This window comes from Oncorhynchus nerka, linkage group LG27 (genome assembly GCF_034236695.1).
Source record: "Oncorhynchus nerka isolate Pitt River linkage group LG27, Oner_Uvic_2.0, whole genome shotgun sequence".
Taxonomy (NCBI): Eukaryota; Metazoa; Chordata; class Actinopteri; order Salmoniformes; family Salmonidae; genus Oncorhynchus; species Oncorhynchus nerka.
In genome coordinates this window covers 58,911,928-58,984,016 of record NC_088422.1, presented here as the reverse complement: position 1 = coordinate 58,984,016, position 72,089 = coordinate 58,911,928, and the positions used below count along the sequence as shown (strand labels likewise).

The 72,089-nt window shown below is 41.5% G+C and overlaps 1 protein-coding gene across 1 annotated transcript; it reads right to left on the bottom strand.

Moving 5' to 3' along the window:
• Positions 1-23,944: 23,944 nt before the first annotated feature.
• LOC115112056 (CD151 antigen-like) lies at positions 23,945-66,235 on the bottom strand. The gene is made up of 8 exons (XM_029638742.2): positions 66,000-66,235; positions 57,155-57,251; positions 50,769-50,960; positions 28,967-29,041; positions 28,000-28,104; positions 27,462-27,620; positions 25,832-25,918; positions 23,945-25,685 (listed from the first exon to the last, which is right to left on the bottom strand). The coding sequence occupies exons 2-8, from the start codon at positions 57,248-57,250 to the stop codon at positions 25,626-25,628; spliced, it is 774 nt and encodes a 257-aa protein (XP_029494602.1). The 5' UTR covers position 57,251; positions 66,000-66,235; the 3' UTR covers positions 23,945-25,625.
• Between the last annotated feature and the right edge of the window lie 5,854 nt (positions 66,236-72,089).

Below are 72,089 nucleotides of genomic sequence, written 5' to 3'. Positions count from 1 at the left end.
GTGGAAAATCCAGCTTAAGCTTGTCCCAATTCATTGACAGCCTCATAACATGGTTTGACAAAAGCTTCCTTGACCTCAATGTTACTAAAACTAAAGAACTATGCCTTATTGGTAAGCTGGGGAATAACTGAAGTCTCTCTCTCTCTCTCTCTCTCTCTCTCTCTCTCTCTCTCTCTCTACACGTAACAATGTACATATTGCCAAAGCTTACTTTGGATATTTACAATATGAAAATAATAAGAATCAAAATTGTCAACGGGACAACAGTAACAACAATAACCAAGGGTCAAAATAACCATACATTGAACAATAACAATAAGCATTCAGTAGAGGACATGTTCAGGTTGATTGGTCTGTCAGACACGGTCCCTCAATTTATGGCAGGCAGCAATCTAGCACGCTGCCAACCCACAGCTCTCTGCGTCCTCCACCAACAGGACGGGTAGCCTACTCTCATGAGAGAGGTCTTTGAAACCTTGAATAAGGGTTTCAAATTTGGGGGAAATACACTCTCTAATTGTTTTATATTTTTTACATTTTGTCAGGAAATGCAGCTCCGTCTCAGGTTCTGCTGTTGTGCAGTGGTTGCACAGCCTTTCCTCTACAGGGAGCCAGGTTTTCCTGTGTCTACCCTTCTCAATGGCAAGGCTGTGCTCACTGAGCCTATACTTTGTCAAGGTTTTTCTAAGGTTTTGATCAGTAACCATTGTCAAATAGTTAGCCATGGTGTACTGTCGATTTAGGGCCAGATAGCACTGCATTTTGCTTTGTGCTTGTGTTTCCCAATAAACAATGTAGTTTTGTTTTGACTGTGTTGTAATTTGGTTTATTCTGATTTATTGGATGTTCTGGTCCTGAGGCTTCAGTGTGTTAGTAGAACAAGTTTGTGAACTCAGCCCCAGGATCAGCTGGATGAGGGGACTCTTTTCTTTGCTCAGCTCTTGGCATTGCAGGGATTGGTAACTGTATTTTAGATGTTACCAAAACTTAATTGCTCTTTTTTGAGTTTTTATTAGTGGATATTGGCCTAATTCTGCCCTGCATGCATTGTTTGTAGTCTTCCTCTGGACATGTAGGAGAATCTTACAGAACTCTGCATGCAGGGTTTCAATGTTTTTTTTGTCCCATTTGATGAAATCTTGTTCTGCAAGTGTACCCCACACCTCGCTGCCATAAAGTGCAATTGGTTCAATGACACATTCAATTAGTTTTAGCCAAATTTTAATAGGTATTTCAATTTGAATTTGTTTTTTAATGGCGTAGAATACCCTGCGTGCTTTCTCTCTCAGTGCATTCACTGCCTCATTGAGGTGTCCAGTTGAGCTTATTTTTAAACCTAAGTAATTGTAGTGTGTGCAGTACTCTATATATTTTGTACCAATTGAGAACTTTGGTCTAATTCCCTGAGATCTGTATCTTCTCTGAAATATCATCTCTCTCTCTCTCATATGAAAGGACAATTTTAGACCACAAGCCTAACTTCTAGGAAAACACTGACCTCCTCTTCAAGAAAGCTTCCAAGTTTAAATGCAAACAAACACACACTGACCATGGTGTACAGATCCCTAATCGAGAGTGTTCTCACTTTTAACATCTCCTCCTGGCATGGGAACCTCTCGATCAGGAACAGGAGTAAACTGGCACAAGTTGTCAATCAGGCCAGCAAAATAGTTGTCAATAAACAGCACTTCCAGGAACTGTGCACACAGAACATAACAAGGATAGCACTCCAGGTCTTCAACGACCACACCCACCCACTCTACGCATCCTTCCAAATACTGCCGTCCATTCCTCGCACGGAGGAACGGAAGAAAGAAATCCTTCATCCCCAGCTCAGTGAAAATCCTAAATAAGTCTCTGATGAACTGACATGTAAATGCTCAATGCGTGTAATTAGTGTGTTTTTATGTCTGTTTGCGCCAGAGAGCAAAATAAAATGTTCCATTCTGTGTATGAAGTGATCCAGTTCAATTTTAAGACCTAAAATTAATTTACTTATGGGAATTTTCCAAATAATTCCAAACCAATAGGTGGTCAATTGGAATTGGAAAATCCCCAAATCTGAACACAACATTTAACAACAGAACTCTCTCTCTCTCTTGGAACATACTGTTGCAGAGTTTGGATCGATTCCACTTGAAACAAAGTCAGTTTAGAAAATTAATTAAAATTAAATTGACAAATTGGAAAGCTGTCCATTTTCAGCCCTGCTGCCAATAAAGGGGAATGTATTCACATAGGGCGACAAGTGTTAGTTTGTAGTGACACTTTCACGTCACATCCTTTTAATAAATCAACTCTTCAAAGCTGGGCCATCCTGCAGTTGGATTTGTGTCTCTTCCCAAAAAGTGGCTATCGAACGAGAACACAAAACAAAGCTAAAAGCCAAAACAAATAAGAAAAAAAATGTGTGTTGTCTTTTGTTGCTCAGCCCTGCAATCCAAGTATAAATGTAGCTTGTTTTCATTGCTGATGAATAGTGTTAAAGCAAGAGCCAAGCAGATAAGCCAACAATAAAAAAAAATACCCAACGAAATGAGTTGGCACCCTATCAAAGTGGGTGAGTGCACGCATCTTGCCATATGCTCACAGCTATTTATTACAGGGCAGGACAGGTTACTGGCAGCAGCGCCTCGCCGTGTCCAAGTCCAGCTCAATTCCCTCCTGGCTGGTCTTGCATGAGGATTAATAAGCCTGCTGCTTATATGCTTAGCCTGGTTAAACCAGACTGAATGCTGTGCTCACAGTGGTACGTTTAGTCTAGTTTAACCAGGATTAATATGCATAGCCCAGCTAACAAAATCTGCTCATATGGTCTTCTTCAGGTTTATTATGTTTTCTTGGCTGAGTGCTTCTCTTCTGACGTTTCTCGACCTGGTATGCACACTGTGTTCTCACAAGGGGCACTTTCTGCGGTAATAATTTCTGTGAAATCAAGCCATCGGTGTAATCATGTATTATGAATGCATTAATAGCATCTTCTGACACACCGCCATGCATTATTAGGCTTGCTATAAGCAGCCGTAATTGCTTGTGGCTGTTTAAACTGCATTTATAAACACATGGCAATATATGCACTCAGTGCCTGGCCCCTAGGTGGTGAAGGCCATTATAAGCCTTGCTATAAGCATTCATAACTGTGTTGATAATGCAACAATGTTGTGTTGATTATGTGATTAAGAGTGACTGTTACTTGAACTACATTTGTATTTAATTTCATTTATTTATTTATATTTAACTAGGAACAAATTCTCATTTCCTAGATGTAACATGGAAGAAAATCTTCATTATCCAACATTGTTGGAAGAAAGAGAGAGGGCTGCATGGATGGACGTTTGCTAGGTTCCGTTAGCTGCAAATGTGTCCTCCTACGAAGTACTCTCAACCAGCACTCTCCACTCCTACTCCTTGGACCCTGGCAGTACTTGAGCAGGCTGGTAAAGCAGGAGAGAGGTAAACACCACTTGTCAATGACTACTGTGTGTGGAGGAGACTAGAGACAAAGTCAGGTACTGACTCTCAAATGAACGTCAATGGTACGAACTACCTACAGTATGTGATGCGCTGAACACTAAACATTACTAAGGGAAAACAAGCATATTCCTTTGAATAGATCAAACTGAATAGGTGTTTTCCTAAATGCAATGTGAGAGATGCTAGACTAGATCGATGGGTTGGTGCTTTGGCCTAAAGACATTTAAAGTCCTGCAAAGTCACGGTGGGAGGAGGAGAGGAAGTCGATTTACCTGCTGAGGGAGTCCTTTCTAGACCATAGCTTTGATCCATGACAAACTTTGCCCATTGTAAAATGTACAACAACTTGGAACAATACGAAATATGTTAGGATAATGGTTTTTAAGTCCACATACAAAGGGAATGAGTGATGTCAAATAGGAGGGGTGGAGGTGAGCTATTGTCTGCTGGGCTGGAAAAATCCTGCCTAAATCCGCCCATATGTTCTTAGGGTTTTCACATAACAAATGTTTTTTTAACCGTCTGTCAGGAAACAAGTTTAGTGAATCCTCAAGCATCCGTTAATAAAACACCACATTCCACAGATTGACGTGCATTATATCTCAAATAAATGTTTTGTTTACAGATGTTGGGTTTAGGATGAATAGAACACATATTGTTCGTTGATTTCAAAAGGGGTGTTGGCTCAAGGGCGAACAGACCAGCATGATGTTCTCCCTGGTTACATCTACTTAGTCTAAGCCTTAGACCTTACCTGTCCTCGAGTGTTATTTCTACAAGTACACACATACATTTCAAGTGGCATGAATCAGAATCGGTCTAACAAGAAAATCTGTGTTTTCTCCATAGTGTACTTTGTCTATTATTTGAATGGATATTTGTGTCTTTTTTTTTTCGTCAATAGGTTTGGAAGGAGTCAGTAGTCGTGCTGTTGAAATGAGGGATAATCTGTGGGCTTTGTTTTGTGTCTTTATGTACTCAGTGTCTTGTTACCCCAGACACAAAAGACGTACTAGTTTCATTGCACAAAAGCCTCACTTGGCAATGGGGAAAACGGCACAAACTTACTAATAGGCTTTTAAACACGGGGGTTTGGCTAGTTCTGCAGCTGCTTGGCTTTCCCACAATTCCCAGGTGTGTTTACCATCATTTAATAGGACAGGCCTGAAACATTCAAATGAAACTTTACAGTGAGGTTAATGTTAAAATGTTTCTATTCTATCATTTTATTATGGCCTCAATTAACACGTCCAACTACATTCCCTATCGACTCTCCATTGAGGCACACTCCCAAAATCTGCCTTCTGTCAAGGGATGCAGTGCATGAGCTAACCCTATGTACACAATGTGATACTTGGAAGTTACAGATAGGCAAGCTGTAACGTCAACGCAGGGAGTCAGAATGCAGGTGCAGTTAGTGAGTTTAATAATAATGAACGTAGCACGACACAAAACAAGATGAACGTCTGACAAGGAAACATAATCAATACTGCCTGAAGAGTGATGGTAGGGAGTGCTAGATAAAGGGGGAGTAACCAGGGAAGTGATGGAGTCCAGGTGTGCGTAATGAGGGTTGTCAGGGCTGCGTAACAATGGGTTGCCAGGACCGACACCGGAGAGGGGGAGCGGGAGTAGACGTGACAGTACCCAACCCCCCTCCCAACCCAGGAGACAGATGATGACGGGGCCGTCCCTCAGCTCTCGTGGATTCCCGGGTTGGGACGTACCGGACAATGTTGAAGCTGGTGCCCCTCCTAGCCACAATAGGGACAGAGCCCCAACTGACTCCGACCGCGTCGCTCAGCCGCGGGGAGGCGTGTGGCCCCTACCTCCATGGGTTCAGGCTCTGACTCGGAACGATCAACGATCTTCTGAATAGGGTGCAGAGTGCCGGCTCATTCCATCCGTTGGATGCTGCCGCTGTCCGAAGGTGGAGTAGGCACTCACCCACCTCTCTGCCCTCCGGTGGATGGTTGAAGACCCCCCTGAACAGGGCCATGAACCCCTCATAGGAACCCAGCTCCTCCTCTTCTCTCTCCCAGTCCAACGGCCGTCCAATCAGCAGGGACCTCTCAGTGGTGGGGGCTCCCATCTGAGTGAAATAGAGGGAGCTCTGGAGTAGGAAGCCACTGCATTTGGATGGAGACCCGTCATATTTGCCCGGGAGGGACAAACGGGCATCGCTGACCTGGGCGGACTGTTGGATGGGCTGGGGTGCTGGCTCTCTGGGTCGACTCTCTGGGTCGACTTAACCTCTTGCCTCTAGTTGGGACGCTTGCGTCCCAACTAGAGCTCTGGAAATGCAAATGTTCTACGCTAAATGCTAATAGTATTAGTTAAAACTCAAAAGTTCATTAAAATACACATGCAGGGTATCAAATTAAAGCTACACTCGTTGTGAATCCAGGCAACAAGTCAGATTTTTAAAATGCTTTTCGGCGACAGCATGAGAAGCTATTATCTGATAGCATGCACCAATACACTACAACAGAAAAGCACAGCAGGGGACGTAAACAAAATAATTAGCATTTCGGCGTTACACAAACCGCACAATAAAATAGAAAACAGTCATTACCTTTCACCATCTTCTTTGTTGGCACTCCTAGATGTCCCATAAACACTATTGGGTCTTTATTTCGATTAAATCGGGCCATATAATGCCAAGATATCGTTATATGTAGACTGTGTGATAAACGAAAAAACAGCGATTTCACAACGTAACGTCATTTTTTAAAATTCAAAAAGTAGACGATAAACTTTCACAAAACACTTCGAAATACGTTTGTAATGCTACTTTAGGTATTAGTAAACGTTAATAAGCGATAAAAATCATCCGTAGGCGATGTAAATATCATTAGCTGTCGTCTTGGAAAAAATTTCAGGAGAGAGCTCTTCCGGAATGATCTGGGCGGAGACCGGAGGTAAGTCGTGCCCCTCTTCGGTTCAACCAAGAATCAAAGAGGATTCAATTCACAAGACTCTAGACAACATGGGGATGCTGTGGGAGTTGAATGCTCGGTCTTATCTAATTCGGCTCACTGTTAACAATTGCTTGAAGTGGCGCAAGGATATTTATTTCCATTTTCTGTGATCAGGTTTTCCTGCGCTTTCCGATGTAACGCATGTTATGTAATAGCCACAGTCGTGATTTAACCAGTTTTAAAAACGTCCGAGGGTTTCCTATCCACACATTCTAACCATATGAACGTACTATATTCCTGGCATGAGTAGCAGGGCGCTGAAATGTTGCGCGATTTTTAACAAAATGTTCAAAAAAGTAGAGGGTAGGAGCAACAGGTTAAAGAATGCAGAGGACCTAATCCATAGCTGTCCTCAGTTGTACTAGCTGGTCGTGGGGTTTGGCGAAATAGGTGTCCTGTTCACTGACCATCTGGGAGATGTCCTGATTAACTGCTGTTTCCATTGTAGTAGACCGGCGACGTCGACCACCGGAGAAAGAGCGGGGATAGACACGACAAGCATTATTCCTCAATGCAGACTGTGTATTGCCATGTGTGGTTCTCTCTTACTCAGCTCTGTGTGTAGGGGTAGGTATCATGTACTTAAATTAGGAATAAACTGGGTCACTTTACTGTGTACTTTTTAATTTGTAATTATTATTGTACAGTACAGTGTAAGAAGTATTGTAATCACTCGTTACACTGTACTTGCCTTACACTAGGTAGGGTAAGGGTTAGAGCTCAGGTTATGGTTACGGCTGTATGTGAAAATTACAGTAGTTGTTACACAGTACTTACGAGAGTAATTACACAGTAATAAAAACACTGAATTGTTACCCTAAATGTGTTATTGTAATTAAGTGTGGCCACGGTGTACATTATGACAGTACGACCAATACGAACGTTTTTTACCACACAAGAAGGGCGGCAGGGTAGCCTAGTGGTTAGAGCATTGAACTAGTAACCGAAAGGTTGCAAGTTCAAATCCCTGAGCTGACAAGGTACAAAATCTGTCGTTCTGCCCCTGAACAGTTCCTAGGCTAACCCACTGTTCCTAGGCTGTCATTGAAAATAAGAATTTGTTCTTAACTGACTTGCCTAGTAAAATAAAGGTACAATTTATTTTTATTTTTAAAAGAACAGGTAAAGAATACAAAATCCAAAGCTTCATTAATTGTAGCACCACAAACGTCATATACTGTAAATGCTCAAATGCTTCTCTGGGGGGCTGCTTATATTGGTGAAACTAAACGGGCATTGAAACTTCGCATTGCAGAGTATAAGGGTGCTATTCGAAACAAAAACACGGACTATGCTATTGCGCGCCACATCATCTGTGCCAAAGAAAAGGCTCAACTTCCTCCCTGCGCTTTGTAGCCATAAAACACGTCCACATTTCACCAAGAGGTGAAATTATATAGAAAGTAAAACAAAGAGAGGCATTCTGGCAGTACTCCTTAGACACGGTGGATCCAAAAGGGCTAAACATTGATTTTTCACTGTTCTCGTTTCTATAATGCTGTTGCCTCTATTTTTTTGAGTTTCTGTGTCTTCCGGATTGACAGAAACCCAAATATCAGCTATGTATATTTTCACATGGCCTATTTATTATCGAGACACAATTTTTCTCTTTTTATTTAAATAAATAGCTACTGACTGTTGAGCAATCAGAATCTGGTAAATGCACATGGAAGAGGTAAAACAGTGGACATGCTGTTTTTCTCCCATAGTTTGAAAAGGAACAGAGAAAGAGAAGTCTGATTTATCTGGTGTGAACTGCTCTCGAGGTCATGCCACAGCATCTCAATTGGGTTGAGGTCAGGTCTCTGACCGGGCAACTCCAGAAGGTGTATTTCCTTCTGTTGAAGCCATTCTGTTGTTGATTTACTTCTATGTTTTGGGTTGTTGTCCTGTTGCATCACCCAACTTCTGTTGAGCTTCAGATAGCCTAATAACCTAACATTCTCCTGCAAAATGTCTTGATAAACTTGGGAATTCATTTTTCGGTTGATGACAGCAAGCTGTCCAGGCCCTGAGGCAGCAAAGCAGCCCTGAACCATGATGCTTCCTCCACAATCCTTTACAGTTGGGTTTAGGTTTTGATGTTGGTGTGCTGTGCCTTTTTTTCTCCACACACAGTGTGGGGCGGCAGGTAGCCTAGTGGTTAGAGAGTTGGGCCAGTAAATGAAAGGTTGCTAGATCGAATCCCAGAGCAGACAAGGTAAAAATCCTCCGTTCTGCCCCTGAACAAGGCAGTTTAACACACTGTTCCTAGGCCGTCATTGTAAATAAGAATTTGTTCTTAACTGACTTGCCTAGTTAAATATAAGTTTAAAAAATTGTGTTGTGTGTTCCTTCCAAACAACTCAACTGTAGTTTCATCTGTCCACAGAACATTTTGCCAGTAGCGCTGTGGAACATCCAGGTGCACTTTCGCCAACTTCAGACGTTTGTTTTGGACAGCAGTGGCTTCTTCCATGGTGTCCTCCCATGAACACCATTCTAGTTTAGTGTTTTACATATCGTAGACTCGTCAACAGAGATGTTAGTGTAAGAGACTTCTGTAAGTCTTTAGATAACACTATACGATTCTTCTTAACCTCTGCGCTGTGCTCTTGCAGTCATCTTTGCAAGACGGCCACTCCTAGGAAGAGTAGCAAAAGTGCTGAACTTTCTTCCTTTATAGACAATTTGTCTTACCGTGGACTGATGAACATCAAGGCTTTTAGAGATAATTTTGTAACCCTTTTCAGCTTTATGCAAGTCAACAATTCAGTCTACTGAGATCTCTTTTGTTCGAGGCATGGTTCACATCAGGCAATGCCTCGTGTGAATAGCAAACTCAATTTTTATGAGTGTTTTTTATAGGGCAAGGCAGCTCTAACCAACATCTCCAATCTCGTCTCATTGATTGGACTCCAGGTTAGCTGACTCCTGACTCCAGTTAGCTTTTGGAGAAGGCATTAGCCTTAAGGGTTCATATACTTTTCCCAACCTACACTGTGAATGTTTAAATGAGAAAAATTCTACAATTTGTGTGTTTAGTTTAAGCACACTATGTTGGTCTATTGTTGTGACTTAGATGACGATCAGATAAAATTTGATGACCAGTTTATGCAGAAATCAGGTAACGGGTTCACATACTTTTTCTTCAAATCAAATCAAATGTATTTGTCACATACACAAGGCTAGCAGATGTTAATGCAAGTGTAGCAAAATGCTTGTGCTTCTAGTTCCGACCATGCAGAATATCTGACAAATAATATAACCTAACAATGCCACAACAACTACCTCATACACACAAGTGTAAAGGAATGAATACGAATATGTACATAAAAATATATAAATGAGTGATGGCCGAAAAGGCATAGGCAAGATGCAGTAGATGGTAAGAGTACAGTATATACATATGAGATGAGTAATGTAGGGTATGAAACATATAAAGTGGCATTGTTTCAAGTGGCTAGTGATACAGTACATCAACATGGCAAGATGCAGTAGATGTTATAGAGTACAGTATATACATATGAGATGAGTAATGTAGGGTATGAAACATATAAAGTGGCATTGTTTCAAGTGGCTAGTGATACAGTACATCAACATGGCAAGATGCAGTAGATGTTATAGAGTACAGTATATACATATGAGATGAGTAATGTAGGGTATGAAACATATAAAGTGGCATTGTTTCAAGTGGCTAGTGATACAGTACATCAACATGGCAAGATGCAGTAGATGTTATAGAGTACAGTATATACATATGAGATGAGTAATGTAGGGTATGAAACATATAAAGCGGCATTGTTTCATGTGGCTAGTGATACAGTACATCAACATGGCAAGATGCAGTATATGTTATAGAGTACAGTATATACATATGAGATGGGTAATGTAGGGTATGAGAACATCATATAAAGTGGCATTGTTTAAAGTGGCTAGTGATACATTTAATTACATCAAGATGGCAAGATGCAGTAGATGGTATAGAGTACAGTATACACATATGGGGTGAGTAATGTAGGGTATGTAAACATTATATAAAGTGGCTAGTGATAAATTGATTACATCAATTTTTCCATTATTAAAGTGGCTGGAGTTGAGTCAGTATGTTGGCAGCAACCAATCAATGTTAGTGATGGCTGTTTAACAGTCTGATGGCCTTGAGATAGAAGCTGTTTTTCAGTCTCTCAGTCCCCGCTTTGATGCACCTGTACTGACCTCGCCTTCTGGATGATAGCGGGGTGAACAGGCAGTGACTCGGGTGGTTGTTGTCCTTGATGATCTTTTTGGCCTTCCTGTGACATCGGGTGGTGTAGGTGTCCTGGAGGGCAGGTAGTTTGCACCCAGTGATGTGTTGTGCAGACCTCACTACCCTCTGGAGAGCCTTCCGGTTATGAGCGGTGCAGCTGCCGTACCAGGCGGTGATACAGCCCGACAGGATGCTCTGGATTGCGCATCTGTAAAGGTTTGTGAGTGTTTTTGGCGACAAGCTGAATTTCTTCAGCCTCCTGAGGTTGAAGAGGCGCTGCTGTGCCTTCTTCACCACACTGTCTGTGTGGGTGGACCATTTCAGTTTGTTCGTGATGTGTACGCCGAGGAACTTAAAACTCTCCACCCTCTCCACTATTGTTCCGTCAATGTAGATAGGGGGGTGCTGTTTCCTGAAGTCCACGATCATCTCTTTTGTTTTGTTGACATTGAGTGTGAGGTTATTTTCCTGACACCACACTCCGAGGGCCCTCACCTCCTCCCTGTAGGCCGTCTCGTCGTTGTTGGTAATCAAGCCTACCACTGTAGTGTCGTCTGCGAACTTGATGATTGAGTTGGAGGCGTGCGAGGCCACACAGTCGTGGGTGAACAGGGAGTACAGGAGAGGGCTGAGAACGCACCCTTGAGGGGACCCAGTGTTGAGGATCAGCGGGGTGGAGATGTTGTTACCTACCCTCACCACCTGGGGGCGGCCCGTCAGGAAGTCCAGGACCTAGTTGCACAGGGCGGGGTCGAGACCCAGGGTCTCGAGCTTAATGACGAGTTTGGAGGGTACTATGGTGTTAAATGCTGAGCTGTAATCGATGAAAAGCATTCTTACATAGGTATTCCTCTTGTCCAGATGGGTTAGGGCAGTGTGCAGTGTGATGGCGATTGCGTCGTCTGTGGAGCTATTGGGGCGGTAAGCAAATTGGAGTGGGTCTAGGGTGTCAGGTAGGGTGGAGGTGATATGGTCCTTGACTAGTCTCTCAAAGCACTTCATGATGACGGAAGTGAGTGCTACGGGGAGGTAGTCGTTTAGCTCAGTTACCTTAGCTTTCTTGGGAACAGGAACAATGGTGGCCCTCTTGAAGCATGTGGGGACAGCAGACTGGGATAAGGATTGATTGAATATGTCTGTAAACACACCAGCCAGCTGGTCTGCGCATGCTCTGAGGTGGTGGCCGGGGATGCCGTCTGGGCCTGCAGCCTTGCGAGGGTTAACACGTTTAAATGTTTTACTCACGTTGGCTGCAGTGAAGGAGAGCCCGCAGGTTTTGGTAGCGGGCCGTGTCAGTGGCACTGTATTGTCCTCAAAGCGAGCAAAAAAGTTGTTTAGTCTGTCTGGGAGCAAGACATCGTGATATGCGACGGGGCTGGTTTTTGTTTTGTAGTCCGTAAATATACCTCATGGCCAGTTAGTGAATCAAACCCACGACCTTGGCGTTATTAGCACCACGCTCTAACCAACTGAGATAACCTGCCGCTGGCTACTTGTATCAGTTACTGTCTGAGCTAACAGCAGCAGCCTTCCTCCCCATTCTTACTGATTCCAGCCCTTCTTCAACCAAAGTGCCTGACAGGTGTATTTTAAGGTATACAATATGTTGACTGTAGCATGCACTGGCAGAGAAGGACTGTGTTACACAGGCTTTTTCGATGTGACAGATTTTTACAGCTGCCATTAGGCTCAGTGGTCTCTCTCACAAAGTATAGAGTATAAACTAAATAAAACATTTCTTCAGATGACTTTTCGAAGCATGTTCAGAGACATTTATACAAGTAAGCCAGTTATAAAGTAAGCTCATCAACTTTGACCGCCTTCTCATCCTCATCATCTCTTAAGTCTCCGGGCTGCTTGTTGGATGTGATCAGTTTTATTCTCTGTAAGCAGCTTTGTACGGTGTGACCAAAATCCGTTTGTGTCATCCACAGCACCACCATAACAGCATTAGGAGACGACTTAGTGTTGTGTTTTGTGAGGCCAAAGGACACAGAGACACACACGCACACACGACAATGTTGCTATTTGGTTACAGTGGGATGATCCCGGGATCACCTGGAGGGGAGCAAGGCTTGTGTAACAGTTTTCGGCTCGGGGCCCTCATGGTGGAGGACATGACAGGGCCAAACGCTTAAAATAACAAATGTCACAAAGCATGTCCTTCAAACATCCCAGTACACAAAGGGACAGGGGTCACTCTGGAAAGGAGAGCGATAGGGGTTAGACATCACAGGCTGAGAGGGATATGGAGTAGCGCAGGTCAGCTCACTGTCGGAGGGGATGCTTAAACTGGACCAGGTTAAGTGTCTGCAACCGTGCGTTCGGCATGCAGTGCCTGCATGTGAGTGAGAAAGAGAAAAGTAAGTAAAGCCCCCCGACTCATTTACTTTAAAAAACGAGGCCCTTTTCACCTAGATTTACAAAGTTCAAAATAGGTTCTATTAGCACTGAATGATTCGCATCCATTCCAAATAACCCTATTTTACTTTATATGCCCTAGAACGACTGACAAATATACCACATGCCCTAGAATCAACATGACAAGCTATTAATCACAGCCTGTCATTGTTCTGGGATAATTCACCTTAGTTTCAGGGAAAAATGTGCACTCCCACAACACATTCAAAGTAAAAAAATATACTAACCTCTACCTCTGGCTGTCTATTCCCTAAAAGCAAATGTACAAACATCAGGTTATCCACAAAGCAAAGGCGTTCAGAGTCATCCCTTGTACTTTGCATGACGATGATGTCATTTCTGTATTTTGGGAACTCAACAATGCCTACAAGCCAAACGTATTTTACTGACCCTGACAGGGGTGTTCATGGAATAGTCTGCTGCCCTGCTCAAAAGTTAAGCTGCCAACAGGGCAAGGGTCCCTAAAAAGAGAAATAACGCATAAAAAAACGCAGCCAATTCAATGTTTTCAGTGAGAGGAATGCATTGGTTGAACCACACCCCCTTGAAAAACTCTGCGTACAACCATGCATGAGCACATGGAATACATGTGGTTTCCGGGGGCCAATAAATAAAAAACGTACCCGAGCTAAGTGGGCTAACAGAGTATTGTGACAAACAGGAGACCCAGGTTTGAATCCCGATCAGTCACACATGAACAACAACATTGCAGTACTGCACCGGCATAGCACAATGCTAAGGCATCTAAATATCTCCCACTGAAATAGCCATAAAACCGTTATGACGTGAGTCATGTGTCCGGCTAGGCAGTTATACTGTCAGTGCAGATAGGATGCACAACACTAAAGCGATGGATGGAGATAGAGTTCACTGAGCTGGGGACGGAGGAAAGGAGGGCAGTCAGGCTGCTCCATCAGTCAGCCCTCACATGTCGGGCGTTTCCATATTGTCGGCCAGAGAGATTTTGTTTTGCAAGGCTGACTCCTGTATGAAATCAGCCTGACCTACATTTGAAAGCCCAGGCTAGGGAAAAAAAATAACAGCTGAATAGATATCATTAGTGCCTGCTCTCTTCCAATTCTTCTAAATTACAGCCATCTAATTTGGCTTCTCCAGGGAGACGCCACGGGCTGATTCCATGAGACTGTTCTGGAACAAACCAACACAGCAGGCCAACAGATCCTTCATCACCAGGGTAGTATTCATTGTAAAAGTGCATGCAATGGAAAAGTGCTTTGACACGTAATCCCACCCTGTTTCAGTCCGTTCACTTCCATTTGGTACCAAATGAATATTACCGATGCTAGTTAAAAATCACATTTATTGTCTGAATATGAAGAAGAAGAAGAAAACAAATACAAAGACTAAGTTGATTAACTCAAAATGTAAGATAGCCAGTGAGAAGACTTTGATATTAATATGAATAGAGGCAGTCTCAACAATATCACTAGGGGTCAAAATCTAACTTGAGATCAGCTCATTCACTCCCAACTTGAATATGGTAACACAATCAAATGTAAATTGGTGCATATTTCAAGTAAGAATTTGATTCCTCTATGAAATACTGTACCTTAAATGCCCAAGCGTAAAAAATAAATAAAATCCTAATCCCCCCCCAGGCACAGCCAGTGTATGCTGTGTGTCTTTCTTTGTGTTCTTTTCTTTGAGTGTGTTTCATTGTTGACTGATTGATATCACAGTATGCTCACTCTACTAGAGTAATTGTCATAGTCAACAATAAAAATAGGCATTCACAACAGGCATTCCCTCACTCCCCCCATTCTGAAATAGGCCTCCAAAACGACAGAAGGGTATGACTGTTTTGGAAACAGAGCGGTTGTTTAAAAGAGTGTGGGAGGCCACATGACCGTGTGAAATGAAATCTGGGGGAATTGTGGTCGTGTTTCCATAGTGCATCTGGTCCAAAAATCACATTACAAACGTGGAACACTAAACTAACTCAGGCCCCCTCATTCACCATACACACATTGGATAATAAAGTTGTATTATATTATATTCTCACACACACATGCACGCCAACCCGCCCGGGCGCACACACACTCCTCCTCTCCATCTACGTTGATAGCAGTCAGAGCAGTGGCAGCTTCCAGCCCCCCAGCTAGGAAAGTGACAGAGGGAGCAAACAACAACACATCTGCACAAGTCAACATGGGCCTTGCATTCACTGCAGACAGACTCCCTACCACAGTAACCAAGCTGGGGACATAAGCACGCGATAAATGGTTTGTGGTCTATCTAACATATCTCGTCATCACTATTGAGTTGAAGTTAGCCAATGAATATCATGTACAGTGCCTTGAAAAGGTATTCACCCCCTTGGCATTTTTCCTATTTTGTGGCATTACAACCTGTAATTTAAATGGATTTCTATTTGGATTTCATGTAATGGACATGGACACAAAATAGTCAAAATTGGTAAAGTGAAATGAAAAAAAATATGCATTCACCCCCTTTGCTATGAAGCCCCTATATAAGATCTGGTGCAACCAAATACCTTCAGCAGTCACATAATTATTTAAATAAAGTCCACCTGTGTGCAATCTAAGTGTCACATGATCTCAGTATATATACACACCTGTTCTGAAAGGCTCCAGAGTCTGCAACACCACTAAACAAGGGCCACTAAAGCAAGTGGCACCATGAAGACCAAGGAGCTCTCCAAACAGGTCAGGGACAAAGTTGTGGAGAAGAACATATCAGGGTTGAGTTATAAAAAAATATCAGAAACTTTGAATATCCCAAGGAGCACCATTAAACCCATTATTAAAAAATTGAAAGAATATGGCACCACAACAAACATGCCAAGAGAGAGCCGCCCACCAAAACTCACGGACCAGGCAAGGAGAGCATTAATCAGAGAAGCAACAAAGAGACCAAAGATAACCCTGAAGGAGCTGCAAAGCTCCACAGCGGAGATAGGAGTATCTGTCCATAGGACCACTTTAAGCCGTACACTCTACAGAGCTGGGCTTTATGGAGGTGGGCAGAAAAAATGTGGAAGACTCCCCAAACATATGGAAGAAGGTACTCTGGTCAGATGAGACTAAAATTGAGCTTTTTGGCCATCAAGGAAAACGTCTGACACAGACCCACACCTCCCATCACCCCGAGAATACCATCCCCACAGTGAAGCATGGTGGTGGTAGCATCATGCTGTGGGGATGTTTTTCTATCGGCAGGGACTGGGAAACTGGTCAGAATTGAAGGAATGATGGATGGAGCTAAATATAGGGAAATTATTGAGAGAAACCTGTTTCAGTCTTCCAGAGATTTGAAACTGAGACGGAGGTTCACCTTCCAGCAGGATAATGACCCTAAGCATACTGCTAAAGCAATACTTGAGTGGTTTAAGAGGAAACATTTAAATGTCTTGGAATGGCCCAGTTAAAGCCCAGACCTCAATCCAATTGAGAATCTCTGGTATGACTTGCTGTACACCAGCGGAACCCATCCAACTTGAAGGAGCTGGAGCAGTTTTGCCAAAAATCCCAGTGGCTAGATGTGGCAAGCTTATAGAGACATACCCCAAGATACTTGCATCTGGAATTGCTGCAAAAGGTGGCTCTACAAAGTATTGACTTTGGGGGGGGGGTGAATAGTTATGCACGCTCAAGTTTGTTTCACAATAAAAAATAAAAAAGTGGTAGGCATGTTGTGTAAATCAAATGATACAACCCCCCCCAAAAAAATCTATTTTAATTTCAGGTTGTAAGGCAACAAAATAGGAAAAATTCCAAGGGGGGTGAACACTTTCACAAGCCACTGTATTTATATGAAATTGACACTAACTGTACTGCTCCGTTGTCTAATCTGTTGTTTGGAGTATGTCTAGATGCACACAACAATACCAGCATTTCTCTAACTTACCATTCCTTCCAGTTACAATAGGATGAAATCAGACCATGGAACAGTTTAGGGGTTTGATTGTAGTGAATTTCCTTTCAAATCTAATGAGTTTCCAATGTTTTGTTTTACAGAAAATTGCTCTCTTTCATCTTTCTATTGCAGTCTGCGTCTGCTCCACTGAAATGATGGCCTGTTTAGTTTAATATCACACATTTAATATACACACTACTATCTTGAAAGAAATCTAACTTTAAAAAATGACTTCTTGAATGAAACAGTGACATTATCAACACTAATATCCCATTTAAGTTGCTTCCTGCCTCCTCCAAGCTTGTTCTTTGAAACCCTCCAATGGGCATGCAAATATTGGGGCGTAACCATAAACCGAGAGAAATTGAGCTAGTTTATAGACCTACCCTACACACAGCCCGGTCACCCTCTATCTCCCACTGCCTCATTTATATAACCTTAATGCAAGAGACAGCTTGACTAAGACATCACAGGCCCATCTTGTGATTGCAGTTTAATTCAGCATGCTATGGAATTCATTCATTACAATGTTGAGGGAGCCAATGACCTGTATGTTGGGGAGTGACTCATGTGGAAGGGGAGGAACTGGCCCAAGAGGGAGGGAGGCAGGCAGGCGGGCTCCCCCCTCCCGCCAGCCGGCCATCCCTCCTTTGCCAGCCTGCCCTGCTTGACTAATTAACCTCCAACCCCCTCCTCCCTCCACGCTCTCCTCCTCCCTCCACGCTCTTTGTGCCCATGTACCATGCCCATGTGGATTGTGGGCATATATGTGTGAAAAGGGGGGAGGGGGTTAGGGTTGGGGGTTCATGGTGCCGACTGCTGAGCCTTACCCTCCCAAGGTGGCGAGTGGGCAACAGGCGGCCCGACCCGTGTTCAGTGTGGCTGATGCACCATGGTGGAGGTGCGGGTTCCCAGAAGCCCTTGGTATAGCGTCTGTTCGAGCAGAGCAACGGGCAGAGCGGGCGGACGCAAGGCGTCTGTGACAGCCGGCTATGGGTGTCGGCGGTGACAAATAGAAGCGGATGTGTTCTGCCCCAACAGCTTTCCCACTCTCCCCTCTGCTTTCTCCCTCAATGACACAGGGAAGGGAGGCACTGTCATCAGCTCTCAGCTACCCAGGGCAAAGAAAAACACATCTGAGAATATTACACAGAAACAGATGAAGTTCTCAAAATAAATGGTCTGTAAAATCGAATAAAGTGAGTACATCTTATGAAGGCTTCATTAAAAATACTATACAGAACTAGTATTGCCTCTGAGGGTGCTCTTGCAAAACTCTGAAATGGACACAAATATCGTCCAGAAATTACCTCAATGGACAGAAAGGACCACACCACACTCATGAGCGAAATATAAAATCATAAAATTTGACAATATAATTAAATATCATATACATAGGTGACAATAAGGGTTATGCCGCATTCGGCAAGGGCACAGCAGACAAAAATACCTCTCATGTCACCCTATCCTCTTTGTAGCAGTTTTTTGGCATTAATCTGCAGGGAGCTTGAGGGCTGCCATCATGGCTCAAACTCTCCAATTGGTGACATGTAAATGAGTTACATAATCAGCGGAAAAATGTGAAGTCGGCACTTCACAGCACCCTTAATAAGTGTAAAAATAGCCTAAATATAATACGTAGGCCTAATGTTGAGGCAGTCAATTGAAGTTGGGCCAAATGGAGTGGAAGGAAACTGATGATGTATCTTCTTTCAGGGATAATGAAGCTTATCCTATCCTCGGTCTCATGTTCATCATCCACTTGGTGCAGTGGACCCCTTACTGGCATTGTTTTAGTGTTTATGTGAAGTTCGTTTACAAATGTGTGCGAATGCATTTGGTATGTTTTTAAGTATAGGACATTGAGAGTATGTTAGTGTGTGTGTGTGTTAGTGATTTAAGTTAGTGTGTGTGAATGCATTTGGTATGTTTTTAAGTATAGGACATTGAGAGTATGTGAGTGTGTGTTCTGAATAACATGTATGGACATTTCTACTTTTTTATGATGATAGTGTGTCTCTGTATAATAAACACATTTCTATGTAGGCCTGGGTGTGTTTATTAATAGCAATGGCAACGTCTCTTTGGGTGAATGTACGTGTACAATGCTAATGTAGTTTATGAGGCTAGACAGGCTGAGCCTTGCAGATATGTAGATGTATTTCCAAGACTAAGGTTGAAATGGATTTTCTTCACGCTAGATATTTCAATTAATTTCAATTTCAAGTATGTAGCTCTTGACAGCCAAAACAAAATCATCCTTTCCCCCCCATTTTATAGACTGAAGGCTGCCATCTACAGGGCATAAGATTACCATACACAAGTACTCACTGAATTATGCAAACATACTGTATTTTAAACAGTAGGCTTTAACTCCATGAATCCTAAATAAATTAACACATGGCCAGATTTTTCATAATGGTCTTTTCGTGAAAATATATATTTAAAAAAAAAATACAAAAATACAATGCTTTCGGAAATTTGGAATAAGATGGAAGATTAGGTGATACACTTCTGAGTCGACCCTCTTGCACACCAGAACCCAAAAACCCCCACCAGCTTCCTGTTGAGTGATCCTGGGGGACCCCCTGTGACCAACCCCTGACAACAACCCCAGGACAAATTATACGAGCATAATATCGGCCGCTGTTTGTTTCACCGCTTGTCGCCACAGAAACACCTTCCTCAAAAGGTGAGGAGTATAGAAAGGGAAGCCCGATTTCCAAGCACATTGGACCTATAGGTCAAGATACACTGTATGGCGTGGTGGGTGCAACTTACTGGACAACTGCTCAGTGAGGGAACTGTATGCTTCTGTGTAGAGGAAATATTAGCAAATTGTCATGCATGGTGTTGCTAGCATGCGGATGGTGCCTGATTTAGGGTTTCAAAGTATTGGACAAGTAACCAGCATTCTACTGGCAATGAGAATTAGTAGGTCTAAGCCAGAGGAAGGGAAATATTTTATTAGCATGGCTTTCATCCAGAGAAACTGCAGTATGGCAATATAATCATAGATAGAATCGAATGGATCTTCTTCTTCCCCCAAACAGACAAGACAGACAACCAGAGACACAGTTTGAGAGCCACAGGATCAGTCGCAGTGCAGCTCCCCTGGATGGAGAGCCTTTGGGGTTTAAGTGCCTTGCTCATAGGCATAACAGCAGTGGTTCGTACCTGGGATCAGGGACCATTATCCCTCCAGATGCCAGTCTAGTTTCCATACTGTAGAATTGTGTTTGTCACCAATTTCTGTGTTTAGTCATAATGTCTAAACCAAACATTGTGCTATCAGGCAAGAGGAGGAAAGAAAGCAGGTGACTCACAGTTCTACCAACCTGGTCTCAGAGCAAATCGTACGATTTGGTATGTTAATCTGTTCCCTCCATTATTTTCTTAACTCTTCCTGAACGGCACTGTTGGTTAAAGGGCTTGTAAGTAAGCATTTCACGGTAAAGTCTACACTTGTTGTATTTGGCGCATGTGACAAATAGTTTGATTTGAAGTACAGTGTAATACAAACTTTTTTAGCAGGGACCAAATTTCTTCCACCAGAATTTCTGGGGACCCCATTTTTTCCTCAAGAATTACTTGCGACCTCACCCCAAATATAATGACAACCTTAAAATGTGTAAATTTCGATTTTTATATCAACAAATAACCAAATTTGAATTTCTTATCAAAATTAAAATAAACCAATAAATACATTTACTCAATACATTGTTTTCTTCAAATTATCTTTCTTAATAAAAATGTTTGTATCTTGTCCCATAACGTAATCTGTACTGTTCATTTTTTGTTCCAAAAACAATTTACAGATTTTTTTTATTTTGTGTGTGTGGGGTGGGGTGGGGTGGGTGACCCCACTGCAGTTCCACCCTAACCCAAATAGGGGTCGCAACACCTTTGAATACCACTGATTTAGTATGACTATTTGCATTGCCTCTCCCCTTTTCTATTATGCTGCTACTCTCTGTTATTATCTATGCATAGTCACTTTAATAACTCTACCTATATGTACATAATTACCTCAACACCAGTTCCCCCGCACATGGACTCTGTACCGGCACCCCATGTATATAGCCCCACTATTGTTATTTACCACTGCTCTTTAATTATTTGTCATTCTTATCTCTTACTTTTTTTATTTGAGGTATTTTCTTAAATCTGCATGGTTGGTTATGGGCTTGTAAGTAAGCATTTCACTGTTGTATTCAGCACATGTGACAAAATACAATTTGATAGGTCACACTATGAATTGATGAGGGGTCTTACAATATCATACGTATTAGAGGAGGTATAGTATCATATATCTTAGCTGGTTGTGAATTGAATTGGTGACGTATAGTATTATTTATGTAGCAGGTTAGGTGAATTGGGTTAAGGTTAGAATAAGGCTTAGCGGAAGGGTTAGCTAAAATCTTACAGTCGTCCCCACTGCGACTCGGAAACACACAACCTTTGGATTGCTAGTCGTTTGCTGTAATGGATGGATGTTGTTCTTTTTCTGGACATTAGCGCAGGAGATATAATTTGACCTTTAATGTTGTGTCATATTATGCAGGGGTAGGTTATTTGGCATGTTACACACAGGGTAGGTTCAACAGGGGAAATCCTTTATCACCTACAGGATTCTTATTTAAGATTTAGAGGCCTCTTTCCAGTTGTTTTCATCAGATTTTGCCTCACAAGGGACAAAGCAAGAGGATAAAAATGTGAATACCAGGATAATTATCTGGCAAGTGCCGCCTCCTGGTGTTTGGAAAGAGTGATTGCTTTTTGGGCTGCTGCTGAGTTCATTACAGAGACCCTCAGGCTGTGTTAAAAAGTCAACAACTTGTAATACAGCCGTCATCTCAACGTACGTTTTCATGTCAGTTCTCCTCTTGTCAGAGGAGACAAGAGGGACCTGGCCTAAATGCCAAATAATACACAAACACAATGCAGTTACAGTACATGAGCTTATTGATATTAGGGCAAGTGGTTCAACTAAAAGAAGGCTGCTATGCCTAGGGGGGTCTGGGGGTATGCTCCCCTCCAATATTGTTTTTATAAAAACAGACTAATAAATATATTTTCTGTCAACTTATCATTGTAACATCGCATACTAGGCTAGGTAGTATACCGTATACAGGGGTATTTGGAAATCGCCACAGGATGGTTATTCAATACCGTCAAAACATTTTTTTTTTAACAAAAAAAATTATACATGTAATATTTGAAGCTACTTTTTAAGTAAATACATGCAGTCAATTTGTGCAATATGTTAGAAGACAAAGCAGATTGCGTCCTTCAATTCACTGGTCACATTATGAAGTTTACCATAGTTCCCCGGAACAGTTTAGTCAGTCACGACTGTTTGTAAGTATCACAACTGGAGAAAGCGGGAGCAGGTGAGTCCAGCTGTGTATGGACTGCGGTCCCGTTTTATATTCTAGTGTTTTTAACAGTCGTGTTGCACGTCTCTAATCACTTCAATAGAGTGATCAGAGACGTGCAACTATAGTTTACCTTCACAGAAAATACATTAGTCAGCACATTTGGCAGAAAATAGCTTAATATTCATCAGATTACAACAGAAGTGCAACACTATTTGGCTGGCAGCCACACAAGTAGACTACATGAGCTTACAATAAAAAAAGCAAGGTCTTTTTTGCATATTTTTGTTCATCATATAAATAATGTAGCCAGCTATTTCCAAAGTTAATCTTGCATTTTACCAGAGAAAGGTAGGCTGGCTAGACTGAGAGCGCAGTCAATACGCTGTCTGCTGATAGAATGCCCCTTCGTCAATTCTCATCCAAGTGTAGAACTGCAAGTGAAGCACAAAATTAGTCTGATGCTGAGCAGAAATTACAATGAGCTTTTTAGATCGGTGTTTACAAAATGAAGCAAGATAATTCTTATGAGTTGTATCTTTTTTTTCTGCATAAAAATGAAATGAAGAATGAAGAATACTGCCACTTAGATAACGTGACCCCTAAGTTTAACTGAATTAATAAGGTGATGGGGCATCATAGTGTTGGCTTTCTGCTGTGTTTGAGAAGTCAAAGCCCTTTGAATGGGTTATCTGTACAGCTGCCATTGCTCCAGAGTCAGTACTGTTTATTTGCACAATGTCTCTCATTCACATTGGCTTGTCAATGTCCAAACTAGTGTTTATATATATAGCTCAAAAAATAAAGGGAACACTAAAATAACACATCCTAGATCTGAATGAATGAAATATTCTTATTAAATACTTTTTTCTTTACATAGTTGAATGTGCTGACAACAAAATCACACAAAAATGCTCCCTCAGAAAGAGCATTGAAGGTGGGTCGTGGCTGGGTCTTCCAGCATGACAACGACCCAAAACACACACCCAGGGCAACTAAGGAGTGGCTCCGTAAGAAGCATCTCAAGGTCCTGGAGTGGCCTAGCCAGTCTCCAGACCTGAACCCAATAGAAAATCTTTGGAGGGAGCTGAAAGTCTGTATTGCCTGGAGACAGCCCTGAAACCTGAAGGATCTGGAGAAGGTATGTATGGAGGAGTGGGCCAAAATCCCTGCTGCAGTGTGTGCAAACCTGGTCAAGAACTACAGGAAACATATGATCTCTGTAATTGCAAACACAGGTTTCTGTACCAAATATTAAGTTATGCTTTTCTGATGTAACAAATACTTATGTCATGCAATAAAATGCAAATTAATTACTTAAAAATCATACAATGTGATTTTCTGGATTTTTGTTTTAGACTCCGTCACTCACAGTTGAAGTGTACCTATAATAAATATTACAGACCTCTACATGCTTTGTAAGTAGGAAAACCTGCAAAATCGGCAGTGTATCAAAACCTTGTTCTCCCCACTGTATGTATATATATATATATATATAACTTTGACTTTTTGACTTTTTTACCGGAGCTACCTACACCTTGTGAATTTACCAGAAAACATAGTAAAACAGGTTAAATTGTGTTTATTTCAGCTAAATACCTCCATGTATAGTAGAACACTGATACAGCAATACAGCAGTTTGATTAGTTGTTTTGCGTCTTTGGGGCACATTTTACATATAATCAAGTCATCCTACTGGTCTGTTAAATACACAATAAAATAACATTTATGGTTTGAATAAAAGCAAAACGTCATTTTTTAAAAATCTACAAAAAGGCACACAATCAGAATATATATTAAACAAAAATATAAACGCAACATGTAATGTGTTGGTCCCATGTTTCATGAGCTGAAATAAAAGATCCCAAAAAATGTCCATATGCACAAAAAGTTTCTCAAATCTTGTACACAAATTAGTTTACATCCCAGTTTGTGAGCATTTCTCCTTTACCAAGATAATACATCCACCTGACAGGTGTGGCATATCAAGAAGCTGATTAAACAGCACGATCATTACACAGGTGCACCTTGTGCTGGGGACAATAGAAGGCTAAAGTGTGCCGTTTTGTCACACAACACAATGTCACAGTTGTCTCAAGTTGAGGGAGTGTACAATTGGCATGCTGACTGCAGGAATGTCCACAAGAGCTGTTGCCAGATAATTTAATGTTAATTTCTCTACCATAAGCCTCCGCCAACATTGTTTTAGAAAATATGGCAGTACGTCCTACAGGCCTCACAACCACAGACCACGTGTAACCACGCCAGCCGAGGACCTCCGCATCTGGCTTCTTCACCTGTGGGATCGTCTGAGGGGGGTGTTGGAGTATTTCTGTCTGTAATAAAAACCTTTTGTGGGGAAAAACTCATTCTGATTGGCTGGGTCTGGCTCCCCAGTGAGTGGGCCTGGCTCACAAGTGGGTGGGCCTATGCCTTCCCAGGGCCACCCATGGCTGCACACCTGCCCAGTTATGTGAAATCGATAACTGTAACTCAGAAAAATCTTTGAAATTATTGCATTTATATTTTTGTTCAGTATACATGAAAAAGGCTTGCAGGAGTAGTCCGTTTGATACGATTTTACAGAAAGTCAGTGTTGACGACAACTTTGGCATAAGTGGAGAAATCCCTTGTATTAAAAGATAAATACATTTTTTTTTTTAAATAAACCAACAATTAAAAAGTTGAGAGAGAAACCGAGTAAAAGACGTGTGTGAATGTATAATCAGCTACTTGATGTATAAAGAAAATGTGTTGCCGTGGTAATCGGCCCCAGAGGTCAGATCTTGCTCATTAAGCCACAGTCATGATTATTGCAATGTTAAGACAAGCTGTTCTGATGCACAGGCCATTTTGGTCCACTGATCTTTACATCACACTAGTATATACCAACTGCTCTGTTGTTGCAGACTACCAAAATATAGAGCATTGTAGATCAGATAGCATGTAATGTCTTGAAAATAATCTGATTATCCATTCCAAATTGGGACCCCCTAGGAATTCTAGCCCAATACAACCCCTGTTGAATCAGGGGAGTTAGTGCTAGGCTAGAACCAAAATGGTCCCCCCATGGAATGGATTGAGAAACACTATCATAAGTGCATCCTAGACCCTTACACATAATCGTCCTCTTCTGTTTGCATGGCACAGTGGTAGACCCCATGACTAAACGGGGTCGCTGGGATATGATGACACTGGGTGGCAGAGACTAGACCCCTCCCCATTCCTTCTCTTCGTGTTCTACTCTCAGTACGGCTCTGCCTTCAAACTCCGATATAGACAGCAAGTAAACACCATCCCCACAATCTGAGAGAGGGAGAGAGAAAGAGACTTCTACCATTACACTTCTACCATTACCCCTGAATTTCAAGAGACCAGGGCAAGCATGTTTATGGTGGCCACCTTGGGTTATCTTTGTGCTGTAAACAGTGAAATTGCTTATTTTTGCTCACCTGTACACAGGCGATGCCCACGCCCACCGCTCCAATGATCTTCAGGTGGTCCAAAATGAAGTTCTCCAGTTTAGTGATACAACCCCCCTGGAGAGAGAGGAAAGATAGGACCACATTGTGTGTGAGTGAGAGAGAGACTTTCAAGATGACTTTCAATTTTGATCATAGCCGTGTGAAGTAGGGGAGCTGAGGGGGATGCAGCACCAACCTGAAAAATCTGAAAAAATATATATATATTAATAATACAAAATATATATATATTTGTATTATTAATATATATGTTTTATATATATTATTTTTTACTAAAGTAGTGCACTGGGCCTTTATTAGTATTAGTGGACCGATATAGACGTCTGAAGCGTGGGCAAAAACATATTTTCAGCATCTCCGCTTTGTCAAAAAAGGTAGTTGTATAATTAAGAACAGTATCTTGCAGGATTCAATAGTTGGAATTGTAATAATTGTTGCCCTGTCCCTTTCCCTGCAATTGCCATTCTAATGGAATCCAGAAAGAACAAAACCCTGTCCTCAAACATATACATCAAAAGGTGCAAAGTTATGGCCAAAGACATCAAACATCCACATCAAATAAAATCTTTTTCTTTCTTTCTTCAAATAACATGGAAAACAACCATGTTTTGTGCAGCATTAATTTACCATCCTTACAAACCACTTAATGTAAATATACACTACTGTATTGTACATAGGCTGGTCATCTAGGTTTGTACCTGTAGACTTTCCATAAAGGTAAAATAAAAATCACCATGAAGAAGAACAATGCACAATATAGTAAATGAGCACATTGAGACATCAAGGGGTTTGTGATGATGTGGCTCAGTTGGTAGAGCATGGCGATTGCAACACTAGGATTGTGGGTTCCCACGAGTGACCAGTACATAAAAGTATGAAAATGTATGCACTCACTACTGTAAGTTGCTCTGGATGAGATCATCTACTAAAATGTAAAAAGAATGAATAACCCATTTTTACAAATAGAAATAAGTTGCATTTGCAAAGTATTTCAAGAAACTGGAAAACATATCAGGCAAGTATTTTTATATTCCACATGTATTATCAGATTACAGTGCTGTAAAGTACTTAAGTAAAAATGCTTTAAAGTACGACTTAAGAAGTTTTTTTGGGTATCTGTACTTTATTTTCTTTAGTTGTCAAAATATAAATAGTAATGACCTTTTTACTCCATACATTTTCCCTGACACCCAAAAGTACTCGTTACATTTAGAATACTTAGCAGGTCAGGAAAATGGTCCAATTCACGCACTTATCAAGAGAACATCCCTGGTCATCTGTACTGCCGCTGATCTGGCGGACTCACTAAACACAAATGCTTTGTTAGTAAATTATTGTCTAAGTGTTGAAGTGTGCCCGTGTCGATCCGTAAATAAATAAAAACTAGGAAATTGTGCCGTCTGGTTTGCTTAATATAACGAATAAGAAATGATTTATACTTTGACTTTTGACAAAAGAAATTGCAGCACACCCACCCCCAAACTACTTCCCACAGCTATGATCTGGATACACAAACCTGAACTCAAGTAGAATTTGCACTAAGCATTGCATGCACACTAACACTCAACAACACTGACTGTTCTCTGTATCTGACACTCACCTCCACCTTGTAGATGTTTGATGGGTGGTCCCTGCGGCCGCAGTTTAGAGTCTGGGATTTACAGCAGCTATCCGGCACCAGCCTGCCATCTGCCTCACTGGTGCGGATCCACACGCTCTCGCCCCAGTCCGATGAGCTGTTGCTGCCACAGCACTTAAACTGGTGGAAAAGAGAGAGGAGGAGAGGCCATTTCACATCAGGTTGAAACAGGGTGAAATGCCTTGCAGTTGTTTCAGAAGACAAGCTGAATGATATTCAGTTCATGAACCAAATCCGTATACAAAACAATGGGCCATCGTTCAAATAAGTTGCATAATGACGAGTTACATGTATGGCTATAACATAATGTAACCATGCATAATGAAAACACATAACTGTGCCAGTGTAAATAACAGTAGATACAATGAACGTAAACATAAACAAGTTGATTATTAATTCACATTGGAGAAAATCGACAAATTCCCACATTAATATTTCCAAAAACCCCTAATCAAACTCCTCAAGTCTGCTTATGTTGTCTTGCCTTGTCTTGTCTTACCTCATGCTGCAGCTTGTCCACTGCTTTGGTGACATGCTCCTGCTCTGGCTGCCTGTACTTCTGCACCATGGTCTCCCGCAGGTTCTGTTTCAGCTCCTCATTGAGCTGCAGAGGAAGACAAGACACAGAGGATTTGAGAGAACAGACACCGTAAACATGACGTTGGTCAGACTACAACACAGTTCCCAACAGACTATAGAAACAGAAGACTGAATCTTCTGTCAGTAGAATAACACTTGAAGGAATGTAATGTATCTCATTGTTGATTTAATAGAATGGTCTAGAATAGCTAAAACTGTAATTATAGAAAGAACTCCTCTTGAGGAAAGAAGAAATTATATACATAAAGTTAAGAGGAAGTACATTTTCATTCATTTATAACCGTAGCGCAATACTTAGGTACTCGGGTAAGAGCATAGGCCTACATCTAGCTGGTTCGCAGTTTCTATGACAACCACAGAATGTAGAGCCAAGTCAGAATGTTAAGGAGAGATAAAGGGAATAAATTAACAGGGGAGGGAGGGGGAAGAGAAATAGAATAGGTTTTTATTTGACCTGTTGACAGCGTGGGAAACACTGCAGCAGTGAGATGAAAACAGGGTGACAAGGCCAACAAGGCCAAAGGAACATGAGGAGACAATTACACAGAGAGAGTTCAAATGACACACACCAAGCTGGTAAGATAACATTCCTGCAGGTCGAACATCTACACAGCAGGGGTATATAGTGGTAACAAGGATAGTAGTGGGAATCACATCAAGAGGTGGCAGGCATGGGAAAGCAGAGCGGGAGAGAGAGAGAGAAAAGCAACAGATGGAGAAAGAGAGAGACTGGGACATTATCCATGAACCTTCCCTTGTTGTGGTTTCAGTTTTTTTTACAAACATACACTCTTCTGTCTCTGGTCAGGCTCTGGGTATAGTGTTACTGGCAATGGAATCAGGTGGTGAATCAAGTCATTCATTACCTGCTGGTAATAGATGTAGGCCAGGACACCGGCGAGGATCTCCAGCAGGAAGATACACAGCAGCAAGACAAAGTACTGTGGGGAGACAATGAAAGGTAGGGGATTAGGTTGAAATGGATATCCCCTGGCCCTCGGTCTATGGACAGGCAAATCCAATTTAGATGAGCTGGAGTTAAATGTATCAGAGCAGTTGTGGGGTCACTGTTGTTGTTTTGTTATTTTGAGAAAAATAGACTAAGAATGTTTGCCAATCATAGTTTTAATTTGTAGCGTATTGATTATGTGGTGAGATGTCAATGGAGCTGTACAAACAGTGTGCTGCCCTTAAAGGGATCCTTCAGGATTTTGGCAATGAAGAGCCAAAGCCAGATGAACTCGTGGATACAATTATGTCTCTGTGTGCAGTTTGAAGTTACTAACTAGCATTAGCGTAACTGCTAACTAGCGTTAGCACAATGACTGGATGTCAATGCTAACATTTATAGCGCAATGACTGGAAATCAATGGATGGTAACAGCTTAGACTTACAGTCATTGCCTTAACGCTAGTTAGCATTGGCTCCCGAAATGAATTAGCTTCCTTCATACTGAATGCAGAGACATACTGTAAAAATTGTATGCACTAGTTCATCTTCATTGCCAAAATCCCAAAGTATCCCTTTACCAACTGGCCCAGAAACAGTTTCCTCTTTGATGATAAGGGTTAGCTAAGTTTAAGAAGTTGGTAAGGAGAATATCCTAAATCAGATATGAAAAGGCATAAAGTTATCACAACCCCTCTGGGTCCAAGCTATGGTTAGAATCATGGGAAACATCTGTTATTGGGTTGGAAGTGCACTACGTAAAGGAGTGTGTGAGAACAGTCCTTTGCCTGCATGGACTTGTATTTGTTCCCAAGACATGCCCCTTAAAAAAAGGTACAATATTTAAGTTTTGTTCATTCAAATAGCTCTAAAATGGCCATAATAAAGTGGCAAGGATTAGGGAATAAAATGCTTTCAAGTTTACATGATATCTTTAGACCCCAGGTCAAGGCCAACAAGCATGGATGCCATTAGCTACGGAGAGGATGGAAAAAAAGTTTAACCAAGGACAAAAGATTTAAGTGCCTTTGAACGGGGTATGGTAGTAGGTGCCAGGTGCACCAGTTTGTGTCAAGCACTGCAACACTGCTGAGTTTTTCACAATGAACAATTTCCTGTGTGTATCAAAAGTCCCATTCAACAGTTAAATGTAGCTAGCCTACTTTGCTAGACAACTTTTCCCACATGAATTCTCTATGCAGTCTGTGGAGTAATTATGTTGACAAATTATATCTTCATATGTCAATTTCGGCCCATGCAATGTAATGTAAACTCACTCACTTTTGTACATCACCTTGGTCCGTATAATTGACCTTATTTTAGCGCCCCAAAAACATAATACTTCCAGATCAACTGTAATTTCAATACCATTGTAAGGCATAATTTCTCCCCTTTCCAACAGAATTCACGCCGAGACCTTCACGCTGCCAGTTTCTGCATGATTCAAGAAGGCAATGATTTCCTTCAGGTCTTTTTAAAAATGGTGGGTGGGGAAGCGAAACTAATGCATGATAGTGAGAAGGAGAGATGTAGTGTGGGAAAACTACGTTTTTTCACTCGATCTGTCCAACCTATCGCCTCTAAAATGTAAATAAAACACTATAAAGAGTTTATATAAAGTGCCATTACATACCTATTTGAAGGTTTGTGTCGAACTTGAATCGGGTTTTTAGGGCGGCGCTAAAGTGATCTTCAGAAGTAAACACTGTCTTTTGATAGTCTCGATCGTTTACAGTGATGACGCAAAACATGACTAGGTATCCCCGCTTACCCCGTAACTGTCCATTTCTTGTTTTTAAACGATGAGAGAAGTGCTACACCTAGTGGAGAGAGATTGTAAGACAGAAATAGTTGCTTTATGCATGCTGTACGTTACAGCATGACACGTCACGATGTAACTGAGGGTCCGTTTTTTCAACTTTTCTCCAATACTATAGAGCCATTACCATGTCGATCAACGCTTGAATAGAAACGTAGTTCACACCCCAGATTTTGAAGTCAACACAGTCGCTACAGTCCCATTCGTTTTCTTTGTAGCCTCGTTTGAATGTCGCGGTTGGCCTGAAAATATGATGACATTGCTAAAGTAGGTAAATAATTAATAGGAAACAATTTTGCCATCATTATGATATGGTCAAATGTTCTTTAGAGAGATGGCAAAGTTTGTCAAAAATAGCTAGCAATGGTAACGTGAGCTAGTTAAAGTTATACTAATTAAAGTCCCCAGGACATTCACGGTATTAGGCAAGACTTCTCTTGTGCACCAGACGCATGGAATAAATCTACAATCCAAGCTTCATCTAGATATGTTAATGAATGAATTTCAAATATTGATGGGCGACTGTTACAGAGGAGTGTAAATGCTTTTTTTTTTAGGCTGAATCATGTTGTTGTATGTTTTAATTTTGTAATGTATTGATTGTTGCTGCCTTCTTGGCCAGGTCTCCCTTGAAAAAGAGACGGGGTCTCAACGGGCTTTTCCTGGTTAAATAAAAGTGAAATAAACATTTAAAAACTGCATCTACAGACAATCTGGTGACATCACAATGATGACAAAGGGTTCTCATACGAAATCATTTTCCTTTTATTTTTTTAAAAATGTCTGCATTGAATAGAATGTTCAGTCAGGCATGAATTTTTAACAGAACGTTTATTCAGACAAACATGCAACCCATGAATGGCAAGTGTTGATGTGTATAGAGGTGATCTCTGTAGTACTGTAGAGGGGATTCAATGTTGAATCTGTTTTTTATTTATTCCAGAATCACATTTCCACGTTGGCTATGCAACTGCTAAATGTTTGGCCTTCTATCCTCATTGCTGTTGAATTATAACCACAACAGATCAGTCACGCAGAACTCAAAATGTCTCCCTAACCTGGAGTTCTGAATGGAGTTTTGAATAGAGTTCTGAATGCAATCAGAACTCTATACAACAAAACCATTTCTCACTCAAGGCAAAATAACAATGGAAACTTATTGTAAGGAAGGTATTGAGGTTCCTTGATTCAATGAATATTTCACCAAATATGTTTTCTTTCGGTCCAGAAGTCAAAGGGCATATGCATTTAAGACAAAATAACTACATCTACACCACAGACCTCCAAAGATCCAGCTAACATCAGACCAGGGGATACCAAGAAGAAGCCTAGGGCTGATAACTGAACCTATGCCAAGGACAGGAGAATGACTGCCACATTGCACAACATAAATAGGACGGGAAGTCTAATGTTACTGCTAGCACAGAAAATTTCCTAGTCAGAAATACTAGGATGTTGAGTTGTGGCTGGTGGAGGTTTGATGATCTATTGTTGTGCATCTGTATACTTTGAATAAAAACTAAAATCATGGATTTGGTGATCTTCTTTGTACAATGTTTTTTATACAATACAGGCCTATACGGCTAATAATGAATTTGCCACTTGTAATTTGCAAAAAAAGTTATCATTGCTAAAGTATGAACATTTTTGGTATTAGCTTGAGGTCATAAAGGTCTTCACAGGTCCAACAGACACATAATTCCCTGATTTGACCCAGGAGCCGAGCGGGTCCGGGGTCCTAAATTCGGACTTTTGTTTCAGACCTGGGTCTGGTCTGATATAATTGCAACATCTCAGGTATGTGCAATTCAAATGTATTGACCGACTGGACCCGATTGGACACGTCCTCTGTTCATTTAATGTCTGAGGTGATGAGAACTGTGCAAGCTTGTTATGTCAGCCAACTGCAACTCAACAAAACGTATAGCTTATGTCCAGCTGAAAGTGGTTCCAGCTGCTCACCTCACATGCGCCTGCTGCTGAGTAGAGAGCGAGCACAAGTGAAAGTAGCCTTGGCCTAGGCTACTATTGATTGTGAAGATGGATGCCTTTTTGTTGTAGTGGAAAAAGATGAGAAGAACGCGCGGCCAAATAAACTCGCTATTCATCTTATATGCAATTTTATAACTTTTATTTATTTTCGTATTTATTGACATTTGTTTTGTCATTATTATTCGATATCATTATTATTATTACTATTATTATTGTAGGCCTATTCAAGAATCTAAAGCAGTTCTATAAATATGCAAAACGTGATACGTTTTATTTAGTCGAGACATTTCCGATGGCTAAATTAAGTTTGAATTGTCTTTTTAATTTTGTGCTCTGTATTTAGAAAAAGATACATTAAAAGTAGGCCTGTTGTAAAATAAATATAATTAGCCTATTGTTGTTATTTGTGGGGTAGGCCTGAAGGCACTCACCTTTGTTTTATTGCTGCAATATAGGCCAGATCTTTAAATATGCAACAATTGTTTTATTTCATTCTTGAGCCATTTCCTTAGGCCAAATCAAGTTTAGAGGTCGACCAATTATGATTTTTCAACGCCGATACCGATTATTGGAGGACCAAAAAAAGCCGATACAGATTCAAATCGGACGATTTTTATATATATATATATATATATATATATATATATATATATATATATATATATATATATATAAAATGTAATAATGACAATTACAAGAATACTGAATGAACACTTATTTTAACTTAATATAATACATCAATAAAATCAATTTAGTCTCAAATAAATAATGAAACATGTTAAATTTGGTTAAAATAATGCACAAAAAAAGTGTTGGAGAAGAAAGTAAAAGTGCAATTACTTGCCATGTAAAAAAGCTAACGTTTAAGTTCCTTGCTCAGAACATGAGAACATATGAAAGCTGGTGGATCCTTTGAACATGAGTCTTCAATATTCCCAGGTAAGAAGTTTTAGGTTGTAGTTATTATAGGAATTATAGGAATATATCTCTCTATACCATTTGTATTTCATAGAACTTTGACTATTGGATGTTCTTATAGGCCAGCCTAATCTCGAGAGTTGATAGGCTTGAAGTCATAAACAGTGCAATGCTTGAAGCACAGTGAAAAGCTGCAGGCAAATGCAGGAAAGTGCTTTTTGAATGAATGCTTACGAGCCTGCTGCTGCCTACCACCGCTCAGTCAGACTGCTCTATCAAATATTAAATCATAGACTTATAGTATAATAACACCCAGAAATATGAGCCTTAGGTCACTAACATGGTCAAATCTGGAAACTATCATATCGAAAACAAAACGTTTATTCTTTCAGTGAAATATGGAACCATTCCGTATTTTATCTAACGGGTGGCATTCCTAATTCAAAAAATTGCTGTTACATTGCACAACCTTCAATGTTATGTCATAATTCTGGCAAATTAATTACGGTCTTTGTGAGGAAGAAAGGGTCTTCACACAGTTCGCAACGAGCCAGGCGGCCCAAACTGCTGCATATATCCCCCGACTCTGCTTGTACAGAAGGCAAGAGAAGTGACACAATTTCCCTAGTTAAAATACATTCATGTTAGCAGGCAATATTAACTAAATATGCAGGTAAAAAAATATATACTTGTATATTGATTTTAAAGAAAGGCATTGCTATTTATGGTTAGGTACACATTGGTGCAGCAACAGTGCTTTTTTCACGAATGCGCTTGTTAAATCATCACCCGTTTGGCGAAGTAGGCTGTGATTCGATGTTAAATTAACAGGCACCAAGCAAGATAAACTAGTAATATCATTAACCATGTGTAATTAACTAGTGATTATGATAAGATTGATTGTTTTTTTATAAGATAAGTTTAATGCTAGCTAGCAACTTACCTTCGCTCTTTGCTGCACCCGCGTAACAGGTAGTCAGCCTGCCACGCAGTCTCCTCGTGGAGTGCAATGTAATCGGCCATAATCAGTGTCCAAATATGCCGAATACCAATCGTTATGAAAACTTGAAAATCGGCCCGAATTAATTCGGCCATTCTGATTAATCGGTCGACCTCTAAGTTCCCACTGTAATGAAAAGGAAAAACCAAAGATGGAGAAATTAAAGACAATTTAATGCTGAAGTATAATAACCTGTTCTTATTTTCCCTATAAACAACAATTTGCCTTAATTAGGGTAATATCAAAAGAAAGAAACTTTTGTGGTTTGGTGTGGTAAGGCTATTATTATTGCAGGCCTATGAAGGCAGTGTGAACCAGCACTCCAACAGTTGAACTTGAGAAATAATGTTTTATGCCTACCAGAGTTACTCCTTTAATCTAACAATATAACGCTCATCTTAATAAAATATTTTGATAGAAAATTGAAGAAATAGCCTCCTTCTGTATGCATATACAGTGCATTCGAAAAGTATTCAGACCCGTTTTTTCCACATTTTGTTATGTTACACTGACAGTGATCCAGAGTTCTCTCAGAATCTCAACCATCTCTGTAGCACTCCACCGATCAGGCCTTTATGCTAGTGGCCAAACGGAAGCCACTCCTCAGTAAAAGAGGCACATGACAGCCCACTTGGAGATTGCCAAAAGGCACCTAAAGGACTCTCAGACCATGAGAAACAAGATCTGATGAAACCAAGATTGAATTCTTTGGCCTGAATGCCAAGCGTCACGTCTGGAGGGAACCTTCCACCATCCCTACAGTGAAGCATTGTGGTGGCAGCATGGGAGGTTTTTCAGCGACAGGGACCGGGAGACAGTCAGGATCGACTAGTCAAGATAAAGGGAAAGATGAACGGAGCAAAGTAGAGAGATCCTTCATGAAAACCTGCTCCATAGCACTCAGGACCTCAGACTGGGGCAAAGATTCACCTTCCAACAGGACAATGACCCTAAGCACACGGTCAAGACAATGCAGGAGTGGCTTCGGTACAAGTCTCTGAATGTCCTTGAGTGGCATAGCCAGAGCCTGGACTTGAACCCGATCTAACATCTCTGGAGAGACCTGAAAATAGCTGTGCAGCGACGCTCCCCATCTAACCTAACTAGAGCTTGAGAGGATCTGCAGAGAAGAATGTGAGAAACTCCCCAAATACAGGTGTGCCAAGCTTGTAGCGTCATACCCAAGAAGATTCAAGGCTCTAATCTAAGACAAAAGGTGCTTCAACAAAGCACTGAGTAAAGTGTCTGAATACTTATGTAAATGTGAGCTTATTTTATTACATTTGCACCAAAAAATAAAGATTTTGCTTTGTCATTATGAGGTATTGTGTGTAGAGTGATGAGCAAAAAAACTAACATTTTAATCCATTTTAGAATAAGTCTAACGTAAAACAAATGTGGAAAGGGTCAAGGGGTCTGAATACTTTCCGATTGCACTGTATATCTGAAGTAGCTTATTTGACAAGGATAAAGAAATCCATGTCGTTGTCAGGAACATGCCTCCAGCATATCTCCACCTTTCTCTCGGTCTATAGGCCTAAACTTCTTCCTTTATATTTATTTTTGTAATATTAATATCATATAGTGGATGCCTAGGCATATAATCTAACAATATAATGCTCATCTTTATAAAAATATTCTGACCGACAATTCACAAATTAGCCTCCTTCTGTATGCATATACACTGAGTATACCAAACATTAGGACCCCCCCTCCACCCTCAGAACAGCTTCAATTCGTTGGTACATGAACTCTACAAGCTGTCGAAAGCTGGCCCATGTTGACTCTAATGCTTCCTACAGACAAGTTGGCTGAACGTCCTTTGGGTGGTGAACCATTCTTGATACGCACAAGGAACTGTTGAGCGTGATAAACCCAGCAGCTTTGCAGTTCTTGACACCAACTGGTGAATCTGGCACCTACTACCATTCCCCATCCAAAGGCGCTTCAATTTTTCATCTTTCCCATTCACCCTCATACACAATCCATGTCTCAATTGTCTTAAGGCTTAAAAATCGTTCTTTAACCTGTCTCCTCCCCTTTGTCATGACGTGGCCCTCTTTGGATATAGCAAGCACCAACTCTCTCTCTCTCACCACCTCTCGCTTCCCCCTTCACCCAGGCTCTTATCTCAGGTTGTAATTTCCTGGAGGAGACTCTCTCCTTCATGCAGTATAGAGATAGACTGTTCACAGTAGAACAAAGGAACTTATTCTACATCCCAGAACTTGAAAACTGAACAATGTCCATGTTTTGGAGAAGGCGTAAACGGTCGGTGGAGAATCCAGCTACGACCGGTCCATTTTGTTTTATGATTGTGACCTCAGGAAAGACAATACAGCCACATTACATTAATTCTGTTTATACAGGAGCCTCCGTTCTGAGGCTTGCATCTAATTATCGTATAAAATGAATGAGTAAAGATTAAACAATTTGTGAAATTGTGTCATGTGATTTTAAACCGTTAATGTGACAGTGAAACTTTAAACAGAAATACAATTCTAAGTCATTGGTCCGCCCCCATGAGCACAGACGTCGATCTGGCGTCATGGGACAGCCTTTTCTGCTGTTCCGAATAAAACCCTCACCTAGAGAAGCCCACTTGAGACTATGCATACCTCGATTACTCAGAGGGTTAAGGTTTGAGTAGAGACCATGCGTACCTTCAGTATAAGCTAAGGTTGTAATGGTTGTTAAACTCTGAGACTATCGATACGATTCCAACAGAGATCAAGACGACACACTGAGCGTAAATATATATATTGATTGAAATTATTCCCGAATGAGTGAGCGTTCATGTGCAAAGGATTAGCATTTCAATTATTATAATTATCAACTGTGTAGTGTCGTCTTTCGCTCCCTTCTCAGTCCCTTTGTCTACCAAGCCACCATACCGGTTTAGCCCACTAGGGCACATCCCCTATCATTTCCTTGTAACCATACCTACTGTTTGTTTGTTTGTTATGCATTTCTGTGATTATTTAGTTGGTTAGTAAATAAATGATTAAGACAATTGATGTATGGATGATTCATAGCAAAAACTGGGTTCGTGCAGATAACCAACAATTGACGTTTGGAATGAGACTAACGTGAGGTCAAGAATAATTAATTAATTAGAAGACTAATTGATCAGATATAAAAATATCTGAAAAGTTATATTAGGAAAATTATAACTTTGTAATCTGAAGATTTTCCTTGGTGCCCCGACTTCCTAATTAATTACATTGACATGATTAGTTTAATCACGTAATAATAACTACAGAGAATTGATTTGATAAAATAAGTCTTCAATTTAATAATACCAAAGACACGATACCTTCATCTACACTCATTGAATTGAATTTAAAAAGTGACATCAATAAGGGATCATAGCTCTCATCTGGATTCACCTGGTCAGTCCATGTCATAGAAAAAGCAGGTGTCCTTAATGTTTTGTACACTCACGTGTAACGGCAGGACAAAGAAATCCATGTCGTTGTCAGGAACATGCTGCAGGCATATCTCTATGTTTCTCTCGGCCCCTAGGACTAAGCTTCTCTTCCTTTACATTTACTTTTCTAATATAAATATCATACAGTGGACGACTAGGCCAGTGGACACCATGCATACAATGCCCTGATGCATTCAGTGCTCAAATCTCAGCTGAACCGTGAGGTGGATAATTATTGTTTTAGGAAAGTAAAAAAACAATAAATCTGGCTATAAAGTTTTGAATATGCTACATATCAAAACACAACAAATAGTTTTTGGGGAATTTGTTACAGGCAATTTTTAAGGACACGTAACTGTGGATAATTTGCCCAATACTGTTTCTTGATTCTGCTGGCAGCGCCCAGTTGGAGGTTTCTTTCTTGCTCTCTTTCTACTTTTGGATCTGAACGGGTCTCTCAAATCCAAACCAGTACGGGCCTGTTTGGGTTTGTTTGTCCACAGGCTTTTTTCGGGAACTGGTCTGAGTGACCGTTTAACTGTCCTCGGGACTCCGCCTTCTTCACCACACTGTCTGTGTGGGTGGACCATTTCAGTTTGTCTGTGATGTGTACACCTCCACGATCATCTCCTTTGTTTTGTTGACATTGGTGTCAGGGAAACAACCTCTCACTCACACTCCGAGTGCCCTCACCTCCTCCCTGTAGGTTGTCTAGTCACTGTTCGTAATCAAGCCCACTACCGTTGTGTCGTCTGCAAACTTGATGATTGAGTTGGAGGCGTGCATGGCCATGCAGTCATGGGTAAACAGGGAGTACAGGAGGCCAGAGTTAGATTCGAGTTTTATCTCCTATCTGATTTGAGCAGACACATCAGAGGTAGGGCACGGGCAGGTCTGCATTCACCGCCAAGTTCCTTTAGCATGAGACAGACAGGGAGATAAAAATCAGGGAAACCTTGACCCAATTCTCCTGGCTCACTGCTGATCTTTGGTGTTAAGTAGAGTTGGTCTTTGTCTTTTCTCAAAGTGGCTCTGATCTTGAATGCTGAGTAAGTACACTGATCAATGCTTGTTGATGTGGCCACAATGGTGTTGAAGAAACACACAGACACTAGGGTTGAGCAATATTACGATAGCATAGGCTAATGAATAGGCTGTCAATCATCGTCAATGGTGACGACATTGTGATATGACAGACAATGGTTTGACCTATTTGAACTTGACTGACGCCCTGCAGTAATGGACAGAGTATTGTAGTGCACAGCAGGGCAGCACACAAGTGTCATTCTGAGTAATTTTGCCTATTCCTACTTGATATAGCCTATTTCAAGAAATATGTGATACAAAATGCAAGAAAGGAATGTAGGCCAGACAGAGCGGAGAATATATTGTTTCTCTCTCCTTCTGTTGGCTGCATGGATTTTAGGCTATAGCCTAAACCTATTCATTTTTATTATTTTTATTATAACAGACACTCCTTAACTATCTTGCATTTAGTCCACATAGAGAGAAGGGAATATAGGCTAACATTCGATAGTCTTTATGAATATGAACGAAGGCTATGCTTCATCGGTTTATGCATGGCTTTCTCCCCAAAAGTGATTTGAATTGCCTAAAAATGTAAAAGGAAGCCAGGGGACTAATAATGGAAGAGAACAAACAACATCAATAGGTTATAGAAAAATCTAATGACAAGTTTAATTAAGTTGCAGGCCAGGAAAATCCCTCCAAGCAAGCATGAAAACCAAATGGCCAATAACCTATCCTCATTTATCCTACTGACCTATCATAAAAGCTTTAATACAAGTTAAAGTTATGAACGTGTTGGCTTGGGCAGTATACCGTATGTACTGTATACAGGGGTATTTGAAAAAGGCCACGGGACAGTTTGTTAAAACGATTTATTGGAAATTTTTCAATACATTTGAATATTTGTAGCTACTTTAAAGTTAATACCTGAAGTCAATTTGTGCAATACATTAGGAGATAAAGCAAATTGCGTTCTTCATTTTACCGGTCACATTATTTGATATTATGAAGCTTACCATAGTTCTCCAGAACAGTTGAGCCAGTCACGTGTTTGTTTGTAAATAGCACAAAGGGAGACTGCGGAGTATGTTGTGCGGCACCCATGAGCTGGATGAGTTTTCTGCACAAGCTGCCATTCTTTCCATGTGCTTCCTACTAGCATTTTCTTCCTCCTCCATTATTCTCTCCTCTGCTCTGAGTACACATGCTGCTCTTCCTTCAGAAGTTCACTTTATCATCTTTCAATTTCATTTGTAAATTTTCCCACTCACCACAAATTACATTCGGGAGCTACTTACTAGCTATGCTTGCATGACTTTATGAGCTGGATTTGCCTGTCTTTATGTTCGTTTACACTTGTTAGCATTTAGCTAATAGCGTCTATGTGATTTCGCTATTAGTTAGTGCAAATTTTGTTCGCATTCTGGTAATAGAGCCACAATTGGATATTCTTGCATTTTCCGCCCCCTTGTGTGCAATGCCGGTAATACCATAAATCACAGGATGAGAGAAGGATGGTATGACTATATGAAAATCTGGGCACCGCCCAAGCCTAATGAGCAGTAGCTTATTTCACAAATAGTCTAGCCTACGAAGGTATTGCCCTAAAGTTGTGAATCAAAAAAATAACAACAATGGAAGTCTATAGCCCAAGCCTAGGCATAGACTATTCTCAATCAAAGCTTTATGACAGAACTAACACAATTATTTGTAGAAAAAAGGAAAGTGCTGTTAGGGTACACAATAATAGGTCTTTGTAGATATCTGGTAAAGGGGGTAAATTCGTCATCAAAAAGAAAGGAGAATCAAGGGACTCTTCATATAATTAATTAAAATGTATTTATTTATATGGCATGTTCAATGAAGCAACGACTTAAAAACTCAGCACATTTCAGCTGCATGGCCAAAGATACGATGAAACGTCTTCTTTTGAACAAAATATTTTCCAATCACCCCTGATTGAGGAGGGAGTGGTCACAGAACAGCCCAAATTCATTAGATAACACCTAGTAAACAACACTAGGCATTCAAAAAGTTAAATAGATCTGTTATCTAAATGCACATCAAGGTCAGAAGCATTAGAAATACTAGAAAAAAATAGGTAGTTCTAGCCTTGAATGAGAGTGGGCAAAATACTGAGAATAGGAGTGCCATACATTTTATACACTGAAAAAAATCTATAAACGCAACATAAAGTGTTGGTCCCATGTTTCATGAGCAGAAATAAAAGATCCCAGAAATGTGGTTCTCTTTCCTTTTTGAAAACAATATTATTATTATTTTTTATTATACTGAGGCAAATAAAGAAATGATTATCCAGTTCTGAAGACGGTAGAGCAGTCACATATACAGTTGAAGTCGGACGTTTACATACACTTAGGTTGGAGTCATTAACTCGTTTTTTCAACACTCCACAAATTTCTTGTTAACAAACTATAGTTTTGGCAAGTCGGTTAGAACATCTACTTTGTACATGACAAGTAATTTTTCCAACAATTGTTTACAGACGGATTATTTCACTTATAATTCACTATATCACAATTCCAGTGGGTCAGAAGTTTACATACCCTAACTTGACTGTGCCTTTATACAGCTTGGAAAATTCCAGAAAATGATGTCATGGCTTTAGAAGCGTCTGATAAATGATGTCAATTAGCCTGAATCAAAGGCCTACCTTCAAACTCATTGCCTCTTTGCTTGACGACATGGGAAAATCTAAAGAAATCAGCCAAGACCTCAGAATTTTTTTGTAGACCTCCACAAGTCTGTTTCATCATTGGGAGTAATTTCCAAACGCCTGAAGGTACCACGTTCAACTGTACAAACAATAGTACGCAAGTATAAACACCATGGAACCATGCAGCCGTCATACCGCTCATGAAGAAGACGCATTCTGTCTCCTAGATATGAACGTACTTTGGTGCGAAAAGTGCAAATCAATCCCAGATCAACAGCAAAGGACCTTGTGAAGATGCTGGAGGAAACAGGTACAAAATGATCTATATCCACAGTAAAATGAGTCTTATATCGACATAACCTGAAAGGCCGCTCAGCAAGGAAGAAGCCACTGCTCCAAAACCGCCATAAAAAAAAATAAGACTATGGTTTGCAACTGCACATGGGAACAAAGATCATACTTTTTGGAGAAATGTCCTCTGGTCTGATGAAACAAAAATAGAACTGTTATGTTTGGAGGAAAAAGGGGGAGGCTTGCAAGCCGAAGAACACCATCCCAACTGTGAAGCATGGCTGTGGCAGCATCATGTTGTCGGGGTGCTTTGCTGCAGGAGGGACTGGTGCACTTCACAGAATAGATGGCATCATGAGGTAGGAAAATTATGTGGATATATTGAATCAACATCACAAGACATCAGTCAGGAAGTTAAAGCTTGGTCGCAAATGGGTCTTCCAAATGGACAATGACCCCAAGCATACTTCCAAAGTTGTGGCAAAATGTCTTAAGGACAACAAAGTCAAGGTATTAGTGTGGCCATCACAAAGCCCTGACCTCAATCCTATAGAAAATTGTGGGCAGAACTGAAAAAGCGTGTATGAGCAAGGAGGCCTACAAACCTGACTCAGTTACACCAGCTCTGTCAGGAGGAAAGGGCCAAAATTCACTCAACTTATTGTGGGAAGCTTGTGGAAGGCTACCCGAAACGTTTGACCCAAGTTAAACAATTTAAAGGCAATGCTACCAAATACTAATTGAGTGTATGTAAACTTCTGACCCACTGGGAATGTGATGAAAGAAATAAAAGCTGAAATAAATCATTCTCTCTGTTATTATTCGGACATTTCACATTCTTAAAATAAAGTGGTGATCCTAACTGACCTAAGACAGGGAGTTTTTACTAGGATGAAATGTCAGGAATTATGAAAAACTGAGTTTAAATGTACTTGGCTAAGGTGTATGTAAACTTCCGACTTCAACTGTATACTGTAGATATGGCTCTGTGGTAGATTGATTCTATCCAGCCCACATAACTACGGTAAGATTGCCCTATTCCTCATCAGACAGTCAATACTCCATCACAGCACGCCACACAAACCTCCACCAGAAAGCAATATTAGAAAATATATACTTGCAATTAGCCTATGCCCAGTCTTTCAACAACATATTTCATCAAGATTCGTCCAGTTGCATTCAATTTCCTCACTGTAGCCCAACTGACATTTTTGGAGTTAAAAAAAAACGGTAACATATAAATACAATTTTTTAGGGGGGGGTTGGCCAATAGGGGGCGATAGCATCGTATATCACAATGTTTTATTGGTACATAATCACGATAAGACAAAGATTGACATCTCCCAACCCTAACACACACACACACAGAGACAGACACAGAGACAGAGACAGAGAGAGAGAGAGAGAGAGAGAGACCTCTGTGACAGCTGCTGAGAGGCAAGACATCAGAGGTCGTTCACACAGATTTGACAGCAGTCGTCTCGCCCTTATGGACAGGGTTAAGTTACTCGCACGCACGCACACAGACACACGCACAGACTCACACCCCTCTTCTCTCTTTTCCTTCCTAACCATCTCTCCCCTCCCTCCTGACAAGTTCATTCCTTCAGCATGATTCATCGGCCTAATCTTAACTCCTTGGGATGCACTCTGCATCCCTTTGGATCAAACGTAGACATTTAGTAGAGGCGCATCTAGAACAGGAGCTGATAACAAAATAGTTTGAGAAACCTTACCCAATGTGAATGAATAATACTGAATTAGGACGTTTCAACTACTCTTCCCTTGTACCTTCACTAAGGAATATAACGCTCAAAAGGTCAGGGTAAGGACTGGATAGAGATCCTATTATTACTAAATAACAAAAATCATTGAAGTGTTAGTATTGGTTTCCTCAAAATTCCATGTTCAACTTGATATGGAAAACAATTGTCCTATGTGAATACGTATATATCACTTGAATTCTAATGTTGCCATGCAGGTCATTGCATGCCAAAACCAGACGCGCCACACAGGCTCTGATGACCTAGTTCTGTTCCTCACCGACATAAAATGATTTGGCAACATGTTGTCAGCAGGCATTGGTCTAGACATTATTTGCAACATGTCTAAAAGAGAGAAAAAAAGTCTACAGGGTATTCTTGTCATTCTGAGACAAGGGCACCTTACCACCTATTGCTTTAGAGTAATCAATGTGAATGTTTTCTATGGCCACCACAGTATAGTAATGACAAGTAATAACAAGTGTTATTGTAAATGACAGTCATTCATAACCCATTCACATTGAATTACTTCTAAGGTGAGGAAAACAACCAATTCTCATTTGGGTGCACTACCCCTTTAAGTTTGCCTCTGCTTCCAGCACAGTTCTGCTCTGTATATGACAGCCTTGTAGGGCTCTGGCCAGTCAGAGTATGAGGTCAGTTTCTCCGTTCATTGCCTCTGGGGTTTTCTGACTCAGCCAGTGGTATAAATTTTGTCTGTTTGGAAGGAAAACAGTTTCCCTCCACTCTCTGTGCCACTTCCCTGTCAATTCTGCCCAGAAGAATGGACTGTGCTCATACCAGACCCCTCTTTATGCGAGCGCTCTCTCTCCTTCTGTGCTCACCTTCTGTGAGCACAATCTCCCCTTCTGTGCTCACACTCTCCCCTTCTGTGCTCACCTTCTGTGAGCTCTTTCTCTCCGTTCTATGCTCTCCTTATGTGAGCTCTCTCTCCACTTCTGTGCTCTCCTTTTGTGAGCCCGCTCTCCCCCTTCTGTGGTCTCCTTTGATGAGCTCTCTCCTTCTGTGCTCTCCTTCTATGAGCTCCCTCCTATGTGCTCTCCTTCTATGAGCTCTCTCTCTCTCTCCTTCTGTACTCTCCTTCTGTGAGCGCTCTCCCTCTCCTTCTGTGCTCTCCTATGAGCTCTCTCCTTCTGTGCTCTCCTTCTGCGAGCTTGCTTTCCTTCTGTGGCACACATCAACTCCATCATCCCAGACAACCCACTCCAATTTGCATACCGCTTGTCTACAGAAGATGTAGTCTCAATTACACTCCACACTGCCCTTTCCCACCTGGACAAAAGGAATACCTATGTGAGAATGCTGTTCATCGACTACAGCTCAATCAATGTTCAACACCATAGTGCCCTCCAAGCCCGTCACCAAGTTCGGGACCCTGGGACTGAACACCTCCCTCCGCAACTGGATCCTGGACTTCCTGATGGTGATGAGAGTAGGTAACAACACCTCTGCCATTATGACCCTCAACATGGGGCTGCCCTGGGCTGTGTGCTTAGCCCCTTCTGTAATCCCTGTTTACCCACGAATGTGTGGCCACACACAGCTCCAACTGCATCATCAAGTTTGCTGACAACACGATGGTGGTAGGCCTGATCACCATCGGCGATGAGACAGCCTACAAGGAGGAGATCGGATACCTCTCTCTACACGTCAGCAAGACCAAGGGGCTGATCATGGAATACAGAAAAACGTGGGGGTGTACACCCCCCCCCCCCCCCATCCACAGGGCCGCAGTGGAGAGGGTCAAGAGCTTCAAGTTCTCCTGTGTCCACATCACTGAGGACTTAACATGGTCCACTCACACCAACACAGTCATGGAGAAGGCAAGGAAGTGCCAGAGGGTGGTGCGGACGGCCTAGCTCATCGCTGGGGGGGGAGCTCCCACTCATCCAGGACGTACATGCCGGGTGGTGTCTGAGAAAGGCCCGGAAAATTGCCAAAGACTCCAGCCACCTGAGACATTGACTGTTCTCCAAGCTCCCATCCGGCAGGCAGTACCAATGCATCAAGGCACAGACCAACAGGCTAGTAAACAGCTTCTATCCCCTGGCCACAAGACTTAAAATGGCTAACAGCTTACTGCTCTCCCTCTCCCACAGCCTATCCACACTGACTATGCCCATCCACAGGTCTCTACCCACTCAGACACACACACACCTTCACTGTCACTCTTACTCACATGCAAATACTCAAAACACCCATTACTGACACCACACAATTATTATTGATTAGATGCATTACTACCATTACACAGCTGTTCATAGATTATTGATTTCCATTACCATTAGTATTCACTGTATCTTGCTACTGGTCACTATCAATCCAGTTTACATGTATATATTACCATAAGTATTTATATATTCTGGTTACCAGTCACATTTCAGACCTGTTTCCATGTATATCCTACTACCAGCCACGTTGATGTATAAACCTACCTCAACCACCCCAGTAGCCCTGAATATTGAATACAGGTACCGGCTCTGACACTTGCATTCTTGTGTTTCTTCAACTTATATCTTACTTGTGTTTTTAAAAAATTATATTTTCAATTATTTCAATCTCACACAAATTATCAAGGAACCCACCACATACAACCTTAAATCCATAAACATGGGCACCCTCATAGACATTATCCTGACCAACTTGCCCTCCAATTACGCTGTTTTCAATCAGGATCTCAGCCTCAGTGCCTGCATGTGCTATGGATCCGCAGTCAAACTTTCCCCCTCATCACTGTCACACGCTCCCTAAAACACTTCTGCGAGCAGGCCTTTCTAATCGATCTGGCCCAGGTATCCTGGAAGGATATTGACCTCATCCCATCGGTAGAGGATGCCTGGTCGTTCTTTAAAAGTAATTTCCTCGCCATCTTATATAAGCATGCCCCTTTCAAAAAAAATTGAACTAAGAACAGATATTACCATTGGTTCACTCCATACCTGACTGCCCTTGATCAGCACAAAAACATCATGTGCTAGACTGCACTAGCATCGAATAGTCCCCGAGATATGCAACTGTTCAGGGAAGTCAGGAACCAATACTTGCAGTCAGTCAGGAAAGCAAAGGCTAGCTTTTTCAAACAGAAATTTGCATCCTGTAGCTCAAACTCCAAAAGGTTTTGAGACACTGTAAAGTCCATGGAGAATAAGAGCACCTCCTCCCAGCTGCCCACTGCACTGAGGCTAGGAAACACTGTCACCACCGATAAATCCACGATAATCGAGAATTTCAAGAAGCATTTCTCTACGGCTGGCCATGCTTTCCTCCTGGCTACCCCAACCCCTGCAACCCCTGAGATCCCTAAAGATTGGAAAGCTGCCGCGGTCATCAAAGGGAGTGACACTTTAGACCCAAACTGTTACAGACCTATATCCATCCTGCCCTGCCTTTCTAAAGTCTTCGAAAGCCAAGTTAATAAACAGATCACTGACCATTTCGAATCCCGCTGTACCTTCTCCGCTGCGCAATCCAGTTTCCGAGCTGGTCATGGGTGCACCTCAGCCACGCTCAAGGTATTAAATGATATCATAACCACCATCGATAAAAGACAGTACTGTGCAGCAGTCTTCATCCACCTGGCCAAGGCTTTTGACTTTGTCAATCACCGTATTCTTATTGGCAGACTCAACAGCCTTGGTTTCTCAAATGACTGCCTCGCCTGGTTCACCGACTACTTCTCAGAGTTCAGTGTGTCAAATCAGAGGGCCTGTTGTCCGGCAGTCTCTATGGGGGTACCACAGGGTTACATTCTCGGATCGACTCTTTTCTCATATTAAACATCTCCAATCCAAAATTAAATCTAGAATCTATTTCGCAACAAAGCCTCTTTCACTCCTGTCGCCAAAGATACCCTCGTAGAACTGACTATCCTACCAATCCTCGACTTCGGCGATGTCATTCACAAAATAGCCTCCAACACTCTACTCAGCAAACTGGATGCAGTCTATCACAGTGCCATCCGTTTCGTCACCAAAGTCCCATACACCACCCACCACTGCAACCTGTATGCTCTCGTCGGCTGGCCCTCGCTAGATATTCGTCGCCAGCCCCACTGGCTCCAGGTCATCTATAAGTCTTTGCTAGGTAAAGCTCCGCCTTATCTCAGCTCACTGGTCACGATAACAACACACACCCGTAGCACGCGCTCCGGCAGGTATATCTCACTGGTCATCCCCAAAGCCAACACCTCTTTTGGCCGCCTTTCCTTCCAGTTCTCTGCTGCCAATGACTGGAACGAATTGCAAAAATCGCTGAAGTTGGAGACTTATCTCCCTCACGAACTTTAAACATCAGCTATCTGAGCAGCTAACCAAATCGCTGCAGCTGTAAATAGCCCATCTAATCTACCTACCTCATCCCCATATTTTTCTTATTTACTATTTGCACACCAGTATTTCTACTTGCACAGCTATCACTCCAGTGTTAAATTGCTCAATTGTAATTACTTCGCAACTATGGCCTATTTATTGCCTTACCTCATCACACCGTTTGCGCACACTGTATATGGACTTTTTTCCCCCTATTGTGTTATTGACTGTACGTTTGTTTATTCCATGTGTAACTCTGTGCTGTTTGTGCCGCACTGCTTTGCTGTATCTTGGTCAGGTCACAGCTGTAAATAAGAACTTGTTCTCAACTGGCCTACCTGGTTAAATAAAGGTGAAATCAAAAAAATATATATATTATTAACTTCTTTGAGATAGGGGGCGCTCTTAATTTTTGGATAAAAAAACGTTCCCGTTTTAAACAAGATATTTTGTCACTAAAAGATGCTCGACTATGCATGTAATTGACAGCTTTGGAAAGAAAAAACTCTGACGTTTCCAAAACTGCAAAGATATTATCTGTGAGTGCCCCAGAACTAATGCTACAGGCGAAACCAAGATGAAGTTTCATACAGGAAATGCCCCAGATTCTGAAGGCGCTGTGTTCCAATGTCTCCTAATATGGCTGTGAATGCGCCAGGAATGAGCCTGCCCTTTGTGTCGTTTCTCCAAGGTGTCTGCAGCATTGTGACGTATTTGTAGGCATATCATTGGAAGATTGACCATAAGAGACTACATTTACCAGGTGTCCGCCCGGTGTCCTGTGTCGAAATTATTGCGTAATCTTTAGGTCCATGCGCCGCTCCATTTCTTCAGAAGAGAAAGTCAACTGCCACGATGAATTTATCGTCGATAGATATGTGAAAAACACCTTGAGGGTTGATTCTAAACATCGGTTTGCCATGCTTCTGTCGATATTATGGAGTTCATTTGGAAAAAAGTTTGCGTTTTAATGACTTAATTTTCGGGGTTTTTCTTACCCAAACGTGATGAAGAAAACGGAGCGATTTGTCAACACAAATAATATTTTTGTAAAAACTGAACATTTGCTATCTAACTGAGAGTCTCCTCATTGAAAACATCTGAAGTTCTTCAAAGGTAAATTATTTTATTTGAATGCTTTTCTGGTTTTTGTGAAAATGTTGCATGCTGAATGTCAGGCATAATCCTATGCTAGGCTATCAATACTGTTACACCAAATGCTTGTTTTGCTATGGTTGAGAAGCATATTTTTGAAAATCTGAGATGACAGTGTTGTTAACAAAAGGCTAAGCTGGAGAGCAAATAGATTTATTTCATTTCATTTGCGATTTTCATGTTGCATTATGCTAATGAGCTTGCGGATAGATTTACACAATCCTGGATACAGGTTTTTTTCGTAGCTAAACGCGACGCAGAAAACAGAGCGATTTGTCCTAAACAAATACTCTTTCAGAAAAAACTGAACATTTGCTATCTAACTGAGTGTCTCCTCATTGAAAACATCCGAAGTTCTTCAAAGGTAAATGATTTTATTTGAATGCTTTTCTGGTTTTTGTGAAAATGTTGCCTGCTGAATGCTAACGCTAAATGCTACGCTAAATGCTACGCTAGCTATCAATACTGTTACACAAATGCTTGTTTTGCTATGGTTGAGAAGCATATTTTGAAAATCTGAGATGACAGTGTTGTTAACAAAAGGCTAAGCTTGAGAGCTAGCATATTGATTTCATTTCATTTGCGATTTTCATGAATAGTTAACGTTGCGTTATGGTAATGAGCTTGAGGCTGTAGTCACGATCCCGGATCCGGGATGGCTCGACGCAAGAAGTTAATCACTACATTGTTGGGAAAGAGCTCTCAATGTAAGAATTAATTTTATATTTATATAGCCCTTCTTACATCAGCTGATATCTCAAAGTGCTGTACAGAATCCCAGCCTAAAACCCCAAACAGCAAGCAATGCAGGTGTAGAAGCACGGTTGCTAGGAAAAACTCCCTAGAAAGGCCAAAACCTAGAGAGGAACCAGGCTATGAGGGGAGGCCAGTCCTCTTCTGGCTGTACCAGGTGGAGATTATAACAGAACATGGCCAAGATGTTCAAATGTTCATAAATGACCAGCATCGTCAAATAATAATAATCACAGTAGTTGTTGAGGGTGCAGCAAGTCAGCACCTCAGGAGTAAATGTAGGTTGGCTTTTCATAGCCGATCATTAAGAGTATCTCTACTGCTCCTGCTGTCTATAGAGAGTTGAAAACAGAAGGTCTGGGACAGGTAGCATGTCCGGTGAACAGGTCAGGGTTCCATAACTACAGGCAGAACAGTTTCATGTTGTGTTACAGTGTGGAGGATTGGGAGTTTGCATCCTGGTTGGGACAGAGTTTCCACTTGTGTCACCCATGTGTGCGTGTGAGTGAATGCGTGAACGCGTGTTCATGCAAACGTCTGTGCAAAATTGAGGGTCAACACTTACCACTCTCAGCAGCCTCCTCTGCTCCTTGAAGGTGGCGCAGCAGCCCAGCACTCCAGTCACCATGACGATGGCCCCGGCAAGGATTAGGATATAGGCGGAGGCGGCGTAGGTCGCGGAGGAGAGCAGGCTGATGTAGTCGCTCTTCTCCACCAGCGTCCAGATGCCCACTGCCATCACCACGCCCCCCGCCAGCTGGGAGGACAAAGTACAGAGGAAGAATTAGACACAGGCTAGTAGGTAGTGGGCTGACACCGAAAACAGTGAAGTTGATCGATCTACGTCGAGGGAGGAGCTGAGTTTTTGTATTTGTTATTTGTATTTTTTTATTTAGCTGTTATTTTACCAGGTAAGTTGACTGAGAACACATTCTCATTTACAGCAACGACCTGGGGAATAGTTCAAGACGAGAGGGATGAATGAGCCAATTGTAAACTGGGGATTATTAGGTGACCATGATGGTTTGAGGGCTGGATTGGGAATTTAGCCAGGACACCGGGGTTAACACCGCTACTCTTACAATAAGTGCCATGGGATCTTTAATGACCTCAGAGAGTCAGGACACCCGTTTAACGTCCCACCCGAAAGACAGCACCCTACATAGGGCAGTCACCAATCGCCCTGGGGCATTGGGATATTTTTTAGACCAGAGGAAAGAGTGCCTCCTACTGGCCCTCCAACACCACTTCCAGCAGCATCCGTTCTCCCATCCAGGGACTGACCAGGACCAACCCTGCTTAGCTTCAGAAGCAAGCCAGCAATGGTATGCAGGGTGGTATGCTGCTGGCTACGACAATGAAATATTCCTATGATTACTGTAAAATTTGTTGTCACCTTCAATTCTTGCAAAAAGGTACATTTGAGAAAGTATATCTCAAAAGTCTTCAGGTTATTTTGCAAACTGCTAAACTTGGAACCAATTAGAACTCCTGCACATACCCCTCTTGATGAAGGCAGCCAAGATGTTAACACAGCCTCTGATGTGCTTTCAGGATCTAACGTTAGCTCCCAAAGACTGAAATGAGATAAATATCGGTTTTCGAGTGCACTTGAAATATGCAGCATGCAATATGAACGGTCTTGATCATATGGAGTGTTAACAATTGAAAGCTCGCCAATGTTACAGTTGACTAGACTAGCCTAGCCAGCTAATACTGTAAATGTCAATGTGCCTGTTCAGGAAGCTAGCGTTTCATTAGCTATCTCTGTAAGTGAATTCAATAAAGAATCATACTTTGGCATGATTGTCTGATTTCAAGGAACTAGCTGGAGGCTTAAATAAACATCCAATCAAATAATTAGCATAGAAACCCAGATATACAGAGCATTCGGAAATTATTCAGACCTCTTTACTTTTTCCACATTTTGTTACGTTACAGTTTTATTCTAAAATGGATCAAAATACATGTTTTCCTCAATCTACACACTATAACCCATAATGACAAAGCGAAAACAGGTTTTTCAAAATGTACCTTATTTACATAAGTATTCTGACCCTTTGATATTAGACTCAAATTGAGCTCAGGTGCATCCTGTTTCCATTGATCATCCTTGAGATGATTTTACAACTTGATTGGAGTCCACCTGGGGTAAATTCAATTGACTGGACATGACGTGATGATTGGCATATATAATACACTGCTCAGAAAAAGAAAAGGGAACACTTAAACAACACAATGTAACTCCAAGTCAATCACACTTCTGTGAAATCAAACTGTCCACTTATGAAGCAACACTGATTGACAATAAATTGCACATGCTGTTGTGCAAATGGACAGGTGGAAATTATAGGCAATTAGCAAGACACCCCCAATAAAGGCGTGGTTCTGCAGGGGGTGACCACAGACCACTTCAGTTCCTATACTTCCTGGCTGATGTTTTGGTCACTTTTGAATGTATTAACTTAAAAAAGTTTGAAATATCCAATAAATGTCGTTCCACTTCATGATTGTGTCCCACTTGTTGTTGATTCTTCACAAAAAAATACAGTTTTATATCTTTATGTTTGAAGCCTGAAATGTGGCAAAAGGTCGCAAAGTTCAAGGGGGCCGAATACTTTCGCAAGGCACTGTATGCATGTGTCTGCTCAAACGGTCAGAAACAGACTCCATGAGGGTAGTATGAGGGCCCGACGTCCACAGGTGGGGGTTGTGCTTACAGCCCAACACCGTGCAATACGTTTGGCATGTGCCAGAGAACACCAAGATTGACAAATTCGCCACTGGCGCCCTGTGCTTTTCACAGATGAAAGCAGGTTCACACTGAGCACATGTGACAGACATGACAGAGTCTGGAGACCCCGTGGAGAACGTTCTGCTGCCTGCAACATCCTCCAGCATGACCGGTTTGGCGGTGAGTCAGTCATGGTGTGGGGTGGCATTTCTTTGGGGGGCCGCACAGCCCTCCATGTGCTCGCCAGAGGTAGCCTGACTGCCATTGGGTACCGAGATGAGATCCTCAGACCCCTTGTGAGACCATATGCTAGTGCGGTTGGCCCTGGGTTCCTCCTAATGCAAGACAATGCTAGACCTCATGTGGCTGGAGTGTGTCAGCAGTTCCTGCAAGAGGAAGGCAGTGATGCTATGGACTGGCCCGCCCGTTCCCCAGACCTGAATCCAATTGAGCACATCTGGGACATCATGTCTCGCTCCATCCACCAACACTACGTTGCACCACAGACTGTCCAGGAGTTGGCAGATGCTTTAGTCCAGGTCTGGGAGGAGATCCCTCAGGAGACCATCCGCCACCTCATCAGGAGCATGCCCAGGCGCTGTAGGGAGGTCATACAGGCACGTGGAGGCCACACCCACTACTGAGCCTCATTTTGACTTGTTTTAAGGACATTACATCAAACTTGGATCAGCCTGTAGTATGGTTTTGCACTTTAATTTTGAGTGTGACTCCAAATCCAGACCTCCATGGGTTGATAAATTTGATTTCCATTGATAATTTGTGTGTGATTTTGTTGTCAGCACATTCAACTATGTAAAGAAAAAAGTATTGAATAAGAATATTTCATTCATTCAGATCTAGGATGTGTTATTTTAGTGTTTCCTTTATTTTTTGAGCAGTGTATATATATATGTCGATATAAGGTCCCACAGTTGACAGCGCATATCAGAGCAAAAACCAAGCTATTAAGTCAATGGAATTGTCCGTAGAGCTCCGAGACAGGATTGTGTCGAGGCACAGAACTGGGGAAGGGTACAAAAACATTTCTGCAGCATTGAAGGTCCCTAAGAACACAGTGGCCTCCATCATTGTTAAATGGAAGAAGTTTGGAACCACCAAGAACCGTCCCAGAGCTGGCCGTCCAGCCAAACTGAGCAATTGGGGGAGAAGGGCCTTGGTCAAGGAGATGGGAGAACCATCTCTGCAGCACTCCACCAATCAGACCTTTATAGAGTGGCCAGACGGAAGCCCCTCCTCAGTAAGAGGCATATGAGATCAGATCATGAGAAACAAGATTCTCTGGTCTGATGAAACCAAGATTGAACTCTTTGTCCTGAATGCCAAGGATGACATCTGGAGAAAACCTGGCACCATCCCTATGCTGAAGCATGGTGGTGGCAGCATCATGCTGTGGGGATGTTTTTCAGCGGCATGGACTGGGAGGCAGTCAGGATCAAGGGAAAGATGAACGGAGCAAAGTAGAGAGATCCAGAGTGCTCAGGACCTCAGACTGGGACGAAGGATCACCTTTCAAACAGGACAATGACCCTAAGCACACAGCCAAGACAACACAGGAGTGGACAAGTTTCTGAATGTCCTTGAGTGGCCCAGCCTGAGGCCAGACTTGAACACGATCGAACATCTCTGGAGACGTGAAAATAGCTGTGCAGCGACGCTCCCCATCCAACCTGACAGAGCCTGAGAGGATCTGCAGAGAAGAATGTGAGAAACTCCCCAAATACAGTTGTGCCAAGCTTGTAGCGTCATACCCAAGGCGACTGTAATCGCTGCCAAAGGTGCTTCAACAAAGTACTGAGTAAAGGGTCTGAATACTTACGTAAATGTGATCAGTTTTTATTTTTTTATACATTTGAAAAAATATATAAAAACCTATTTTTGCTGGGGTATTGTATGTAGATTGATGGGCAAAATGTTATTTAGTCCATTTTAGAATAAGGCTGTAATGTAACAAAATGTGGAAAAAGTGAAGGGGCACTGCATGTTAGAGTCAGTGGTGGAAAAAGTACCCAATTGTTATACTTAAGAAAAAGTAAATATACCTTAACAGAAAATCACTTAAGTATGACTTGAGTAAAAATCTAACAGTGTTTGGTTTTATGTATACTTAAGTATCAAAAGTCAAATGTATAAATCATTTCAAATTCCTTATATTAAGTAAACCAGACAGCACCATTTTCTTGTTTTTATTATTTACAGATAGCCAGGGGTACACTCCAACACTCAGACATAATTTACAAACTAAGCATGTGTGTTAACCTCTTCAACCTATGGGGGCGCTATGTCATTATTGGATAAAAAAACGTGCTCGTTTTAAGCGCAATATTTTGTCACGAAAAGATGCTCGACTATGCATATAATTGGCAGCTTTGGAAAGAAAACACTCTGACGTTTCCAGAACTGCAAAGATATTATCTGTGAGTGCCACAGAACTCATGCTACAGGCGAAACCAAGATGAAACCTCAAACAGGAAATGAGCAGAATTTTACTTACTTGCGTCATGCACAAAGTAAATGTCCTAACCGACTTGCCAAAACTATAGTTGTGAACAAGAAATTAGTGGCGTGGTTGCAAAACAAATTTTAATGACTCCAACCTAAGTGTATGTAAACTTCCGACTTGAACTGTACAATTTCAGTAGCACGTCTCAGACTGATGGACTATGCCATCCCCATGGCCTCCACAATGGATCAGTCCACTACTGCCCGACTAAAGAAATCTCGGTCGACCAACAGCCTATTGACCAAACAATTGACCAGCCGACTAAATGGGGTGAGCCCTACAAATAAGTAAAAACCACTTCCTCCCGTGACATAAATCGATCATCTCAAAACTAAAGCAGATAGCTTGCTGCAGCCCACCACCTACAGTGGGAAACAAATGAACCACTGCCACCTTCAATTCTTATAGGCAATCATCCTTATGCAGTATTAAGCACTGTGGAACTGTTCCCATGATGTTAATGAAGATGGCAGTACTTGGTGTGTATTCTTCTTTAAACACAACATTACAGGCCTATATCAACTTAGAAAATACATCACCATCCACAGTTTGAATATGATGAAAAGCGGTTAAATAGACCGTATACTACATTTACACTTGTACATCAGCAGATGTTGCAGCACTGCACCAAAAAAATGTGTCCTCGTGCCAACTCAATCACTTACACAGCTACTGATCTCCTTGTAATGCAAGGTCATTCATTCACTAAGAAGGGAGCAGAGGAGATGGGCGGCTATACACTCGATGTGAATGACAGTCGGTCTGTGAAATATACACAAACAGTCAGTCATGCTGTTGTTTATATACTGTAAGGCTGTTCCCGACCTTTCTCCTCCCACTGCTCTTCAAAGATTCCGCCATTAAGCTCCTAAAGTTGTCAGTAACAGGTTACACCAGCGGTCGGCAACCTTTTCCATTTGGAGTGCCAAGTTATCGTACAATTTCTACTTATCTGCGTGCAAGTTATGATTTTCATATGCACATTTTAGTAGAACACTTTAATTTATTTTATAATAAAGTCTTCATATCTCAAAATCAATGATGTGTTAATCAAAATCCTATCAATGACGTGTTAATCAAAATCTTAAATGAAAACGATTCAAATCTTAAAAGTAATTTCTATTGCCATTTCCAATATGTAAAAATAGCCTACATAAAGCCAACAAATAAAAACATTGCAGCCTGCAGGTAGAAAATATCCTGATAAAAATAAATATCCTATAAATCACATTGGCTACGCATGGCCGGTCTTCAAGGAACTTGCAACATTGTAAAAAATATTCTGGGCTATCAGAGAGGTTCCTGCACCAGTGAGGTCTGGACAGCGAGACATAGCTGTAGAATATTTGCACAAGGGATATGAATAAGTAATGTTACAAGTTTTTAGGGGAAAACATGTATTTGAGCATATGTAGCAGCCTAGGAGGGCTAGATTATTAGGTTTGCATTAGCAGACACATCTTTTCTGAGATCTGTATTAGGACAGCTGCCATCTCCCACAGTGTGGCAGACTAGCCGTTCAGTCTAGCGGTCTGGGAAGTTGTGTGTTGTGTGATAGTTGTGTGATAGGGAATGTGGGATGGAATGCCTGGTGGTGTTGTGTTGGTCTATGGACACCAGAAAGATACAAAAACCCATGTATCTCAGAGGAGTTGTCCTCCCAGCATGAAAGTCACATGCAGGCAGACAGACTCACCCAGAAGAGGAAGTTGAATGTGAATAGGAGATACTTCAGACAGACGGTCCCGCATGTTTCCTTCTTCTCGTCGTACGCTGTCGCTGGTGCCCCCATGCTGCAGGAGAAAGAGAGAGGTGGGTTTGAAAGGTTCAAATAGTTAACCTTATATCTGTTGTTGTTTCTTTTAGGGCCAGTTCCCCAGACACAGAATAAGCCTATTGTTGCTATCACAGATTGTTCTGGCAATTCTCAAATAAAAACTTAATTGGAGGAAGGATGTTTAACATGCTTTTTACTAGTGGTGCAACGGATCATAAAACTCACGGTTCGGATCTTATCACGGTTTTGAGTCACAAATCGGCTAATTTTTCAGATCAGCAAAAAGAAAGGGAGACAAATATAACTTTGCTTTCCATTTATTACTTAAAGAACACTTAAAGCGAGGAACTTTTCAATGTTTAAAAAAAATCTTAAAACAGTCAATACTCAACTGTTATGAAAATTAAAGTGCAATGAGGCATGATACCTTCTTCCTTTGAACAATAGTGAATTAAAAATAACCTGTGTCCACATCAAAAAAAGAAAGCAAAGCAGACTTGAGCTTATAGCTTCAAAGTATTTTTCATAGAACTATAATTGTGGCAATAACATTTAATAAAAAACATTATTATTCCAAATCAAAAATGGATGATTCTAATAGCAATAGCATAGACTAAGATTAGACTGCAGTATATTTATTATTTAAGTAATTCACTCTCATTTTTTTAACCTCTTCAGTGGCCACAATCTCAGTGTTAAGAAAGATCACTGTATGTCCTCTGGTGTAGGGCAGGGTCTAGGTGAGACAGGGACTTTAACCTTGGATCCAGTGCAGTAGATCTATGAAGGTAGTCCTGTACATTAGGGGGGGTACCTGGGGTTCAGGTCCTCTCTATAATGGCAGCCTTGACATCTTTAGTGATGGTGCCGTCGTCCTCACTTGGGGCCATGGATTGTAGAATCCTTGTTTTCAGAGGTATGATCATGGACACCGACGGTGCAGTTTCAGTGCTCAATAGAGTTGTAATCGTTTTGAGGGGTTTGAGCACCTGGATGACCTCCTCTGCCACTTTCACGTCATCGTTAGACAAGGTGACGATGTCTTTACTTTTTTTTCAGGGTCTTGTCTGTCAGTGCAGAGTATACAGCTACCTGCTGCTCAAGATAGCGCTCCAAAATGTCATAAGTGGAGTTCCATCTTGTTATGACATCGTGTATGAGCTTGTGGGTTGGTAGCTGTAGAATTTCTTGCTTGGTCTTAAGCACATGAGCGGCTGTTATGCGTCGGTGGAAAAAGGAAACCACCTTCCTGATCCTTCCAAGAAGGCGGCCCATCTGGTTCACTGAGATTCCCCATTGGGATGCTAAATTGATCACATGTGCAAAGCAAGCTATCTGTGGCCCCAGTCCAGCTTCAATCACTGCATTTACTTGGTTTTTGGCATTATCTGTGGTGATTGGGATATTGCTATTGGGCCTCTCTAGCTTCCACTCTGCTACTGCTCCGAGCAGTACCTGTGACAGATTTGTCACGGTGTGACTCTCGTGCCTGTAGCACCGGACTTCGCATCTCCCACTCCTCTGTGGTGTAGTGAGCAGTCACACTGACATAGCTTTCCATTGCCCTGGAGGTCCACCCGTCTGTGGTGAGGGCAACAGAGGATGCCTTGGATAATTTTTCGACTATTTATCTTTTCCTGTTCATAAAGATCTGGCATGATCTTCATACTGAAGTGGGTGCGTGAGGGGCATTTCATAGCATGGCTCAAGCACTTTCACCATATTTTTAAACCCTTCATTTTCCACTCATGTCTGCAGCGATAAACATCAATAGATGTGGTGATGGCTTTAGCCCAGTCTGATTCTGCAGCAAAGGACTGCTTAAATGCCGCGGGGAGAAGTTGTTGCATCTTGGCTGAGTTGTCTCCTGTCACTGGCACACTAGGGAGATGATGCTTTAAATGTGTGGCCATGCTCGATGTATTTCCATGATCATACACCTTTCTTGAGGCACAACGCCTACACACCGTAGTGTTGTCGTCCACCACCCTTCTTCCGTCATCATATTTGACAGTGAAGCCAAAATGCTCCCATACATGACTTAAATGGAGAGGGAGGCTTTTCCAGTACTTCAGCTCCTCCGCTAGCCATGGCTGTCACTGCTCTTTTTTATTCTTTGCAACACAACTGCTTAAAAATTGAATCAAACTTCAGGCTTCAGAGCAAAACACAACACGCATCTCTTATCTTTAACTTTTCACTGCAACTCTGCATCGAGATGTAGGGAATTATTACTTTAAAAAGTAACAGAGGCAGTAAAACTGTATTTCACACGATGATGGTTAAACTTTGCAATTGATTTGCGGTTCACATGCGTGCCGAACCGTGGGGGGTGATCCGTACGGATCACGGATCAACTACAGTCCGTACACCACCACTTTTTACAGTGCCTTGCAAAATGCTTCATCCCCATTGGTGTTTTCCCTATTTTCGCCAACAGCCAATGGAATTGCAGGGCGCCAAATACAAATCAACAGAAATCTCATAAATCAAATTTCTCAAACATATAAGTATTAGGCACCATTTTAAAGTTAAAATTCTCGTTAATCCAGCCACAGTGTCTGATTTAAAAAATGCTTTACAGCGAAAGCTCCATAAATGATTATGTTAGGTCACCACCAAGCCACAGAAAAACCCAGCCATTTTTCCAGCCAAAGAGAGGAGTCACAAAAAGCACAAATAGAGATAAAAATTCATCACTAACCTTTGATGATCTTCATCAGATGACACTCATAGGACTTCATGTTACACAATACATGTATGTTTTGTTCGATAAAGTGCATATTTATATTTTAAAAAATCTAATTTTACATTGGTGCATTACATTCAGTAGTTCTAAAACATGCGGTGATTGTGCAGAGAGGCACATGAATTCCCAGAAATACTCATTATAAATGTTGATGAAAATTCAAGTGTTATGCATGGAACTTTAGATACACTTCTCCTTAATGCAACCGCTGTGTCAGATTTCAAAAACACTTTACGGAAAAAGCATAATCTGAGTACGGTGCTCAGAGCCCAAACCAGCCAAAATAAATATCTGCCATGTTGCGCAGTCAACATTAGTCAAAAATAGCATTATAAATATTCACTTACCTTTGATGATCTTCATCAGAATGCACTCCCGGGAATCGCAGTTCCACAATAAATGTTTGTTTTGTTCGATAATGTCCATCATTTATGTCCAAATAGCTTCTTTTGTTAGGGCGTTTGGTAAACAAATCCAAACGCGCGTTCAGGTCCAGGCGGACGAAAAGTTCAAAAAGTTATATTACAGGTCGAAGAAACTTGTCAAACTAAGTATAGAATAAATCTTTAGGATGTTTTTATCATAAATGTTCAATAATGTTCCAACCGGAGAATTCCATTGTTTGTAGAAAAGCAATGTAACGAGGCTGCTGTACTGAACAGTTTGAATGGGCTTATATTCACCATAACAGTGATCACAGCAACATCATGCGTTCTCATGCTGCATGATCTGACCATTACCGTCTTATACTGTGAGACTGCATATTTGATTCCTGCGGCAAATAATATATTTAGAATCATGTTATAAAAGGTAATATCTATAACATTATCTTATTATGTTAAACGTACAGTAGCCAAAGCTATTTCTTGTGGAATAACTTTTCTGGCATCTCATATAGAGAAGTCCATATGCAGCAACTCATTAAGTTCACCATGCTTACATGTGGCATTAGTAGACAATGTAGGGTACTTCATCAAGCATTCATGGTTTTACAGTGTGTGTAGGCCTATATTTGTGTGGGGGTCTGTCGACTGAACCTGCCCGGTGTCTGTTCACCATCTGTTAGGGTGGGCCCCATTAGTGTGTCCCTGTCAATTAAATTCAAAAACAAACCTTTGACAGGAACTCATCATTGTATTATGTACATAAACGGAGTCGCTGAGTAAAGAAAACGATGTGCACAGGAGGAGCACAACACACTAAAGAGGTCAAACGTAAATCCCAAATCTGAGATACAAAATCATAAAGTCTCTTTCAATATACAGGGTTCAACACATTGAAAACATACAGTACAGGTCAAAAGTTTGGACACACCTACTCATTTAAGGGTTTATCTTTATTTGTACTATTTTCTACATTGTAGAAAAATAGTGAAGACATCAAAACTATAAAATAACACATATGGAATCATGTTGTAACCAAAAGAAGAGTTAAACTAATCACAATATATTTTTTATTTGAGATTCTTCAAAGTAGCCCCCCTTTGCCTCGATCACAGCTTTGCAAATGTTCACATTTTGAACACTGAAATCACCTTTTTCCTTAAACCTTAATGGAATCGCCTAGCGCTCAATACAAGACCACTGACAACCAGACATGCTCCAGACACACCACACCTGTCTGAAATTGTTTATGAGCCTATGAGTAGTCACTGACTTGTCTCCTGTGCATGACAGATCATTAAAGTATTTAAATGCTCTGAACCCTTTCAGTTCAGGGCATGTTTTGGACTTGAATGAATATGTTTTTTTTTGTAATTTGTATGCTTTTATATTGGCTATAGGCCTGTGTTTAGTCAAACTATTATTAATTAGATTAATGATAAATAAAAACAATAATTAATGCATGGGTTTTGGGGTATTTTGCAAATAACTGGCACCATATTTATTGTAGTGTACAATAGTTTGTCAACGATTCCAAACAAATTTATTTTAATGGGGATGTAGAAAATTCAATTGAAATACCTAATTGAAACTCCATAAATTATAATTATAGCCTTTGAACGACATGCAAACTGTCATACAAAATAGGCTACATAACATAAAGAACTAACAACAATAAGTTGGAATATAAACAATGTTCTAAAGCAGGGTTCCTCAACTGGCGGACCGGCATGTGATTTTAATTGGCCCCCCAAGTTCTCATACAGCAAATCAGTTCCAATGGATTTTAATTTTGGAAATCTGTTCCAAAGTATTACCACGCATAATAGAGATATATTGTGCCTTGCAAAAGTATTCATTTTTATTGAACTAGGCAAGTCAATTAGGAACAAATTCTTATTGACAATGACGGCCTACCCCGGCGAAACCCTATCCCAGATGACGCCGGGCCAATTGTGCGCCCCGCCCTATGGGACTCCCAATCATGGCAAGTTGTGATACAGCCTGGAATCTAACCAAGGTCTGTCGTGACGCCTCTAGCACTGAGATGCAGTGCCTTAGACTGCTACGCCACTCGGGAGCCCCAAATATTCAGACACTTTGGATTTCTTCACATTTCATTGTGTTACAAAGTGGGATTAAAATGCATTTAATTGTAATTTTTGATCAATAGAAATGAAAAAAACTCAAATATAGTGGTTGCATAAGTATTCAGCGCCCTGAATCACTACATGTTAGAAACACCTTTGGCATTGATTACAGTTGGGAGTCTTCTTGGGTAAGTCTAGAAGAGCTTTGCACACCTGGATTGTGCAATATTTTCCCATTTTAAAATTCTTCAATCTCTGTCAAGATGTTAGGGATCATGGCTAGACAGCAATATTTTTAAGTCTTGCTATATTTTACTGTTCGGTTTATATATGTTACCCCTTGGCAGCAGAAAGCACGGCATTGATTTTCACTGCTACACAGACGATACACAACTTCACATTTCTGGGTCAACAGAGGATTTTAGCTCCACAGATAAATTAGACTATATTAGTGATTTAAATACTTAGATGGCTCACAACTTCCTTCAGCTAAAACAAGACAAGACCAAAGTGCTTAATATTGGAGCCAAAGCACAGAGAGAGAATCTTTGCCGCATTTTAATTCACAGGCAATAAAGATAAAACACCAGGTATAAAACTCATTTTAGATTCTGAACTCAATTTTGAATCACACATTAGGAATGTAACGAAAATAGCTTTTTACCACATGAGGAACATTGCCATGGTGTGTCCGTTTCTATCTCAGGCTGATACAGAGAAACTCATCGTTGCTTTTATTACAAGCACTGTAATGATCTCACATGATCTCAGACCCACTGGCTCCAGGTCATCTACAAGTCCATGCTAGGTAAAGCTCCGCCTTATCTCAGTTCACTGGTCACGATGGCAACACCCATCCGTAGCACACGCTCCAGCAGGTGTATCTCACTGATCATCCCTAAAGCCAACACCTCATTTGGCCGCCTTTCGTTCCAGTACTCTGCTGCCTGTGACTGGAACGAACTGCAAAAATCGCTGAAGTTGGAGACTTTTATCTCCCTCACCAACTTCAAACATCAGCTATCCGAGCAGCTAACCGATCGCTGCAGCTGTACATAGTCTATTGGTAAATAGCCCACCCATTTTCACCTACCTCATTCCCATACTGTTTTTATACTGTTTTTTTTAATTTTTTTATTTACTTTTCTGCTCTTTTGCACACCAATATCTCTACCTGTACATGACCATCTGATCATTTATTACCCCAGTGTTAATCTGCAAAATTGTATTATTCGCCTACCTCCTCATGCCTTTTGCACACATTGTATATAGACTGCCCATTTTTTTTTTCTACTGTGTTATTGACTTGTTAATTGTTTACTCCATGTGTAACTCTGTGTTGTCTGTTCACACTGCTATGCTTTATCTTGGCCAGGTCGCAGTTGCAAATGAGAACTTGTTCTCAACTAGCCTACCTGGTTAAATAAAGGTGAAATAAATAAATAAATAAAAAATCTGTTCTAACCAAGAAATAAATTGGTCAACTGAAAAACATACAGAATGCTGCAGCATGGGTACTGAACATGACCAGACTGAGAGCACACATTACACCGGTTTTAAAGTCTCTGCACTGGCTTCCTGTGAGTTTTAGAATACATTTTATGATTCTTCTATTGGTTTTTAAATCAATCCACGATTGTGCACCCCATTACATATCAGACATGCTCTTGTACTCAGTAGGTCCCTCAGGTCCTCTGGCACTGGCCTTTTAACTATCCCAAAGCCTAGGCACAAGACGCATGGTAGCCTTTAGATACTATGCCCCCTACCTCTGAAATAGTCTGCCAGAGAACCTGGGGGGGGGGGGGGGGAAACTGTGGACATTTTTAAAAGAGATCTTAAAACATATTTTTAGCTTCAATGTTTTTTTAGTGTTTCAATTTTGATTGTTATTCTTTTCTTTTTTATTCTCTGTTATTTCTGTTTGTATTTTCATAGTTTATTCCTGTGAAGTCGCATTGCATTGTAATCATGTCTGAAATGTGCTATATACATAAAGCTTGATATGATTGATTTTCAAGCTGATTTAAGTCAAAACTAACTTGACCACTCAGGAACATTCTCTGTCTTCTTGGTAAGCAACTCCGGTGTAGATTTGACCTTGTGTTGTAGGCTATTGTCCTGCTGAAAAGTGAATTCCTCTCCCCCAGTACTTGCCAATGTCAAGCATACCCATACCATGATGCAGCCACCACCATGCTTGAAAATATGGAGGCAGTTACTCAGTGATGTGTTGGATTTGCCTGAAACATAAGGCTTTTTTTTGCAGTATTTTTATTTTACCTTTATTTAACTAGGCAAGTCAGTTAAGAACAAATTCTTATTTTCAATGAGGGCCTAGGAACAGTGGGTGAACTGCCTGTTCAGGGGCAGAACGACAGATTTGTACTTTGTCAGCTCGGGGGTTTGAACTTGCAACCTTCCGGTTACTAGTCCAAAGCTCTAACCACTAGGCTACAGGTTTTGGAATATTGATATTCTTCTTTTCACTCTGTTATTTAGGTCAGGGTAACATACATCACTGGGCAGTTTCATTCCTTATTGCAGCTTAGTTCAGAAGTAGGACTGTATCTTTGATGTGTCTGGGTGGTTTAATATATAATCCACAGCAATATTAAAAATGTAACCATGCTTAAAGAGATATATAATGTCTGATTCGTTATTATTATCGATCTACCAATCACTACCCTTCTTCATGAGGCTTTCAAAAAGCTCTCTGATCTTTGTAGTTTAATGTGTGCTTGAAATTCAATAATTGATTGAGGGACCTTACAGATGTTGTATGTATGGGGGACAGAGCAAGAGTTAGTAATAAATTTAAAAAATGTCAACCCCTATTATTTCACACAGAGTCCATGTACCTTGTGATTTGTTAAGCCACATTTAACTCCAGAACTAATTTAAAATTGCCTAAACAAAGGGATTGAATACTTATGCGAGGACTATATTTTAGTTGTGAATTGTGTATTTACTCCCCCCCCAAAGAAAAAAACAATTCGATATTTTAATCCCACTTTGTAAACAATTAAATGTAAAGAATTGCAAAGGGTCTGAATACTTTGGAAGGCACTGTATGTGGCCGTATACAAATTTCATAACGATTAGAAATATTTGTTTTAGTTAAATATTATATTTGTTTAGGCTTCTTGCGGTCAATTTGCAGTCTACGAATTATTTGTAATTATGTTCCGGCCCCTGACAAGCTCTTCAATAAAAACATCGTCCCGCGGCTGAATCTAGTTCAGTATCTCTTTCCGAAAGAATATTTGGCATACCTAATCTCAGCAGCTGACTACATATCTCCGATTCACAAAGAAAATAGAATTGCTCTGTTCCTGTGAGCTAACATAGCCTACATGCTAACTAGACAACAATAATTTTCCCGCAGTAAAACGTTCAAATTGACATGTTAACCCTGCTTTGTATCACTAAAACAATAAATAATGAAATATGTTGCCTTAGAATCCAAACTATTTATATGAATTGTAACGTTCGCTGTCGAACACGCTAATGTGTTAGCTACAAAGTAACAAGCTACCTACCTGCGGCTGTGTTGTTACAAGTAGCAAGGCGTTGATGTGTCCAAAATAATAGATATAGATGTGTAAAACTAGTTTTCGGTCGTTTTCATTCCGAACTCTATTTTTCAGAGATTCCTTCGATAGTCCAAACCAGACAGGGGGAAGCGCAAAATGCTAAACTAATGAGTAGTTAGTCCACTGGAGTCTATGACTGTACAGTAAGTAGGTCGTGTTGACTCCACCCAATCACTTTGATTTTTTTCTACCCTGTGGCGCAATAGAACAGCTCTGTTCCTGGTTGCTGCTGGGCAATTCCATGGACTCGGATTTGCGCTGAGAATCAGATTTTTAACTTGAAGGTATGTCAAACAAAAACTATTTGTTTCAAAGTTTAACAAACCACAGGCTACAACTCTATGCACAAGGACTACTTTTAATAATTTACACTGGAATTGTTTCAAAACACATTTACTGAAAGAACTGTGCAGATGCAAGGTTTGTTAACAGACTTAAAATAAAATCTCCCTGCATTCTGTATCCACGTTTTCTGAAAATGTTGTTAAATATCTGCTCTGAATTAAGATTCAAGGATGTCTGCAGAAATAATGGGGTGTCAGCTGGCCATGACATGACACAATGGACTCTATTTTGCTTATTTAACTACAGTTAGTGAAGTGGATTTACACCAGGTAACAGAATTGCGGAAAGTCAATTTCATCATGGTTCCCTGATTTGTACCCAGAAATGCATCATTATGAATACCATTCTCTTCATGGAGAGGTATCTTAAATAGCTACACAAAAGTATAAATATGCAATATCCTGCTTTGCATACTTCGGTATTATTCTACACACTGGATATTATTTTAATGAGCTCTGCCCCCAAATATGACCACATTTTGGTTAGTCTGGTTCGGACCAAATCTGAACCAATTATAGATGTCTATGTTTCACAAGTTTGCACATCAAAGTCACATACAGCCGTGATTGGGAGTCCCATAGGGCGGCGCACAATTGGCCCAGCGTCTCCCGGGTTTGGCTGGGGTAGGCCTTAATTGTAAATAAGAATTTGTTCTTAACTGACTTGCCTAGTTAAATGAAAACAACCCTCCACAAGCCAACACCACTTCGACACTCAACAAACGATGTGGGTCCATAAACAAACAAGAAATGGCTCACCCAGAAGCAGCGTTTCTGGTGAGCTGAGACTTTAATGCAGAGAGTCTTAAAACTGTTCTACATCACTTTTAACAACATGTCTCCTGCTCCACTAGGGGCGCTAAAACTCAAGACCACTTTTATTCTACCAACAGAAATGCATATAAGGCCATCCCTTCTCCTCCCGTCAGCAAATCTGACCATGATTTCATTCTCTGCAGTGATGCGATAAATACGGAAGTGGTCCTATGAAGCAGACGTGAGGCTACAAGACTGTTTTGCCCATACAGACTGGGGTATGTTCTGGGATTCCTCCGATAGAATTGAGGAGTTTACCACATCCATATCCACACTGAGTTAATCGCTAGAGCTACTGTTTACAAGAAACGGGACACAGACATTGACACATACAAGAAGGCCCACTACGACCGCCAACATCAAACATGTAAAAGGACAATATAGGATGAAGGTGGAATCCTACTACACTGGCTCCGACGGTCGTCGTATGTAGGAGAGCTTGCAGACGATAACGGATTACAAAGGGAAACCCGGCCGTGAGATGACTAGTGACTAGTGATTTAGAAACCTTTATTTAACCTTTACTTAACTAGGCAAGTCAGTTAAGAACAAATTCTTATTTTCAATGACGGCCTAGGAACAGTGGGTTAACTGCCTGTTCAGGGGCAGAACGACAGATTTGTACCTTGTCAGCTCAGGGATTTGAACTTGCAACCTTTCGGTTACTAGTCCAACGCTCTAACCACTAGGGTATGCAAATCAAATCAAATGTTATGTCACATGCACTGAATACAGGTGTAGACCTTACAGTGAAATGCTTACTTACAAGCCCTTAACCAACGATGCAGTTTTAAGAAAATACCTAAGAGATAAGAAAACGTAAATAAATAGCATCAGTAAATAACAATAGCGGGGCTATATATAGGGGGTACCGGTACAGAGTCAATGTGTCAATCTGCGGGGGCACCGGTGTCGAGGTATTTGAGATAATTACGTACATGCAGGTAGGTTTGTCAAAGTGGCTATCCATAGATAATAACAGAGAGTAGCAGCAGTGTAGTTGGAGATTGGGTAGCCATTTGATTAGCTGTTCAGGAGTCTTATGGCTTGGGGGAAGAAGCTGTTTAGAAGCCTCCTGGACCTAGACTTGGCGCTCCGGTACCGCTTGCTTTGCGGTAGCAGAGAGAACAATCTATGACTAGGGTGGATGGAGTCTTTGACCATTTTTAGTGCCTCTGACACCGCCTGGTATAGAGGTCCTGAATGGCAGGAAGCTTGGTCCCGGTGATGTACTGGGCCATATGCGCTACCCTCTGTAGTGCCTTGCGATCGGAGGCCAAGCAGTTGCCATACCAGGCAGTGATGCAACCAGTCAGGATCCTCTCGATGGTGCAACTGTAGAACGTTTTGATGATCTGAGGACCCAAGCTAATTTTTTTCAGTCTCCTGAGGGGGAATAGGTTTTGTCATGCCCTCTTCACGACTGTCTTGGTGTGTTTGGACCATGATAGTTTGTTGGTGATGTGGACGCCAAGGAACTGGAAGCTCTCAACCTGCTCCACAACAGCCCCATTGATGAGAATGGGGGCGTGCTCGGTCCTCTTTTTCCTTTAGTCCACAATCATCTCCTTTGTCTTGATCACATTGGTGGATAAGTTGTCCATGCACCGCATGGTCAGGTCTCTGACCTCCCTACAGGCTGTCTCATCGTTGTCGGTGATCAGTCCTACCACTGTTGTGTCATCAGCAAACTTAATGATGGTGTTGGAGTCGTGCCTGGCCGTGCAGTCATGAGTGAACAGGGAGTAAAGGAGGGGACTGGGCATGCACCCCTGAGGGGCCCCTGTGTTGAGGATCAGCGTGGCAGATGTGTTGTTACCTACTCTTACCTCCTGGGGGGCGGCCTGTCAGGAAGTCTAGGATCCAGTTGCAGAGGGAGCTGTTTAGAACTGTGCAGAAATCTGAAACAAGCTAAATGTCTTTTATGCTCACTACAAGGAATACAACACTGAGTGTTGTGTGAAAGCCCCTGAGTTCAGGATGACTGTGTGATTTCGGTCACCGTGGCCAAAGTGAGTAAAACTTTTCAACCGGTTAACACTCGCATGGCTGCCGGGGATGATGAAATTCCAGTGTGTGTTTTCAAAGCATGTGCAGACCAGTTGGAAAATGTCTTCACAGAATTGTAAAATCTCTCCTTCATCCCAGACACCCTGGACCCTCACCAATTTACATACCGTCCCAACAGATCCCCAGATGACACAATCTTAATTGCACTTCACACTGTCCTCTCCCACCTTGACAAGAGGGGAAATAACTGTGATAATGCTGTTCATTGACTACCACTCAGTGTTTAACCCCATAGTCCCTCCAAGCTCATCACCAACCTAGGGACCCTGGGACTGACTATCTCCCTCTGTAACTGGATCCTGGTGGTGAGTATAGTATAGGCAACAGCTCACCCTCAATATGGGGGCCCCTCAAGGGTGTGTGCTCAGTCCCCTCCTGTACTCCTTATTCAACCAGGACTGTGTGGCCATGCATGAGTCCAACACCATCAAGTTTTCTGATGACACAACAGTGGTAGGCCTGAGCACCGACGGTGATGAGAGCCTACAGGGAGGATGTCAGAGACTTGGCAGTGTGGTTCCATGACAACAGTCTCTCCCTCAACGTCAGTAAGACCAAGTAGCTGATCGTGGACTACAGTAGAAAGAGGGGAGAGCATGCGCACATCCACAGGGCTGTAGTCGAGCGGGTCGAGAGCTTCAAGTTTTTTGGCGTCCTCATCACTAAGGACTTAACATTGTCCAGTCGTGAAGAGGGCTAATCAACTCCTCTTCACCGTCAGGAGGCTGAAAAGATTTGGCATGGGCCCTCGGAATATCAAAAAGTTTGACAGCTACACCATCAAGAGCATGTTGACTGGCTGCATCACAGCTTGGTATTGCAAATGCACCACCCTCGGCCGTAAAGTGCTACAGAGGGTGATGCAGACATCCAGTACATCACTGGCCGAGCTCCCTGTCATCCAGGACCTCTATATCAGCCGGTGTTAGAGGAAAGCCCAAAGACGATAGCAACCCAAGTCATAGACTGTTTACTCTGCTACCGTCCGGTGAACAGTACCAGGGCATCGGCACTCGGCCCAACATGCTACGAGACAGCTTCTGTCCCCAATCCATAAGACTGCTACATAGCCATAAGATTGCTAAATACAGTGCATTCAGACCCGTTGACGTATTCCATATTTTGTTACGTTACAGCCTTATTCTAAAATGTATTAAATGTTTTTTTCTCTGAATCTACAGACAATACCCCATAATGACAAAGCGAAAACAGTTTTTTTGCAAATGTATATAATTTAAAAAATCACATTTACATAAGTATTTAGATCCTTTACTCAGTACTTTGTTGAAGCACGTTTGGCAGTGATTACAGCCTTGAGTCTTCTTGGGTATCACACTACAAGCTTGGAATGCCTGTATTTGGGGAGCATCTTCCATTCTTCTCTGCGGATCCTCTCAAACTCTGTCAGATTGGATGGTGAGAGTCGCAGCACAGCTATTTTCAGGTCTCTCCAGACATGTTTCATTGGGTTCAAGTCCGGGCTCTGGCTAGGCCACTCAATGGAATTCAGAGACTTGCCACGAAGCCACTCCTGCGTTGTTTTGGCTGTGTGTTTAGGGTCGTTGTCCTGTTGGAAGGTGAACCTTCGCCCCAGTCTGAGGTCCTGAGCACTCTGGAGCAGGTTTTCATCAAGGATCTTTCTGTACTTTGCTCCGTTCATCTTTCCCTCGATCCTGACTAGTCTCTCAGTCCTTGCCGCTGAAAAACATCCCCACAGCATGATGCTGACACCACCATGCTTCACCGAAGGGATGATGCCAGGTTTCCTCCAGACATGACGCTTGGCATTCAGGCCAAAGAGTTTAGTCTTGGTTTCATCAGACCAGAGAATGTTGTTTCTCATGATCTGATCTCATATGCCTTTTACTGAGGAGTTGCTTCCGTCTGGCCACTTTAACATAAAGGCCTGATTGGTGGAGTGCTGAAAAGATGGTTGTATTTCTGGAAGGTTCTCCCATCTCCACAGAGGAACTCTGGAGCTCTGTCAGAGTGACCATTGGGTTCTTGGTCACCTCCCTAACCAAAGCCCTTCTCCCCCGATTGCGCAGTTTGGCCGGGCGGCCAGCCCTAGTAAGAGTCTTGGTGGTTCCAAACTTCTATTTCAGAATGATTGAAGCCACTGTGATCTTGGTGACTTTCAATGCTGCAGACATGTTTTGGTACCCTTCCCCAGATCTGTGCCTTGACACAATCCTGTCTCGGAGCTCTACGGACAATCCTTTTGACCTCAAGGCTTGGTCTTTGCTCTGACATGCACTGTCAACTGTGGGACCTTTTTAATAGACAGGTGTGTGCCTTTCCAAATCATGTCCAGTCAATTGAATTTAACACAGGTGGACTGCAATCAAGTTGTAGAAACAGCTCAAGGATGATCAATGGAAACAGGATCAACCTGAGCTAGTTTAATGGCTGTGATATGAGAAAACTGAGGATGGATCAACATTGTAGTTACCCCACAATACTAACATAAATGAAAGCGTGAAAAGAAGGATGCATGTACAGAATACAAATATTCCAAAACATGCATCATGTTTGCAAAAAGGCACTAAATTAATACTGCAAAAATGTGGCAAAGCAATTCACTTTTGTCCTGAATGCAAAGCGTGGCAAATCCAGTAAAACACCACTCTATATTTTCAAGCATACTGATAGCTGCATTATGTTATGGGTATGCTTGCAATCGTTAAAGACTGGGGAGTTTTTCAGGATATAAAATAAACGTAATGGAGCTAAACACAGGCAAAATCCTAGAGGAAAACCTGATTCATTCGGCTTTCCATCAGACACTGGGAGATTAATTCACCTT

Bases quoted from the DNA above. Each gene is read 5' to 3' on its own strand.
- LOC115112056 (XM_029638742.2), bottom strand. From the start codon at position 57,250: ATGGGGGCACCAGCGACAGCGTACGACGAGAAGAAGGAAACATGCGGG. The intron at 50,961-57,154 runs GTGAGTCTGTCT...TTGTCCTCCCAG, and splicing joins CATTCAACTTCCTCTTCTGG to CTGGCGGGGGGCGTGGTGAT. The intron at 29,042-50,768 runs GTAAGTGTTGAC...GTCTCCCCACAG, and splicing joins AGAGGAGGCTGCTGAGAGTG to TACTTTGTCTTGCTGCTGTG.